The sequence below is a fragment of the Manduca sexta genome, chromosome 1, assembly GCF_014839805.1.
Source record: "Manduca sexta isolate Smith_Timp_Sample1 chromosome 1, JHU_Msex_v1.0, whole genome shotgun sequence".
Taxonomy (NCBI): domain Eukaryota; kingdom Metazoa; phylum Arthropoda; class Insecta; order Lepidoptera; family Sphingidae; genus Manduca; species Manduca sexta.
In genome coordinates this window covers 4,620,147-4,692,235 of record NC_051115.1, presented here as the reverse complement: position 1 = coordinate 4,692,235, position 72,089 = coordinate 4,620,147, and the positions used below count along the sequence as shown (strand labels likewise).

At 37.2% G+C, this 72,089-nt stretch overlaps 4 protein-coding genes across 5 annotated transcripts; 2 read left to right on the top strand and 2 right to left on the bottom strand.

The window, feature by feature from the left end:
- Window positions 1-16,491: 16,491 nt before the first annotated feature.
- Window positions 16,492-27,776, top strand: LOC119188590 (motile sperm domain-containing protein 2-like). Its single transcript, XM_037436311.1, is given in 2 exon segments — window positions 16,492-17,379; window positions 17,382-27,776. Coding segments are annotated over 2 exon segments (1,362 nt in total). The 5' UTR covers window positions 16,492-16,793; the 3' UTR covers window positions 18,158-27,776.
- A 1,821-nt stretch (window positions 27,777-29,597) lies between these two features.
- LOC115451898 (serine-rich adhesin for platelets) lies at window positions 29,598-43,927 on the bottom strand. Its single transcript, XM_037446983.1, has 9 exons — window positions 43,856-43,927; window positions 43,029-43,056; window positions 42,297-42,461; window positions 40,920-41,111; window positions 38,839-39,030; window positions 37,278-37,418; window positions 34,819-37,070; window positions 32,124-32,424; window positions 29,598-32,077 (listed from the first exon to the last, which is right to left on the bottom strand). Exons 1-9 carry the CDS (start codon window positions 43,886-43,888, stop codon window positions 29,691-29,693), a joined length of 5,691 nt encoding a protein of 1,896 aa, XP_037302880.1. The 5' UTR covers window positions 43,889-43,927; the 3' UTR covers window positions 29,598-29,690.
- A 16,163-nt stretch (window positions 43,928-60,090) lies between these two features.
- LOC115451899 (histidine triad nucleotide-binding protein 3-like) lies at window positions 60,091-67,165 on the bottom strand. 2 transcript variants are annotated; one of them, XM_030180308.2, is made up of 4 exons: window positions 67,012-67,165; window positions 66,560-66,781; window positions 61,204-61,397; window positions 60,091-60,265 (listed from the first exon to the last, which is right to left on the bottom strand). In XM_030180308.2, the coding sequence occupies exons 1-4, from the start codon at window positions 67,085-67,087 to the stop codon at window positions 60,239-60,241; spliced, it is 519 nt and encodes a 172-aa protein (XP_030036168.2). In that variant the 5' UTR covers window positions 67,088-67,165; the 3' UTR covers window positions 60,091-60,238. The 2 variants fall into 2 exon arrangements, with proteins under 2 accessions (XP_030036168.2, XP_030036169.2); XM_030180309.2 differs by lacking the exon at window positions 67,012-67,165 and having other exon boundaries at window positions 66,560-66,846.
- A 250-nt stretch (window positions 67,166-67,415) lies between these two features.
- On the top strand, window positions 67,416-71,462 carry LOC115451901 (EEF1A lysine methyltransferase 2). The gene is made up of 4 exons (XM_030180311.2): window positions 67,416-67,682; window positions 68,451-68,587; window positions 69,421-69,577; window positions 71,295-71,462. Exons 1-4 carry the CDS (start codon window positions 67,487-67,489, stop codon window positions 71,447-71,449), a joined length of 645 nt encoding a protein of 214 aa, XP_030036171.2. The 5' UTR covers window positions 67,416-67,486; the 3' UTR covers window positions 71,450-71,462.
- Window positions 71,463-72,089: the final 627 nt, after the last annotated feature.

Here is a 72,089-nt window from a genome sequence, read left to right as displayed (position 1 = left end):
TTACTCAAAAGGAACCCCTAGAAGATCACTGTTGTCCGTCTCTCTGTCAGACCCTCTTTCCCAGGAATGCGTAGAGGTATCGAGTGGAAATTTATATCAAACTAGTTGTGACCGCGGCTTCGCTCGCGTGGAAACCAGTGTCAAGAAGTTTTTCCGGAAATTCCGACTCACGAGATTTTTTACAATTCGTTCAACAGTAATCGTTATATTTCAGTCAATTTACATAAAACCGTAATGTACTAACCTAAACCTTACAATAATTGCACTATCTTTAAGTAAAAATCTTACAAAAATCCGTTCAGTAGATTTTGAGAAATTCGATCACATAGGTTTTGGGGACTTTGATTTATAATATGTTTACTTCGGTCTATGGTCTCTTACCGTTGTAAAAAATCAAACTTCTAAGGCAACCCGAAAAAGATATGGCCGTTTATGGCGGATATTTAACGATTTCACAATTGAATCAAAACCTATAGGGTACTTCCCGTTGACCTAGAATCTTGAAATTCGCCAAGCAGTATCTTACAGCACATGTAATTGCATATGTCTGGGTTATTCCATTCTAAAAATTACTGTCACAGAGTCAGGAAGTTGCGGTGTGATACCTCCGTGCCTCGGCACGTAAAGCCGTTTGTCCTGATCTCTCTCCGGTCATGTCTCACCGGACTATGAGGAACAGAGAGTGCTTGTGTATTGCACACACTTGTAACTATTATATCTCCTGCGTGGCCTCCTTTGAGATTGGTCACCGTGATCGAAATTCGATTAGGAAGGAATCAATAATAAATGTGCGCATGAGCATTTCCACTTCTACTTTTGCAGAAAAATCACACAAGCCGCGTCCCATATTATCTAAGCGGTTAAAAGTAGGTGCAATTAATTATACACTTTATGTTTCACTCAATATATCGGAAAAATCCAATAAACGTTTCCTTATTACATGGCACAATTTCCTTGTTGATTCACTTATGAATGTAAAGGAATTTCGTTTTTAATAGGTACACTAGTTGTGGCATTACGTGAACGCTGTAGTTCGTGGTGGCTGGGTATTTCCACAACCTTTCCCCTCCCCTACAATCGGATCAAAACCGGACATACACAGGCTTTACCCGGAACTCAATTTATGTACGTAGAAAAAAATACACTTTGTGTACGCTATCTAGGTTTATAGCTTTAACTTTAGCTGTTACTTTAACCTTTACGAAAAAAGCGGCGATAGCCTAGTTGGTTGTGGAACGGACTGCCGAGGCGAATGTCCGTAGGTTCAAATCCTAAGGGCACAAACCTCTGACTTTTCTAAAAGAATATGTGTGGATATCGCTCGCTTTAACGGTGAAGGAAAACATAGTGAGGAAACCTGTACACCAGTGAAGTTCTCTATAGGAATTTGGAAGGTGTGTGAAGTCTACAAATCCGCACTACAGCGTGGTGGACTAAGGTCTAATCCCTCAGTAGTAGAGTAGGCCTTCAGCAGTGGGACAGTATATAATACAGGGCTGATATGATTAACCTTTACAGAAACTAAACGTTTAACCTATTTACGAGTGGAAAACACCAGCCATTCATATTCATTGATGTTTTATGATAGTAATTGTCAGTAATTAAAATATCAACTTTACGAACTTTGCATTGTTTCGTTGTTTGTGCAAAGAACTGTTTAGAGTAGACCGCACTCTTAATAAAATAACGACCTATTTCAAATTTGTTAATTTGTCACAGCCGTTGCAAATCTAATTTCTGTTTGCGGCCTTTTAGTTTTTTCCCTTTTTTTTCATGCTATAGGTTTAATTTTACCTATCTTTAATAAGCTGAATTTTATAGCAACTTCAAAAAAAAGTAGCAAACAAAATTAGTTTTCCGACGACTGCCACAAATTAACAATTTTGAAGTAGGTAACTATTTTATTAAGAGTGCGAGACGTTCTCAAGTATTTTTCCCCTTTCTTCTCTTTATGTTTTTTTTATTGCCTTAGTAGACCAACGAGCGAGCGGTTCACCTAATGCTAAACATCCCCCGCCTATGAACTTTGCAATGCCAGAGGCACAACCAAGCCGTTGCTTACTGGTAGGTATGCACTCATTTTAAACGTTTAAAGGACAAGTCATAACGCTCAGGAACTTCGTGATACTTTCAATTTATGATAAGTATTCGGTACCAACATTTATTTTCTTACCTTTGTGGATGTCTACTCATTTGCTCATGCATTTTGGTGCATTTGTACGGGGCACTCATGATGCCCATTAGCTTTTAGTTATTTTTCACTGTTTATGCCTTTGGCGCCCGTGACATCTCAAAACGGCCCAGCGGAAGATCAGCGCTGGTTTTATCAGCAGATGCTGAGCTGAGGTCGCTTTTGTGACGAGCAAATAGATTTAAGTATTTTTGTTTTTGTTAATTATTATGTAATTTTGCTTGTTAAAAATAAAGATTTCTTTCTTTCTTTCTGAAACACCGATGCAGGCAAGGGCGTCGCCAAGGGATAGGGAAGGGGCAGCTGTCCCCCCTAGAGATCCTAAAAAAGTTGCCAAATGTAAAGCAACCAAAGTCTTTGACTTGACTTGCTTGATCGATCATTCCCTTACATCGAAACTCGAGCGAATTCACCAATTCCATTCCTAATATTCCGTACGCTCACGCTCTGCTCTATGTTATTGTTAAAGCGGGAGAGGAGTGGTGGAGGAACATGTGCTCTCGACTTTACCTACAATTCATACTTTTCTCATTCTCCATATCACCTTGCCCCAGGCCAGTGTCAGGCGACGCTAGTATAGTAATAATAATAATATCAACCCTGTATTATATACTGTCCCACTGCTGAGCACGGGCCTCCTCTACTACTGAGAGGGATTAGGCCTTAGTCCACCACACTGGCCTAGTGCGGATTGTTAGACTTCACACACCTTCGAAATTCCTATAGAGACTTCTCAGATGTGCAGGTTTCCTCACGATGTTTTCCTTCACCGTTAAAGTGAACGATAAATTCATAAAGAATACACACATGATTTTAGAAAAGTCAGAGGTGTGTGCCCTAGGGTTTTGAACCTGCGGACATTCGTTTTGGCAGTCCGTTCCACAACCAACTAGGCTATCGCCGCTCACTCTCGACGCTAGTAGCAGGGAATTATTTCCAGTTACTCTGAAGAAATTTCCACGCAAGCGGATCCACGAGAAACTCTTAGTTAAAATAATTATGTGATTACGATACTTATCTATGTATGCTAATGAAACAACACAAGATAATATGTTTATTGCTTTAACTATTATTACGGATTAAGCCGACATTAAAGTTATCCTGGATAATGCGCACGCGCCGTCTGCGAGCATTTTCTTTGCCTTGGCATGACCGAAATAAAAAGCGGTGATAGCCAAGTTGGGTGTGGAACGGACTGCCGAGACGAATGTCCGCAGGTTCAAAACCCAAACAACTCTGACTTTTCTAAAGTTATGTGTGTATTTGTGTGTTTCTGACTGAAAGTATTATGTTGATGCTACGAGGAATTATCTTAGTAGTAGTAGTGGTATTAGGGCGCGTAAAATTAAAATATTTTTTTATTCATATTTATTTTGTTCGAAACTTATACTTTTTATTTTACATCTACGGCTCAAGTTACTTATTGTAAAGTGTTATTTTTAAGTCGATAAGTATGTGGTTTAATTTAGTAACGCAATATCAAAATGATTCTGTATGTAACAGTTAGTACAAAAATAAATCCTTCAGTGAAAACAGAATTCAAATTGCATAAGAAATGAAGCAGTAATTAATATTTCAAATATTGCTACGTGCAAGAGTGGGGATATCGCTCCCTCTCTTTCTTTCGCACGCATCGTAATGCCCGCTGACGTCACGTGCACGTATTTCGTCTCTTTCCTGTTTTTTGACACTCACCCCTACTACCAAATTTAAATGGCTTATAACTTGTAGATTTTTCACCAGATTTCAATGATTTCTGTTTTAGAATTTATACGAGGTACATAGTTTATAAAAGTTACTAGTTGACCCAACAGACGTTGTCCCGTCTTAACTATGGATTTGCAGCGCGGATTCTGTCAATCGCTGACAGTTATTTCAAACAATTGACAGTTGTATAAAATTAATATTTTCGTTAAGTTTTCTAATTTTCCGCGCAACGTTTTGAATTTTTTCTTTCATAGGAACCTTCTCCTGACAATAACAAACACAACAAAAAAACTAGTAAAATCGGTCCAGCCGTTCACGCGTGATGGCTTGACCAAGGGAAATAGGGATTCATTTTTATATATATAGATGAAATTATAAGTCAAATATCCTAGTTTGTCGACTGAGGGGTAATCATCCCTCAGTCGACCTTCTATTGAATCCCATTCTTACCATCAGGTGCATTAGCTATTTTGCCTTGCCCGCATTAAAAAAATAATTATGTAAGCACATAGCATGAAAATTGCAAGGGCATATCAATTGAGAGCGTCCTAATCAACTATGCAAATATGAATAACTGTTGTTACAGTTGGCAGCTGGCAAATTGTTGTGTGTTGTTATTTTTATGTTGTACGATATAGGCGAATGTGGGTGGAAGAGCCGGCAGGGTTCGACCGCACTGAACCTTCGAAAGAATAAATTAACAAAAATGCTTTATTCATCACGTAGAACATAGTTGCACTTATAAGTCAAGGTACATGACAATATTTAATTATTACTTAAATAAAGTCGCTTATATAAACTAAATAGAGCGGCGATAGCCTAGTTGATTGTGGAACGGACTGCCGAGACGAATGTCCGCAGGTTCAAAACCCAAAAGGCACAAAAATTATGTGTGTATTCTGTGTGAATTATCGCTTGCTTTAACGGTGAAGGAAAACATCGTGAAGAAACCTGAGAAGTTCTCTATAGAACTTTCGAGGGTGTGTGAAGTCTACCAATCCGCACTAGGCCAGCGTGGTGGACTCAGGCCTAATCCCTTTGTAGAGGAGGCCCGTGCTCAGCAGTGGGACAGTTATAATACAGAGTTGGTATTATATAAGCTAAAGACATTTTATATTGGTCATAAAATAAATGAAAGTCTAAAAAGTGAACAAAGAAGCCAGCTCGGGCTGGCTGAATGAAGAATGTGAGATGACGTTCTTAGTCCGGGCCAGGTGTAAAGTACCCTGAACCGGCGGGAATGCAAGATTGATGAAAGTGGAGGAAGCGAGGGAAGTATGCCAGAATCGTGCAAAGTGGCAATCCATAGTCTCTGCCTACTGCTATGAGATAGAGGCGTGATACTATGTAAAATGGTCTTCCACAAGGACATTTAGACATCCTGTTAACATTATATTTGTTCCTCTTTCACGAAAAAACTACTGTACGGATTTAGATGTGAATGAAACGTATATTTTTTCAGTTTGGCCGACTTAATCAGTATTACATTCATTGTTTTTCATTGATAACCAATCGATTCATATCAAAAGGAGTGCCTTTGATAAAATGATTCCGTTGAGGACTCGATAAAGGCCGATATCAGATAGATTGTGAATAAAATGGTCAACCGAATCGAAAGTCCGCCTATGATCTAAACCTATTGCCAGATGGAGCGCCCCAAACCTATTTTATCGCCTGTGGGCCACATTTTACTGGTGGTTGGTCTCTTATGTGAGAGCCCGCGTGGGTTACCACAGCAATGTCTATTTCTGTTAAGCAGCTGCGTGTAGTCACGAATAATAGAAAATATAGAATGAATGTTGCCTGATTTGGAAATCGAACCCCAGATTTCCAATTCCATATACGCTTCCACTAAACCGACAACTAAACGGTGGTAGGTCCCTCATATGTGAGAGTCCTGGGTAGGTACCACCGCAATGTCTATTTCTGTCAAGCAGTGTGTAGTCACTGTTGTAGGTTTGAACATTGTAGCCAGTGTAACTATTGGACATAATAAGATTTCTCATGTCTCAGGAAGGCGAGCGCGGTGGAATACCAATACTTTGTAATTCAAGTTGGTGTTTCCACTGTTTATGGATCGCATCGCTTACCATCAGCCGAACGGCAAGCTTGTCTCGTCATTCGAAGCATTAAAAAATATTTTTGGATGTTAAAATGTTTGGGGGGAAGAATTTTAGCAAATTACAATGTGTCTTTATACGTTATGAGTACAACTATGTACACCTACGTGACTAATATATTGAAGTAAAGAGTTCTAAGATTATATAGAGTGGATATTGGGAAGATTGTCATACAAACATTTTGCGGTCATGCGATGGTTCAATCTACCGTGAAATAGCAAGACATCAATGTAAAATTCATATTTTTATATAGCACCAATTTTGCATATAAGTATTAGTATATTTTCTGTAAATATGTTTTTGTATTAATATCTAAGGACGCTGACATCTTGTCACACGGACGTTTCAAACAAGACTTATTACCAATTGGTAACAACTTTTGGAGCACTTTGGTCCTGATGCCCGGTCTATAACTATACTGTTTAATGCATTGACGTATATTCTATAGACACGAACGTCCATATAAACTATTTGTTCAAAATCTGAACTAAAATGACAACCAAAACGTCACTGTTATAACCTATTTATTCACTTGAACAACAAATAATTTTACTTAAGTATTTGACTAATATTTTTTATTCAAATCCAGGTTTACACTTAGACTCGAGTTCCTATATCATGAACGCCATTCCGTACACACACAAGCATCAATATCGAAACCATATTAAAATCAGTTTGAATAGATGTCAGCTCAATTCAGTTGAACACGGTGAATGTTCGGAACGCCAAATCTAGTACGTAGTACATATATACCGATGGTTTAATGTCTGATTTTCGGCATAGGATCGAATTTGAATAGTTTATTGAAACTGCCCGTCCCGAAATCCTGGCCTTGGAGCAGAAGACCATCACGGTCGCAACCCAAGTGCGTTGCCTGAAGAGGCTATAATAAAAATGTATGTTTTTACAATAACCTCCGTGGTCAATGGTTCTAGCATACTTAAGAACCAATGTTGCGTGACAGGTCATTTCTTTCGCATGCTTTGTACACCAAGGTTCTACATTCAATTCGGTATATTGGGGACAAAATCTTTTAAAAATGATCTGTTTTTAATTTTTTTTTTGTATTTGATATATTTTTTTTTTAATTTAATTTGATTTGAATGACGAGACGAACTTGCTGTTCGCATGATGGTAAGCGATACGACTGCGCATAAACAGAAACACCATTCAACACCTTGAATTACAAAGTATTGTTTGGTATTTCACTGCTCTCGCCATACTGAGACATGAAATGTTAAGTTTTATTTAGTCCAGTAGTTACACTGGCTACAATGACCGGCAAACTGCAACATAAAACTACTAACTATTCTCGTAAACTGTTAATCAGTGGTTAACTTCTTCTTACTCAAAAACTTGGACTACAAAAACAAAAACGATGAATAAATTACCAAGCAATACAGCGATCTTTACATCAGAGCAAATTATAATTATCGAAATCCATTTTTGATAAAAATCACAGTGCCTTTACAATAATATTTAACATAAAAACACAAATTTACTCGATCAGCTGTAAGTCAAGCCGCCATCTTGTCTCTTAATAAGGTTTAAACTAGGAACCGCTGATGTTTTTGACAGCTATTTAAGCAATCAACCACCTCTTAATGCTAAAACAAGTTTATAAGTAAGACTGATAATGGATTATGATCGTGTGTTTTATGTTCGATTTTAAATGACGTAATTTCTTTCACACCTATTTATAAAATATGAATCATATTTTCAATTATTAGTTCGAATTGATATTATCTTTTATAGTTTGATAGCCCATTTATTGAGGAAAGCTATAGCTTTATAACATTACGCTATGACCAATAGGCATTCAAAAATATTGCAAAAGCAAGGAAAATTTATTCCTTTTAAGATGTTCCGTTGCGTACGCTGCGTAAATGATTTAAGTTACGCAACAATAATGTATGACGGATTTTTTTCTCTTGAAATGTTATAAAAAATGCATTATAAAACAAATCTCCCGCACCATCTGTCTGCCTGTCTGAACGCAATAAACTCAAAACTACCCAACGGATTTAGATAGATTTTATATGGAGACTAGCTGACCCGACAGACGTTGTCCTGTCTTAACTATGTATGCACGCGCGCATTCTGTCGATCGTTGACAGTTATTTCAAACCACTGACAGTTAAGTAAAATTAATATTGACGTTAAGTTTTCTTAAATTTTCTAATTTCCGCGCAATTTTTGAATTTTTTTCTTTTATAAGAACCTTCTCCTCACAATAACAAACACAACAAAAATAGTGAAATCGGTCCAGCCGTTCACGCGTGATGGCGTGACCAAGGGAAATAGGGATTCATTTTTATATATATAGATTGAGTTTGATTTTTTTTTAAGTAATATGTAGCTTAACATTAAGTACTCCGCGTGCTATAGCCAACTTTTTATCCCGAAAAAATAAAAAGCCGGGCTTTTATTCTAGGAAACTGACGCGGACGGCGTCGCTGGCGAAAGCTAAATAAACAGCCAATTACGATTAGTCCTTTATCGCGTTGTAACCTCACCCAAACAAATTTCAATTAACGAAACATTAACATAATAGGAATTTTAATTAAAATCCGCATGGGAGTGATAGCGTATATTTTGCTGCGAATAACTAATTATTAATAGCGGCGATAGCCTAGTTGGGTGTGGAACGGACTGCCGAGACGAATGTCCGCACGTTCAAATCCCAAACACACCTCTGACTTTTCTAAAATCATGTGTGTATCCTTGTGGATTTATCGTTCGCTTTAACGGTGAAGGAAAACATCGTGAGGAAACCTGCACATCCGAGAAGTTCTCTATAGGAATTTCGAAGGTGTGTGAAGTCTACCAATCCGCACTAGGCCAGCGTGGTGGACTAAGGCCTAATCCCTCTCAGTAGTAGAGGAGGTCCGTGCAGCAGTGGGACAGTATATAATACAGGGCTGATATTATTATTTAACTAATTACTTTCGCAGGGGCCGAACCTCCACCAATCAATTGTAATTAAAAACTTGTGGTAGGTTATTTTATATCGGCCCGGATAGCAACCGTACACACGGTGTTAAACCATAGTGGCTCACGTGTCGCGTTCCGGGATCAGCCTGTGTATATCCTTCCAACAGGCATAACTGTGTCGACTGAGCGGTAATCATCTTTCGTCAGTCGACATTCTATTGGACCCCACTTCACTTACCATCAGGTGCAGTAGGGAACTTTGCCAGTAGATCCTGAGGTTTTTTTTTATTGCTTTGAATGACGAGACGAGCTTGCCGTTCGCCTGATAAGCGATACAATCCATAAACAGTAGAAACACCAACACCTTGAATTACAAATTGTTTGGTATTCCACTGCGCTCGTCTGAGACATGAGATGTTAAGTGTTATGTCCAGTAGTTACACTGGCTACTAAATTCTTCAAACCAATAGTGACTACACACTACTGCTTAGCGGCATAAATAGACATTGCGGTGGTACCTACCCAGGCGGACTCACATATGAGAGACCACCAGTAAAAGCTCCTCTACGCGTTCCTGAGAAATTATATCTTGACTGTTTGTCAACGAAGTGATCTTATAAGGATACCTTTTGTGGTACAGAGCTAAAACTTCAATCTATCAAGCAAGGGAATTAACTCCCATACACTTGATGGTAAGCGGAATGGGATCCAAATAGTCGACTAATCTATATATAGTATAAAAATGAATCCCTATTTCCCTTATTCACGCTATCACGCGTGAACGGCTGGACCGATTTCACTATTTTTTTGTTGTGTTTGTTATTGTTTATTAAAAGAAAAAATACAAAAAATTGCGCGGAAAATTAGTAAATTTAAGAAAACTTAACGAAAATATTAATTTTATATAATTGTCAATTGTTTGAAATAACTTTCAGCGATTGACAAAATGCACGCTGCAAATTCATAGGACAACGTCTGTTGGGTCAGCTAGTAGTCAATAAATAAACTTCGCGTATGCCTACTTTTTCCTGTTATACATTGCTTATCCTTACATACTAATTCTATGAACCACTATTTTCCTTACACACACATCATCACGCATTTATCCCCGAAGGGGTATGCAGATGCGCAACCAACGCACTTTTCCCCAGTGTTCCGTCCCATGATAGCGAGCCTATCGCCATATCAGGCACAAATTCCCCTCCAGGCTGATCAGAAAAACCCAAATATCATTTTGCCCGATGATTCGAACCCAGGACCTCAGAGCGCTGCCGTACCGCGCAGTACAACTACGCCTGATGCAGTCTGTTTTCCTTGAGACATTATACCCTAAGATGTTTTTATTACATAGATATGTTGTCCGAGCTCAATACTGGCAAGACGAAAGTAAGGTAATTGCCCGACTTGACGGCCAATGAGCGTGCGGCACTAACGTTGTTACGTAACTGTCGATGTATATATATCCTTTTCTAACGAATGTATGCTGCATCTTTTTATTCCTTATTCGAGCCAATTTGTAATTATATGTACAGGTACGTGACTATAGCGAACAGTGCGCTGTTTTTATGTGCCATTTTGTTAGTGTATGACGCGTCTATTTGTAAAACGTCATTGATTATACCTATATTGAAATAGGTAATGGGTACTGTTCGATATCCATTGTTGCAGCATCAGGAACTTGGTATTATAATTTGTTATTTAAATTAGTATTCAGAATTATATTGTTTAGGCGCGTGATGATTACATGCTTGCATAAAACAAAAGCACACGACGTCTTTATCCTCAAAAGGGTAGGCAGAAAGAACCAAACCACCAACTTATTACCATATGTCGCACTCTTAATAAAATAATGACCTATTTCAAAATTGTTAATTAGTGGCAGTCGTCGGAAAACTAATTTTTGTTTGCTACCTTTTTTGAAGTTGCTATAAAATTGGGCTTATTAAAGATAGGTAATAAATGAAACCAATAGCATGAAAAAAAAGGGAAAAAACTAAAAAGTCGCAAAGAGAAATTCGTTGTTTGACAATTCCCACAAATTGGCAATTTTGGAATGTCATTATTTTATTAAGAGTGCGATGTACTCTAATGATCAGTGCCGGATTTATATTTTCTATGAGTGTAGTCACTTTATTTCCGCCGCCCCACGTAGGTAAGTTTATGAATGTATGTAGGTTTCTAAAATACTTAATAATTATCCATTTGTTTGTAATATGGAAGGCACTAAAGTTAAATAAACGAATGATTAATTAAATCGAGTGAGCGTCCTCTGAAATCTGCCGCCACTAAGAAGCTGCCGCCCATAGGCCGCGGTCTATACGGCCTACTTACAAATCCAGACTGCTGGTCTGATAGGCCATTGATTCCCAAGTGTCCAGACCTTAGGAGTCCACGGGAACTTAGGGTCTACGTTGGCATGACCAAAAATAATAATAATATCAGCCCTGTATTATATACTTGCCCACTGCTGAGCACGTGCCTCATCTACTACTGAGAAGGATTAGGCCTTAGTCCACCACGCTGGCCTAGTGCGGATTGGTAGACTTCACACACCTTCGAAATTCCTATAGAGAACTTCTCAGATGTGCAGGTTTCCTCACTATGTTTTCCTTCACCGTTAAAGCGAACGATAAATTCACAAAGAATACACACATGATTTTTTAGAAAAGTCAGAGGTGTGTGCCCTTTGGATTTGAACCTGCGGACATTCGTCTCGGCAGTCCGTTCCACAACCAACTAGGCTAACGCCGCTTGACCAAAAATGGGGGTCCACAATTCGTAAGTCCGCGAAAACTTATCCGGGTTGATAGAAAAGAATTAAAATGTTGGACTTCACCAATCAATGTAGGCAGATATTGATAGGGGTCGTAATGCCCGGTGACCACAACATAACTGTCCACACGCTCCAGAGATGGTTGAGCTCTATTTGTAATATACCAAAAAACAAAATTGGTCTACCAGAACCAGCAAAATTTTTAAAGTGATCTATGAGGAAAAAAAAGTTGACTGATGCTGAGAGATGACCTCTCGACAGTCGACGCAATTATGCCTGTTGGATATACACAGCCGATCCCGGAACGCGGCACATCTCAAATGATATCTCAAGTCACAGCATATGATGGATTTGATAGCATAGTTTTGTCTTTTAAACAGTGCCAAATCAAGCTTTGTTTATTAAATAGTTCAATACATATACAATCTTACTTTCGCTAAGCTATGCTTAGTTAAAACACAAAACTCGATCAGCTGTAAGTCTAGCCGCCATCTTGATAAGGTTTAAACTAGGAACCGGTGATGTTTTTGACAGATGTTTTAGTAAATTTTAGCCGGATATACACAGGCTGATCCCGGAAAGATTACGTGGGCCACTACGGCCGGTTTTGACACCTTGTGTTCGATCGCTATCCGGGCGGATATTTCCTACCACCAAATCCCAGAACCTGATTCGCGCTAGATATTACATAACGCTGTCCAACCGGATTCAAATACCCTATCATAGTTCCTGATTGAGATATGTATTCTATCTTTCTGATAATCTTATAATATTATAATCTTATGATTTTTGTGTTTCATATCCTGCACTCAACACGGGGGGAGACCTGCGAATGATACTTAAATCCTCGGCTTAGAGACTGCATGGGCCTGGAGGACAGTTGGGAAGGGATAGCTGAGAAAGTATTGTGAAAGAAGAAGGAACTTGGGTTTTTCTACCCAGTGTCAGATAGCAGTCTGGAATATGTGCCCGATATGGCGATAGGTCCAATAATACTGGTATGTCTCTATATGTGAGAGTCCGCCTGGGTAGGTACCACCGCAATGTCTTTTTCTAAGCAGCAGTGAGTAGTCACTAGTCACAGAATTCCCACTACGTTTCACTATACAGAAGGTTACGGGCGTGGGTGTGGTGAAAAGGAACAAACCCACAGTGCTTAGCGCTTGCAAGAGGCAACCACGCACATCCTCTTGAAAATAACTGTACAATAAGTCATTCGAACCGTAGATGCAAAATAAAAAGTGATACTTTCGAACAAAATTAATATCAATAAAATGTAATTATAATTTTACAATCTAATGCAACTACTACTACTCTAAGTGAATTCGTTGCAGCGACAACACCATAATTATCAAAAAATCGGAAATGTAAAACTGTGATTATTGGTGTAAAAATTCATTATTCATGGATGATTTTTGGCACGATGTTAGCAAAGGTAAAGACGAGTATTTGTTTTTATTTATTAACCTAATGTCAAAATGGCCCTGTATAATACAGGATTATTAAATATATCATAGCGGCGATAGCCTAGTTGGTTGTGGAACGGACTGCCGAGACGAATGTTCGCAGGTTCAATACCCAAAAACACTGACTTTTCTAAAGTTTTGTGAATTATCGCTTGCTTTAACGGTGAAGGAAAACATCGTGAGGAAGCCTGCATACCTGAGAAGTTCTCTATAGGAATTTTGAGCATGTATGAAGTCTACCCACACTACAGCGTGGTGGACTAATGCCTAACCTCTCAGTAACAGAGGCCCAGCAGTGGGACAGTATAATACAGGGCTGATATTATTATCGAGTTAGCCCAGCCTTGCCAACTTCGGATTGTCCGCCAATTATGATGGGACAGATGAATTTGAGACGGGAAACAATATGGTTTGACGGATTTGATAACAATTGATATAAATACAAAAATATATGCACAATGCAACGGCGTCGTTTGACGGGTCGGTACACTTCCCTACAATATGGTTGAGGAGGCCGATGGCTGGCACATGCGTCATACTCGTGAACGGGTGCTGCTTGTGTGGACTGTTCTGTCTATTTCGCTTACTATTTCTATTTGCTAGGGGTGCTAAGAGGTAATAATTATAAGCATAATAAAGAAAAAAAATATGATTCGTGAGAGAGAGAGACTCATATAAAATTTAAACTAATTTATTCCTTATTTTACGAGCATATAAATGAACTGCTCTAAACTCTCTCCTCTCCTTATTATTGTAGTCTTTACCTTAAACTGATTTTGAAGAGCAACACCAAAGTTTCTTGCAACTTCTCTGGTGAGAACTGCTCGAACTTGTGGTAGACTTAATATTGACGGAATTGAAATAATGTATAACATTTTACGGATTGAAATAAATCATTTCATTTCAATAAAAAATGTTCTATTATTCAATAGGTTTCGCCCGTGGCTCTGTTTGGGCTAAAAAGTTTTTCTGGAATAAAACTTACTTAATACTAGGAACTCATTTCATTCCTGATAGTAATGAAATGAAAAATGTGGAGTATAGTCCAGATAGTGTTGACTGAGTGACTAAAGATGATTACCCCTTGGCAGTCAACACAATTAAGCCTGTTGGAAGGATATATACAGGCTAATACCAGAATGCGACACTTACATGGGTCACTATAGTGGGTTTTAACACCTTGTGTACGGTTGCTATCTTGGTGGATGTTAAATATATTGTATAACGACTCGCCCTGGCTTCGCACGGGTGCAATGCGGATACTAAATACACTACAGAAAAACTGCGAACGTTGTATATAAAAACATAGCGGTCCGCTCTGGCTTCACACAGGTATAACATAACAAAGTAACAGTATTTCTCAACTATTTAATGGATGTTATTACACATATAAACCTTCCTCTTGAATCACTCTATCTATTAAAAAAAAACGCATCAAAATCCGTCGCATAGTTTTAAAGATTTAAGCACACATAGGGACAGAGAAAGCGACTTTGTTTTATACTATGTAGTGATTAGTAAAAACAAGTCGACCAGCAAGACATAAATTATGATTATCTAATCCAATCCAATTTATTTTGGATTGTATTATCATTCATATCACAAATAAACTCTGAATGACTTTTTAAAATGAATGCAAAAACTATTCTATAAAAATCCATTCTGGACGTAAAAAAATTAGTGCTGCTTCCTACAAAAAAAAGTATTTACAAAATCATAAAAATAGTTATACAGTTATACTTTTACATATAAACTCACTTTACTTATAGATTTAGAATAAATTCTTAAAGGAAAAACTAAGAAATACAAGTTGTAAATAGGTATTGAATTTTCACAAATAAATTTTGAATTTTAATTACCTACTAATATTTAATCAAAGCCAGAATCAAATATTTAAATTAATTTTAGCCTTGAAAAATTCCAAATATAATAAAGATTTACATTGTCATATTTTCCTCTCATATCCCATTAATATTTAATGTTAAAAGACGGTAAAAATTTACGATTGCATTTTATGTAATAATATGAATGTAAAAAATTGCAATTTTCAATCTTTTACTGTATTTTAAATGTCTCAGTATCATGGCATTGTGGAATTATAATTAAATTTTTTTATCAATAAAAAATATTTCTTTCCGGTATGCAAATTTTGCGTAACGCACGAATAGATGCAAAATATACTTCGAAAATGACCCAGTTAAGAATTTCGCAATTGCCTTAATTATTCATAAAATAATGCGACTTACCTTTTAAAGTTTACACATGATTCCAATTTCAAACACAACACAAAAAAAAATATTTTAAAAACTAAACACGCAAAATTCACTTTTCGTAATCACAATAACCACTGTAAAAAATATTTTTAATAAATCGATCGCTGTATAAGTTTTTTAAGTTGTGTATTTTTATGCGTGGTTTGCGGACTGTGGATTTTTTAAATTGTAATTTATAGGCCGTAGAATGCGTCACATAATGCTAATTTAGCTTATAAACAATTAAAACCAATAATTTGATGACACCCGCTATAGTAAAGTCTGTGATGATTTTGGTAGATTCTTCGAATCTTCCTTGTCAAATTACAGTCAGTGTTGTCAGTATTTGCAGGAAAAACTACTGTACTACTAAAATATTTCCACAACGCAATATTTGGTGTTAGCCATCCTGTCACTGCTCAATATTTTTGTCGGAAAATTTATTCCATGTCTATCGTGATATATTATTGTTTTATGTTTTAATTCTAAATACTATCAGAAGAAAATCTTAGATGAATTAATGAATAATAAAAATATTAAATGCAACCAAGAGGTAGGTTAATTAGGTTTGTGATCATTTTCTTTTAGGATGTCCAGCAACTTTAATGTTCATTACAACTCAGGAGGCTACTCATAAGAATATTCACAAAATAAAATTATAAAAGGTCAATTATAATGTTAAACGTTTTGTAAAAAGATAATTCAGAGAATATTCATCCGAGTACAGTATTAGAAAAGGTTTGTGGTAAATTAAATTATTTTTTTTATAAAAAATAGGGTTTTAAATAAATAAAGTTATTCACGAATTTATTCAGTATTAATAATTCATCATAATAATTCATTTCAACGGCACCGGCCAAATTTTGACTATAAGTATTTCTGCAGCAAAGGCACCAAATTTTATGAGAACATTTTAGTCTCAAATGATTTGTTTTTCTACTATGGTTCTATATTTTTTTTACTAGCAACATTTAACAGTACCATCAATGTCATTTTCATTGTTTCGTTTTACACAGAAAAAAAGATAATACTAAGTTTTCTAGTTTAGAGACGAGACAGAGAGTTATTCAGTTTAGATTTTCTTATAGGATTCTTATTGGTTCTACATTGAATTAAATTAATTTTAATTGAATAAAATTAATCATAATATTTAAACACTTAATCTGACCGGAACAAGGATTATCGGCTAGGTACTTGAATAAGTACCTACCTTTGTACATCGGACCTTGAAGACCAATTGACAAATCACGAAGCAATTGATGACATTTATAAATGTCACAAAAATCCACCATAGAACCTTCGTGTGTTTAAACAATTAACGTTACTAAAATTAAATAAATTTAATACGAAATGGCTACGCCGGCAGACGTTCGCGCGTTATTTGAGGCTCGTTTAAGAGAGTCCAACGCGGATTTTCATCCAGCCGATCTTGAACGAGTGAAAGACGACAAATATATCAAGCGAATTCTTACTCATCAAGAGAAAGATGTAAAGGAGTCCGCCGATATGCTCTGGGATATTTTAACTTGGAGAAAAAGCGTCGGCGCGTCCGATATTAATGACAGTAACATACGTTTAGACTATGTGAAGGAAGGACTTTTTTTCCCACGGGGTCGAGACGTCGATGGCTGTTTGCTACTGATTTTTAAATCGAAAATGCACGTCAAAGGTCAAAGGGATTACGAAGAAATAAAAAAAATAATGATTTATTGGTTCGACAGAGTGGAAAGGGAAGAAAATGGTAAGAAAATTTCAATGTTTTTTGATATGGATGGCAGTGGATTAGGAAATATGGATATGGAGTTAGTTAAATACCTGATCACACTCTTTAAATGCTACTATCCATATTTCCTCAACTATATAGTAATTTACAACATGCCATGGGTCCTATCTGCTGCATTTAAGGTTGTCAAAACATTATTGCCAGCAAAAGCTGTGGAAAAATGAAATTTGTCACAAAAGATACTTTGAAGGACATAGTAGCGCCAGAACAAGCTTTAACCTGCTGGGGAGGGAAGGATAACTATGTTTTTGAGTTTATACCTGAGAATAGAAGTAACACAGAACACACTCCAAAGAAGGTGACATTTGCCGAACAAGGTGATGGGCAACATTCCCCTGGAGAGATGTTACGACTCGTTCCAAACGACACTATAACATTTAAGTATGAAAATGATGATATATCTGGCCAGTTTACGATCACCAACATGGATGAGAGTGCTATTTCCTTCAAAATAAGAACTACATCTCCAGAGAAGTTTAGAGTCCGGCCCAGCTCGGGAACACTTGTCCCGGGAGCGGTCCAAACAGTAATCATAGTTGTGCAACCAGGCTTCCAACTCAGAACAGTAACAAAGGACAGATTCTTGGTAATGTCAGTACAGATACCGAAATCTGATTTGTCACCAAAAGAACTGGCCGACGTGTGGCAAAACTCTACAAGCAGTAAAGTGGATGAGTATCGCCTCAAATGCCACTTCCCAGACAAGGAATTGCCCAAAAATGGAAATGTTGTTGAGAAAATTCCAGAAAAAGATTCAGTTACCAACGCACTCAATAATTTGCAAGTTAATTATGAGTTGTTACAACGGCAACTGCAGAAGCTCAAGGTATTCCAATTTCTTACTCTAATGATGACAGCAGTCGCTGTTGTTCTTGGCTATTTGATATACAAAAACACAAGTGAAGAAGGAAGGTATTGCGAGCGAATGTAGCCTTTAAACCTAGTGGTGTTTGAGGCCACTTTGGAGGCTGAGGTGGTACTCAGTCTGTTCTTAGCTGTCATATTTACGGTTAATGTTATAATTTATTTGATTTATATGGAAGTTGTTTGTAAGATTGAGAGGTTACATGTGAGAGAATTGGTAGGGTAGGTGGATAAGTAAGTCTCTATAACTAGTTCCTAACGTTTTCAATATTGTTACCCCTGTGATATATATATAATAATATCAGCCCTGTATTATATACTGTCCCACTGTTGGGCACGGGCCTCCTCTACTACTGAGAGGGAATAGGCCACGCTGGCCTAGCGCGGATAGGTAGACTTCACACACCCTCGAAAATTCCTAATAGAGAATTTCTCAAGTATGTAGGTTTCCTCACAATGTTTTCATTATTCACAAAGAATACACACATCATTTTTTAGAATAGTCAGAGGTGTGTGCCTTTGAAATTTGAACCTGCGGACATACCCCTGTGATGTATGTGGAAAACTAATTTTACCGAGCCTTCGAAATGTTATCAAAACAATACAAACATCTTTATAAATCATAAAGCACAACAGCCTTACAATTTGTCAGCTCTGTTACTTTTTTTTTACAATTCTATAATTAGGTTCTTTAGGCTGATTCTAGAATGACCACTTGCAAGCCAATGTATCAAGTTTTATTCTAACATAGTGGTTGCTCTCTGGGCTGATAAAAATAACCTAACAGTGACTGGTCTGCCTGTTGTATGCTCTGAAGAATTTTGTACCAGAATTTGTAAATAAGTATACAATAAATGGATATCTGAAGCTTGCATAGTTAAATGATTTTTTCCAATTGCGAGCAGTTTTTTGTCAGTTTAAGTACATTTAAAGGCCTTGATGTTAATATAAATACTCATCAATTAATGTATTACACAGCTAATATAGATGGTTCTAATTTATTAAGAAACATAATCAAAAGAGTGACTTTTGTACTTGGTCATATCTGAAGGTTGCATAATTAAATCATATTTTCCAATTGCAAGAAGTTTTTTGTCAGTTTAAATACATTCAAAGGCCTTGATGTTAATGTAAATACATACCAATTAATAGATTAAACAGCTTATACAGTTAGTTCTAATTTATATGGAGACATAATTGACAAAGTAAATTTTGTATTTGGTCTTATATTCGAAGCAATTACTGGCTAAGACAGACAAGTATAAGCTGGGCCACGAAATAAAAAACCTGCTAGAGACACCACTTTATTCTTTATAAATATACAGCCGTATAAAATTATCGCAAAGCTACGCTTAGTTAAAACACAAATTTACTTGATCAGCTGTGAGTCAAAACCCGCTATCTTGCCTCTTGGTTTAAACTAGTTACCGGTGATGTTTTTGACAGCTATTTAAGCAATTCTTAACCATCTCTTAACGCTAAAACAAGTTTATATGTCAGTACTAGATATTAGGTCTTGACTACAACGGAAAGGTTTACATTTTTCAATTTTTCTCCTAACTGGCTCTATTGATTTTTCTTATCAGACTATAAATCTTTACTATATCTTCCTTTCTATAGAGCTGTCATTGTTGTATAACGCCCAAATCATTCTATTACACACAAACACCATCGTTATGCATTTATCCCCGAAGGGATATGCAGAGGCGCAACCAGGGCACCCACTTTTCGCCAAGTGTGTTCCGTCCCATGATGTGATATGAGCCTATCGCCATATCGGGCTCAAATTCCAAACTCCGGGCTGATACTGAGCAGAAAAACCCAAATATCACTTCCCGACTTGGGATTCGAACCCAGAACACAAGAGCGCTGTCGTACCGTGCATGCAGTACAACTACGCCACCGAGACAGTCGGCCAGTCAATTCATTCTGTTATGTTGATTTAACAATACATACTTTCACAATATGCAAGCAAATGTTATCTATGAGTTAAGATAAGAAAATGTTGAATGTACTTTGTTTACCAATTTGGAACTGACTTGTATTTGAGCGTATACTATAGTAGTTTTTACCTGCTGCCCCGCCTGCGTGCAGAAGTTTTTCTGGTATAAATATGAAAAGGAATAAAAGAGAATGGCGCAAGGGGAAAAGTAGTTTCGTATTAGTGAAAAAACAGCGATAGCCTAGTGTGTGGAACGGACTGCCGAGACGAATATCCGCAGGTTCAAAACCCAAGGGCACACACTTCAGAGTTGTCTAAAAAAAAAATTGTGTGTATTCCTTGTGAATTATCGCTTGCTTTAACGGTGAAGGAAAACATCGTGAGCAAACCTGCATACCTAAGAAATTCTCTACAGAAATTTTGAGGGTGTGTGTAAGGCCTAATCTCTCAGTAGTAGAGGAGGCCCGTGCAGCAGTGGGACAGTATATAATACAAGGCTGATGATGATGATTAGTGAAAAAAAAATCAAATCAGTTTAGTAGTTCCCGAGATTAACCCGTTCAAACTCTTCAACTTTATATATTAGTGTAGATTTCACAATTACTATTTACTTGAACATCGTAAAATATGCCCTGTTCTTATTTAAAAAATGGCTCCATCGTTTCATCAGTGATTTTGCCAATGTCAAGTAGGTAGGAGTAAAAAATATTGGCATAAGTTTATTAAAACAATTTTCGATCCGAAGTGAACTAAAAAAAGATACCAACGACAAAGAGTAATTGGGATAACACATTTGACATTAGTGTAGACTAACTAAGCACACGCAATTACAGGAGCGGACAGTATAGAAAAATATGCCCTCAAAAAACTCAATAGATATTTAGAGACTTACTTATCATAACTTATCAAAATTATGTAAAAAGGTAAGGTAATAGTGTTAAGTATTTATGTATTTTTATTACGAAAGGTTCTTGGTTGTAATAGAATAGTGTAGTGTACTTCTTTTTAAAATACATTTATCAAAAAAATAAGTTTTAAAGTTTTAAAATTTGGTGAAAAAGGAAGCTGTTAAATAACAGTAATAGCAAACTGTGACGTCATCGACGTGACCGGCTGTAGCGCCGCATGCGTGAGAAAGAGATAGTGCGATACCAACCACGTCCCAACTTTTTATCACAATATTTCGTTAATGAATAACTGCTTCATTTTTCAACCAAGTTTGATGGTGATTTCACAGATTTTTTTTTAATTATTTTCTGTTACTTATAAAATAATGTATAAAGTCAAAAAAAGGAAACTATATTATAGTTTTTACGTATATTATAGGTATGGTTGTATTAAGTAGTTGTGTTTGCCGGCCTGATATCTGTTGTCCTTTATTTGCTGTTTTAATCTGTAAAAAACATTTTTTTAATTGTAATCGCTTGAAATCGTTCTTTCTATCCTTTTAAAAAATATGATTGAAAATACAACTGGTTTGAAAACAGGAGTATTGACTCACTTCAGACCGGTCAAAGAGTGGAAATTAATTGAAGATATCAGTGGTGGATTTAGGTTCTGGGGATTAGTTGCTAAGCCGTTCCCATCATCTAGTTTCCTAGATAAATATCAAATTAAACTTGATGCTACATACCAGCTGGGCCCTTATTCTGTATGATAGTGTAAACGCCTAACGCGGCCGTGTCATGTTATCTTCGAGTAATGTGCGTGGAATAGTATTCTGTAAGCCAAATTTCTATAGTCCTAAACATGACGCGTTGTGTTACGTGCTTGTTACACACTGTCAAAATAACGTGCGGGATAGAGAATAAGGCCCCTGACCCGACAGATGTTCTGTCTAACTATGCATTTGAAGCGCGCATTCTGTCAATCGCTGACAGTTATTTCAAACAACTGACAGTTATGTAAAATTATTGTTGTTAAGTTTTCTTAAATTTTCTAATAATCTGCGCAATTTTTTGAATTTTTTCTTTCATAAGAGCCATCTCCTGACAATAATAAACACAACTAAAAAAAATTTAGTGAAATCGGTCCAGCCGTTCACGTGTGATGGCGTGACCAAGGGAAATGGGGATTCATTTTTATATATATGCTACATATTACTATAAGTTTACTGAGTCAAGGGTATTAAGTAGAATAATCAGTCCTTTTTTGTCCTGTTTTATTTGGATATAATATTGACGGTTAAAAGGCTTTAACTTAAACGATTTTTTTTAATTACACACACAATATCACGCATTTATCCCCGAATGGGTATGCAGAGGCGCAACCAAGGCACCCACTTTTCGCCAAGTGTGTTCCGTCCCATGATGTGATAGGGGGCGAGCCTATCGCCATATCGGGCACAAATTCCAGACTCCGGGCGGATATTGAGCAGAAAAACCCAAATATCACTTTGCCCGACCCGGGATTCGAACCCAGGAACTCAGAGCGCTGTCGTACCGCGCGTGCAGTACAACTGCGCCACCAAGGCAGTCAATTTATAATTAACTTAAAAAAAATAATAAAAAAAAATAGCCGATTTTAAATTTGTATTACACTTAGTGTCGGTAAGAAATGTCGCTTAAGTAATAAGCCTTCTAACCGACGATTTTATAAATCAAGCAAACACTATAGACTTAGTAATAAAGTTATAAATACCTTAGGGAATGGAAAATTCAATATTCGACAAAGTTTGTTATAGCCAGTGTAACTACTGGACATATTTAACATCTCATGTCTCAGACGAGCGCAGTGGAATACCAAACACTTTGTAATTCAAGGTGTTGTTTCTACTGTTTATGTTCGTATCGCTTACCATCAGGCGAACGGCAAGCTCGTCTCGTCATTCAAAGCAATAAAAAATTACAGTCCACATGCTATTCTATTGGACATTCGCTACCATCACCTGCATTGGGGTCACTTGCTGTGATTGAACACAACACAATTGGCGGAGTAATCGCGTAACACACAAAAGAAAGCAGTCGAATTGGCACCTCCTCCTTTTTATGAAGTCGGTTAAAAATCGAAAATAGTTAAATACCCTAATCCATAAGAGTAGTTTGTATACGCTGTAAAACATTAAGTAGCTAATCTTACTTGAGTAATTGTTTCGAAACTTATTTGAAATTATCAGTTCGTTAGTTCTTATCAATAATTGCATATAATTTCAACATGTTAAGATAAAATGTGAGTAATTTGAAAAATAATTTCACGTATTTAGTGTAAATGCCTTGTTCACCAGTGGCGAAGTGTCGATGCAACCCCTACCGGCTTTCCTTTTAGGTTTATTTACGATTGTCTACGTAATATTTTGAAAATTTTTAAGAGGAACAACTCTGTCATTCATGATTGTTGCGTAATTTTAACCGTTTACGCAGCGCACGCAACGGAAGCTCTCAATAGGAGTAATGTTTCCCCTTTTTTACAACATTGATGCTCCGTTCCTATTGTTCATAGCGTGATGTTATATAGCCTATAGACTTCTTCGATAATTGGGCTATCCAGCACTAAAAGAATTTTTCAATTCGAACCAGTAGTTCTTGAGATAATCGCGTTCAAACAAACAAACTCTTCAGCTTTATATAATAGTATAGATCATTCACACTTTCGTAAATATTATGAGGTGTGATTTCTCCCAACGTTGCTAATTCGATCTTATGTAAAACGTGTTTAGAATTTTTTTGCAGTACCAATTGTTTTTTAACGATTTCTCTCAATTTTTCCTTCACAGGATGTTCAGCAAACATAAGTATTATTTAATCAGGGTGATTTAAAATTTAATAAAAGCAGGGTTTTTTTATTTGACGAATTTAAACAAGCTCAAGTCGTTTCGGATAACAACTAGCGAGATATTGAAGAAAAAACTTTTTTCTATCACGGGAGGGACTACTGACCTAGCCTTTAAAGGTTATAGCTCACCCTTTGAGGCTGTTTGGTGAGCCAAAAACCTCTTTGTAAATGTCAAATGGTTTTGGGACATTAAGGGACTGATATCTTTAAAACGCACATAAAATGTAAATAGGGATGAACAGGCTTTATAGAGTGAAAAATTTTGTTGGTATAAGGTAAGTTCGGATTAACGGGTAAGAACGATATAAAATTACTAACAAATTCCATCCTTTTCTATATTAAGTGAACTGTATATTTGTCCTATAGTATTATTTGTAGTGCCTCCGGTGCCCATAACACAAGTTAATTTTTACCATGGGCACGGGTTACTAATTGTTTTGTCCTGTACAAAAAAAAATAACAACGGCTGAATTGAGGTACTAATTGGCACTTCGGGCTGTTTGTGTTAAATATCGGATTTAATTATGTTTGCCCAACGGTCTAACCCGTGATCCGAATTTACCCCCACATTTAGCGCAATTTATATAGAACAGTGTACATATTTTAGCGTTAAATTTTGCATTTTTGTCATGAACAATTTTTGTTATTGATCAGACTAATGAACCAAGATTTATAAATATTTTAGGCCTAATATATTTCATGTACTTTGATACGTATTGAGTAAATATACTCCAGGCAGGCCTAGTAAGGGTACTCCTGGCAATGTTATGTTTTATTTTAAATATTTGCTTTTATAATTATTTCTTATGTTTACGCGAATGTTAGACGTTGAAATTAAACTACTTTTCGGATTCTATCGCAGTGTTGCTTGTAGTTTGTAACCGTTCAAATTACAAACTCTGTTTTTCTTTTGTTTACCCGAACGACATTAAAATTAAACTGTTTTTCGGATTTTATCGCGGTTTTGATATGTCCCCGCCGTGACATTCAAGGCTGCAAAGTCTTCGAAACGACGGGAGGAAAATCCGAAAAATTGTTTAATTTTAAAAAGTCTGTTATTAAAAAATTGTTGTATAAATAATTAAACAATGAAAATGACGACAGTATAACAGAAATAACTGTAATTCACTGATAAGATTGCTGTCTATTCTTAGCTATAGTTGAATGACTGTAAACATACTTATCTATAAGCGTTTTAAAATTGTATGGTTGGGAAATTTGATGTCGATACTCTAGCAATTGGGGTAACTCATTCTATTTACTTCCCGTATACTTTGTCCGGCTGTCAAAATGATTTAGGAAAATAGACTTTATTTCATTATAATAAAGTGGCTCTCAAAGGGCTGCTATTGGGGTAATTCATTGAATGAACTCTTACAGTGTAATCAAAATTAAAGAAAATAGACTTTATGTTATGCCTACTAAAATCGCTCTTAAAGGGCTGTCATTGGAGTAATTCATTAAATGAATTATTGCCATATATTTTCCGGCTGACACAATAATTAACGAAAATAGACTTTATTTCATGATAATAAAGTCGCTCTTAAAGGGCTGCTATTGCGGTAATTCACTGAATGAACTCTTACAGTGTATTGTGCGGCTGTCAAAGAATTAAAGAAAATAGAATTTATTTTATGCCCAATAAAGTCGTTTTTCAAGTGCTGTCGGCGGTTGCCTATCATTGACGATTTATGGGATTACTTTATTACAATCTAAATGAAGATGATTGTTGGGTGTGGAGACGCATTTGTATCTAATGTTTTAACATTCCATGTATAAATATAGCGTGTTTTGCAAAAATCAACCAAATGGGAAATACCACAGTGGCCGACGTTAGTGGGTTGCTTTTCGGGATCAGCTTGTGTATATCCGGTTTCAACAGGCATAATTGTGTCGACTGTCGAGGGGCAATCATCTCTCGTCAGTCGACATTCCATCGGACCTCAAACCCCAATAAAAAAACCTCTTTGTATTTGTAAGCATGATTTTTGCATAACACGTTTAAATAGTTATTGGAAGTTATGTAAATTTCTGAATTACATGTAAGTATAGCTCTCCAAAATATTAGTCTATGTTGATACTATAGTGCTAATGGTAAAAGAAATATATATTTAAAACGGACGTTATATTTGTAAGTTTTTCATCCGTAAGTTTTTTGCGTAAGTTGCTACATAGTTATCGTAAACTTCGTAAGTTTGTAATATGCCCTATTTTGCGCAACTTTTTGAACAACTTACGTATGTAACTATTAAAAAAACTTACAAAGGTAAATCCCTCTCTAAGAAAAGGGAAAATATAACCCTTTGAATAACTAGTAAAATTGGGTTACGGATATGGTGATCGGTGATAGGAAAGTACATATCGACGGTTGAGAGGCTAATTGACTTAAACGATATTTTATCAAGAATTTTCATTCATCATCAGCCCTGTATTATATACTGTCCCACTGTTGTGCACGGGCCTCCTCTACTACTGAGAGGGATTAGGCCTTAGTCCACCACGCTGTAGTGCGGGCAGACTTACACACCTCGAAATTCCTATAGTGAACTTCTCTTGCAGGTTTCCTCACGATGTTTTCCTTCACCGTTAAAGCAAGCGATAATTCACAAAGAATACACACATTTTTTTTTTAGAAAAGTCAGAGTTTGCCCAAAATTTTAATTAGAATAAAAAAAACAGAAAAAAAACGTGCTAATTTTAAATATATATGACACTTAGTGTCGCAAATAATGTTGCTTAAGTAAATGAGCCTTTCAACCGTCTATATTATAGTGTAAACATCAGTCTTTTACTAATATGAATACAATCAGAGTCCTAATTCTCTATGTCAATGTCAACTATCCGCGGCCGTAGTGCGTTATCTTCGTCGAAATGGGGTCCAATAGAACGACTGACGAGCGATGATTACCCTCGATAAACACAATTATGCCGGCCGGTTGGAATAGGATATACACATGTCGAAAACGCGACACACTTGTGTAGGCCACTATGGTGAGTTTTGACACCTTTTGTACGGTGGTCGCTATCCGGGCGGATATGAAATATATACTACCACTAGCGGGAAATTGGATACACTAGTTCTCTGCCTACCTCGAGGATAGTAGGCGCAAAGAAATATTTTGTAATTTTTTTAAAATTCTTCTATCAATGATAGCTTAAATGATACTTATTTCGGGTAGAAGACGATGTATTTCATGTTTGCATTCGACTTGTAATAATATGGTGTGGGAGGAATATAAATTAATATATTATTGTTTTTATAGATGGGATGACGGGTCTAGGTATTACTGGTCTAGGACAGTGATGTCGAAACAATTGCAGAGAGAGTCAGCTGTCCATTTTCATAAACTAAAGTAAAAACCATAGTTGCCACAAGTTAGGCAAAGTAGCAAAACTGATAAAGAAAATGGCCGAAAATGCCAATAATGTTGGGGTAAGTTCGGATAAGAGAGGTAAGACCGCTTTAAAATTACTTTAAACCGTAAATAAGTTAATCAACATAGCCACTTGAAGTCTACCGCTGAACACTCAAGTTCCTTAAAGATGTAATTTAATTTGTTCTAAATGTATTCTGTGACAAATATCTGTGGTACATTACAAATGGCACTTTAGCCGGTGTTAGGAAATGCCGGGCTTATCAATAATAAAAACGGTCTTACCCAATGATCCGAATTTAGCCTAAAATATCTGATATATATGAAAATGTTTTTTAAGAATAGGTTATTTTGCCAATTGCAGAGAACGGGCCTATACTATAGATAAAATTTAAATATCCTTAACTGTATAGTAGTTTAGAAATTAAATGTAATTCGTGCTGAGGGTACTCGAAACTAAAAGATTTTTAAAAATATTATGTTTTCGCCTAGACCCGTGTTATTGTAATAAACTTATTTCTAACCAAAGAGCTTCATCACAAATGGTTCAGCTTTAGAAATTGTGTATTAAATGTAATAAAACCTAATTGGTATATGGAGTTTGTTTTTTTTTTCGGAATATATAAATTTCCGGATTATCCCTTGTTCCACCCGTAAAAAAAAAATTTACTCGATCAGCTGTTATCAAACCCTGCCATCTTGCCTCTTAATAATGTTTAAACTAGGAACCGGTGATGTTTTTGACAGCTATTTAAGCAATTTTTAACCACCTCTAACGCTAAAACTAAAACAAGTTTATAAGTAACTCTGTTAATGTTGTGTTTCTATCGTACTTAAAGATGAATTTCATTTATTAATATTGCCGCGAACAAAAAATATGTCCCTTAATGTAACTACTGCATAGAAAGTGTAACAAAGCATTTGTTATTAACGCACACATACATATGTTTTAAGCACTTCTGTTTTACATACACTACAACAGTTATAAACCTGTGCAGATCTATACTTTGACAGACAGAAAAGGTCATATAGTAATAGACCATTCTTAGTATAATATTGTCTATTTATTTATACACTTTATACATGGTCATTTTGACATTGCGTTACTAAACATACTTGTCTACCTGGAAATAACACTCCAATAAGTTACTCGAACCGTAGATGTAAAATATAAAAGTGTAAGTTTCGAACTAAATAAATATTAATAAAAAGTAATTTTGATTTTACGCGCCATAAAGCTACTACTACTCTAAGAGAATTCGTCGCAGCGGCAATATTTCAGTCAGAAATACTCTCATGTATTAAACTACATAATGATTTAAAAACTCAGATAACAAAAACCAGGATTTTTGAGAAAATATTCGTTATTAATGTATGATTTTTGTCACAATGTCAGCAAAGGTGAAGACGAGTATGTGGTTACATTTAGTAACGCAATGTCAAAATGACCCTGAATACAGGGAAGTATATTTGCGAATATAATGCCGGAGGCATTTTCTACCAGTCGACCTTAGGATGTGTAATAAACAAGGTAGGTGCTATAAATGGTGAAATATTTTTATTTTTAAATGACAAATAACCTACGAGATATTGACATGAATATAGTATCTCATTAAAAACATAAATGTGACATGACAGCCAAGTTCATAATTATATGCCTTGGTGACTTCAACGGCAAAAGGAGATCTAAATGGGTGCTAAGTTCAATGGTCAGCCATTCAGTGGTGAAATTTATTTATAACTAGCGACCCGCCCCGGCTTCGCACGGATGCAATGCTGATACTAAATACACTACAGAAAAACTGTGAACGTTGTATATAAAAACATAGCGGCCCGCTCTGGCTTCGCACGGGTATAACAACAAAATAACAGTATTTCTCCACTATTTACTCCATATAAACCTTCCTCTTGAATCACTCTATCTATTAAAAAAAACCGCATTAAAATCCGTTGCGTGGTTTTAAAGATTTAAGTACTTATACAAAGGGACAGAGAAAGCGACTTTGTTTTATACTATGTAGTGACAACATTAAATACCTTGTAACAATTTAAATTATCATTTCTTCTTAAAACTTACAGTGGCGACGAGTGAAATTTTTCCAAAGGTAACCCGGGGCAAAAGAAATTACCTTAGGTAACATATCGCGGGCAATTAAACAGAAAATAAAAATTAAGAAAAACGCAAATAAACCTAAAAGGGAAGTCGGTTCTATGGATTCTTCGAAACTAATAACTTTGGATAATATATTGAAGCCTAAGGTCTGATTGGCTTCGTAACTTGTTCGGTATAAGTACTATGGAGTGATTAATTCCAAATTTATGAGTTTTTATAGATATTGCACCTTCAAAGCTTGCCCTGAAAATGCGTGGGGTCTGAATTTGTGTATATTTTCGCTTTGATGGCAGAAGATTAAAAAACATTATGATGCAATAAATTTATTTACGCCCAAAATACATAAAAACACATTACCCTTCAACACTAAGGGAAAAAATAAAAAACAATCGGTAATAATTTAACCGAATCTGTTTCTAAGTCTGGACAGCAAGGAGGAACCTCTAGATCCAAAGGAATGTGATTTAAATCCTGAAGAACTTGACCTCGAACTTGATGAAGAACTGGATCTGGAGAAGGAAGACGAGGACGATGAAGAAGATGAGCTAGATTTCGAAGATCTTGAACTGTAACTCTTATCATCTCCGTAACTTGAATCTCCGTCGTCGCTAACAACTACTTCGCTGCTTGAAGACTGCTGAGACGACTCCTTGTTCGAACTTTCGCTATGGGCCTCAACTTTAGACCCATCTTCACCAACAGCTACGAAGTAATCATTATTAGAGTCGCTGCTCGCAGATTGCTGGCTGTCGCTGGACTGGTCGCCGAACAAGGTGCCATGTTCGTTTGATATCACATACCTATCTTTTTCAACGTTGGAGCTAGAAGACTCTTCCCTGTCAGCCTTATGTTCGCTTGTAACAGTGTTTCCTTCACTGTCGACGGATTCATGGGAGTTATATTCGCTTTCCTTGTCATGCGATGCAGCGCTGTCTCTGAATTCTTGTTTCTTGATGTATCCGACTACGCTGTCTATAACATTTTCGGAAGACGTAGTGTCGCGTGAGTTAGATGCTTCCTTTTCGTGCGTGTTGTACTCTTTAACAGCAGATCCATCGTCGTTGGTCTCTTCGTATAGATTGGAACTGGAGGAGGAGCTTCCAGAACGGTCTCTGTCATACAATTGCTCATTACCAACAAAGTTACCGTTAACGTCTACGCTTTTATAATCATTCTTTCCAGAACTTGATGAGGAGAATCCAGAATTCTGGCTGGAGGATTCATCTCTCACGTAGTTGCCATGACCATCGTCAGACACGAATTTACTGTTATCGGCCTCATTGTGATTGGAATTTTCGTATTTAGATTGAATTTCGTGGGCTACTAAAGTACCGTCCTTGTCTTTCGACAAGAAGTCATTTGAATTGCTTCCGCTGTCTGAATTTTCTTCGGAATAACTATCGCTGTGATCGTGGAGGTATGAGCCATCTTTACCTACTGATTCGTGGGTGTTACTGCTGGCGTCAAGGAGGTGGGAATCCTCGCTCTTTCTGGACTCTATACTGTCTACGTATGATCCGTCAGGGTTTATGTTGTAGAAGCTACCGTCATAGTTATTACTGTTCGACGTGTCGGAATGCTCGCTAGCATTTTGATCAATCAAGTAAGAACCATCAGCATTCTGTTGGTCGTAATTGTAGCTTTTAGAATCTTGTTTAGCTGAATGGACATTGTCTGTGGAAGATTCGCTCTCTGTGATTGAACCGTCAGCGTCCTTTGTCAAATGGAAGCCTGATTCCGAGACTTTAGATTCTGATTGTTGGGAACTGCTTGAGCTATCTTCAGCGACTGTTTTATCGTGATCGATTACGACGGAGCTACTTTTGTCCGAAGCGTTGGATTCGAGGTTGTCGCTATCCCGGGAATGCTTGCTGTTGAGGTATGATCCGTCGGCTCTTGTCTCAACATGGCTGTTACTAGTTGATGAGCTGTCCAAAGAATCGAAGTGCTCTTTGGCCTTTTGCTCGTTCCTGTAGGTACCGTCTTCGTTGGACGCGATGTAGCTAGACTTCTCAGAGCCACTGTTTACAACCCGTTGGCTATCCGACTTAGACTCTTTGTCCAAAGTGGAGCCGTCTTCGTTAACACGTGAATAGCTGTCGGCCTCTGATTCGCTACGTTCGTAATTATCGGAATCGCTTTCGTGTTCCTGGACGATTTCAGCACCTTCGCTCTTGGCGTGGTAACTGCTCCTTTCTGCGGCGCTGTTTGCGGATTCGTCGCTGTCGCTTGAATGTTGACGCTCTTCGCGTGAATTTTCGGTAATTTCCACATGACTCAGGTCTTCAGACGAGCTGCTGGACGCCGCAGAACTTTGGCTTGACTCTTGGTTGCTGATTAACGAGCCGTCGCTTGAAACTGAGACAACGTCGCTGTGGTTGGAGTCTTCGCTGGATGATTCGTCGAATGCACTAGACGCCTCGTCTTTATGCAAGTAGCCATCATCCTCAACAACTTTCTTGGTGGACTCTGAACCACTTGCTGCAGTTTTGTCGCTATTCGCTGATTCTTCGCTGCTGTAGTAGGAACCATCTTCTCTACGTTTTTCTTCACTGGCAAAAGCTGATTCTGAAGCAGACGACTCCTCATGATTGCTAGAGTCTTGATCAATGTAAGATGCATCTCCTTTCTTGACAATATTCTCATTCGACTCCGAATTCTTGCTCGCCGAGTTGGAACTATCGTATGAATTTTCTTCAGCGGTAAAACTGTTTGATGTTTCTTCTACATATTTGTTGTTCTCGGAGTCTTTTTTAGACTCTTGTTGGTCGCTGCTTGCGTATTTTACTCACATAGCCGTCTGCGGACTTGTCGACGTGATTATAATTCTCACTGTTCTCGCTTGATGAATGCTCGTTAGAGTTTGACGATTCCTCGTTGACATAAGTTGCTTCGTCAGCGCTCACATCTTTTTTAACGCCAGCATCCTTGCTCTCGTATTGAGCTGTGTTACGCGATTCTTCTGTTACCTGTTTATTAGCTTCAGACTCTTGGGAATGGCTGTTTTGTTCAGAGTTTTGGTTTGAGGAGAAAGAGCTCTCTGACGCTTCAACACCAGCCTTGATTGTGTTGTCTTTTACTTCTTCGTAATTACTCTCGTCGTTTTGGGAGTGGGAATATTCGTTGTTTTCAGACTTATGGGATTTTTTGGTGATTACATCTTCGGTAATTTCTTCGTTGGAGCTAGATTCTTGAGAATTGCTAGAGGATTTGTCCTCATTACTTTTAGAGTACGAGTTGATGCTATCTTTGTTGATTTCACTTTGTTTATTCCTACCAGAGCATTCTTTGAGGTTGGAACTATCTTTGTTATGAGTTTCTCGTGATTCAATGTTCTCTTCACTATGAGAAGCAGAATTTTCTTCGTGAGAAGCAGATTCATGGTTAGAGCTGGATGCTTCGTTCACAATCTCTGAGCTCTGTTCGTGAGCAGCAGATTCGTGGTTAGAGCTGGATGCTTCGTTCACAATCTCTGAGCTCTGTTCGTGAGAAGCAGATTCGTGGTTAGAGCTGGATGCTTCGTTCACAATCTCTGAGCTCTGTTCGTGAGAAGCAGATTCGTGGTTAGAGCTGGATGCTTCGTTCACAATCTCTGAGCTCTGTTCGTGAGAAGCAGATTCGTGGTTAGAGCTGGATGCTTCGTTCACAATCTCTGAGCTCTGTTCTTGAGAAGCAGATTCGTGGTTAGAGCTGGATGCTTCGTTCACAATCTCTGAGCTCTCTTCGTGAGAAGCAACTTCGTGGTTAGAGCTGGATGCTTCGTTCACAATCTCTGAGCTCTGTTCGTGAGAAGCAGATTCGTGGTTAGAGCTGGATGCTTCGTTCACAATCTCTGAGTTCTGTTCGTGAGCAGCAGATTCGTGGTTAGAGCTGGATGCTTCGTTCACAATCTCTGAGCTCTGTTCGTGAGAAGCAACTTCGTGGTTAGAGCTGGATGCTTCGTTCACAATCTCAGAGCTCTGTTCGTTAGAAGCAACTTCGTGGTTAGAGCTGGATGCTTCATTCACAATCTCTGAGCTCTGTTCGTGAGAAGCAGATTCGTGGTTAGAGCTGGATGCTTCGTTCACAATCTCTGAGTTCTGTTCGTGAGTAGCAGATTCGTGGTTAGAGCTGGATGCTTCGTTCACAATCTCTGAGCTCTGTTCGTGAGAAGCAACTTCGTGGTTAGAGCTGGAGGCTTCGTTCACAATCTCTGAGCTCTGTTCGTGAGAAGCAGATTCGTGGTTAGAGCTGGATGCTTCGTTCACAATCTCTGAGCTCTGTTCGTGAGAAGCAGATTCGTGGTTAGAGCTGGATGCTTCGTTCACAATCTCTGAGCTCTGTTCGTGAGAAGCAGATTCGTGATTGGAGCTGGATGCTTCGTTCACAATCTCTGAGCTTTGTTCGTTAGAAGCAACTTCGTGGTTAGAGCTGGATGCTTCGTTCACAATCTCTGAGCTCTGTTCGTGAGCAGCAGATTCGTAATTCGAGTTGGATGCTTCGTTCACAATCTCTGAGCTCTGTTCGTGAGAAGCAGATTCGTGGTTAGAGCTGGATGATTCGTTCACAATCTCTGAGCTCTGTTCGTGAGAAGCAGATTCGTGGTTAGAGCTGGATGCTTCGTTCACAATCTCTGAGCTCTGTTCGTGAGAAGCAACTTCGTGGTTAGAGCTGGATGCTTCGTTCACAATCTCTGAGCTCTGTTCGTGAGCAGCAGATTCGTGGTTAGAGCTGGATGCTTCGTTCACAATCTCTGAGCTCTGTTCGTGAGAAGCAGATTCGTGGTTAGAGCTGGATGCTTCGTTCACAATCTCTGAGCTCTGTTCGTGAGAAGCAGATTCGTGATTGGAGCTGGATGCTTCGTTCACAATCTCTGAGCTTTGTTCGTTAGAAGCAACTTCGTGGTTAGAGCTGGATGCTTCGTTCACAATCTCTGAGCTCTGTTCGTGAGCAGCAGATTCGTAATTCGAGTTGGATGCTTCGTTCACAATCTCTGAGCTCTGTTCGTGAGAAGCAGATTCGTGGTTAGAGCTGGATGATTCGTTCACAATCTCTGAGCTCTGTTCGTGAGAAGCAGATTCGTGGTTAGAGCTGGATGCTTCGTTCACAATCTCTGAGCTCTGTTCGTGAGAAGCAACTTCGTGGTTAGAGCTGGATGCTTCGTTCACAATCTCTGAGCTCTGTTCGTGAGCAGCAGATTCGTGGTTAGAGCTGGATGCTTCGTTCACAATCTCTGAGCTCTGTTCGTGAGAAGCAGATTCGTGGTTAGAGCTGGATGCTTCGTTCACAATCTCTGAGCTCTGTTCGTTAGAAGCAACTTCGTGGTTAGAGCTGGATGCTTCGTTCACAATCTCTGAGCTCTGTTCGTGAGAAGCAGATTCGTGGTTAGAGCTGGATGCTTCGTTCACAATCTCTGAGCTCTGTTCGTTAGAAGCAACTTCGTGGTTAGAGCTGGATGCTTCGTTCACAATCTCTGAGCTCTGTTCGTGAGAAGCAGATTCGTGGTTAGAGCTGGATGCTTCGTTCACAATCTCTGAGTTCTGTTCGTGAGCAGCAGATTCGTGGTTAGAGCTGGATGCTTCGTTCACAATCTCTGAGCTCTGTTTGTGAGCAGCAGATTCGTGGTTAGAGCTGGATGCTTCGTTCACAATCTCTGAGCTCTGTTCGTGAGCAGCAGATTCGTGATTGGAGCTGGATGCTTCGTTCACAATCTCTGAGGTCTGTTCGTGAGCAGCAGATTCGTAATTCGAGTTGGATGCTTCGTTCACAATCTCTGAGCTCTGTTCGTGAGAAGCAGATTCGTGGTTAGAGCTGGATGCTTCGTTCACAATTTCTGAGTTCTGTTCGTGAGCAGCAGATTTGTAACTCGAGCTGGATGCTTCGTTCACAATCTCTGAGCTCTGTTCGTGAGCAGCAGACTCGTGGTTAGAGCTGGATGCTTCGTTCACAATCTCTGAGCTCTGTTTGTGAGCAGCAGATTCGTGGTTAGAGCTGGATGCTTCGTTCACAATCTCTGAGCTCTGTTCGTGAGAAGCAGATTCATGGTTAGAGCTGGATGCTTCGTTCACAATCTCTGAGCTCTGTTCGTGAGAAGCAGATTCATGGTTAGAGCTGGATGCTTCGTTCACAATCTCTGAGTTCTGTTCGTGAGCAGCAGATTCGTAACTCGAGCTGGATGCTTCGTTCACAATCTCTGAGCTCTGTTCGTGAGCAGCAGATTCGTGGTTAGAGCTGGATGCTTCGTTCACAATCTCTGAGCTCTGTTCGTGAGAAGCAGATTCATGGTTAGAGCTGGATGCTTCGTTCACAATCTCTGAGTTCTGTTCGTGAGCAGCAGATTCGTAACTCGAGCTGGATGCTTCGTTCACAATCTCTGAGCTCTGTTCGTGAGCAGCAGATTCGTAATTCGAGTTGGATGCTTCGTTCACAATCTCTGAGCTCTGTTCGTGAGAAGCAGATTCGTGGTTAGAGCTGGATGCTTCGTTCACAATCTCTGAGCTCTGTGCGTGAGAAGCAGATTCGTGGTTAGAGCTGGATGCTTCGTTCACAATCTCTGAGCTCTGTTCGTGAGCAGCAGATTCGTGGTTAGAGCTGGATGCTTCGTTCACAATCTCTAAGTTCTGTTCGTGAGCAGCAGATTCGTGGTTAGAGCTGGATGCTTCGTTCACAATCTCTGAGCTCTGTTCGTGAGCAGCAGATTCGTGGTTAGAGCTGGATGCTTCGTTCACAATCTCTGAGCTCTGTTCGTGAGAAGCAGATTCATGGTTAGAGCTGGATGCTTCGTTCACAATCTCTGAGCTCTGTTCGTGAGCAGCAGATTCGTGATTAGAGCTGGATGCTTCGTTCACAATCTCTGAGCTCTGTTCGTGAGCAGCAGATTCGTGGTTAGAGCTGGATTGATGGTTTACACTATCTGAGCTGTGATCGTAATCGGCAGAATTGTGTTCAGCTGATTCCTTGGCTTCAACATTTTCATGTTCAATGTAATTGTCGCTTACATATGATTCAGAAGACTCGTTGGATTCAGAAGATTGGTTAGACGCGTTTTCTTCCGACTTTTCATGAACAACGTTATCATTGCCTTGAGAATTATCACGCGCATAGAATTCTGAGGATGCGCTAGAGTCAGATGACTGGCTAGATGCACTTTCGTCAGACTTTTCGTGAACTACGCTTCCCTGTCCGTGGGAGTTATCAATTTCAAAGAATTCAGAAGATGCGCTGGAGTCAGAAGACTGGCTAGATGCATTTTCGTCAGACTTTTCGTGAACTACGCTTCCCTGTCCGTGGGTGTTATCAATTTCAAGGAATTCGGAAGATGCGCTGGCGTCAGAAGACTTGCTAGAAGCGCTTTCATCAGACTTTTCGTGAACTACGCTTCCCTGTCCATTGGAATTATCAATCTCAAGGAATTCGGAAGATGCGCTGGCGTCAGCAGACTTGCTAGCATCACTTGATTCAGACTTTTCCTCGACAAATTTACCATCAGAATCGTATTGGCTTGAATAATAGCTGTCGTTATTGGCGCTTGCTTCTTCTGACTCGTTTTCGGAAGTTTTCGAAACAACGACATCGCCATCATTAGAAGCAGAGCTGTAAGAACTAGAGGAAGAAGAAGATGATGATGATGATGATGATGAGCTTGAAGAAACAACCTTCGATCTGATTGCGGATAATGATCTTTTTGGTCTAGATATTTTTTCTTTGGTTTCTGTCACTGATTCTGTAGTTTTGTGCTTGGATTTGCTGTCTTCATTCAGGTAGATGTCGTGTTTCTTCGTGCTTTCGCCTTCTGCAGATTCTGTTGACAAATGGGTTTGGTTTTATTTTCAATTACTTTAGAATGAGTATTGAGTAGCCCTTTGTTGGCACATTAATCTAATTGGCTTAAAAAATACTTTATGTGTTATAACTGTATTTTGTGCCAATAATAAAACTCTTTTCTTTCTTTCTTCTTAGAACCCTAAGAAAAGTGAAATAGGGATAATGTTTAAAAAAACCGTCTCACCGCCTCTCAGAAGAGCTTGAGCTTCATCCGCGTTGTAGTTTTTGGATTCTTCAGAAACCTCCCTGGCGTACTTGGAGCTACTGTCGGAGTTGTCGTATGCAGACTTTGAGACCTTCTCGTGAGCAACGTCATCGATGTTTTCTGGAATCACACAAAAATTTTACTATCGGTAGAATGTCTCGGTGATGTAGTTGTACTGCATGCGCGGTACGACAGCGCTCTAATCTGAGTTAGAGTACCCGAGGCAATTCTTATGCGCCTGATCTCCACATTGAATGCACGCCCGCACGGGAGGACGTCTATCGCGGCCCTAGGCACATACTTAAGTGTGTATCATAGTTGCGAATCCACATTGAGACCTATAAGGGCTTGTGAACTGTTCCTAGCCTCATCTCCTCTCATCCTAAGAGGTTTCCTTATCCTTCCCAACTATCCCCTCCCAAACTTTCCTCCAGGACAATCGCTAAGTCTGGCATTCCAGTTACAGTGACTGTGGGGTCCAATACCACAAAAAAAAAACAAGTCGAGTAAAGTGAAATTTGGTTTTCTCTGCTCAGTATCAGCTTGGACTCTGGAATTAGTGATAGGCTCGCCCTCTAGCATTATGGGTCGGAACACACTTGGCGAAAAGTGGGTGCCCTGGTTGCGCCTCTACATACGCCTCGAAGATAAATGCGTAATGTTTGCGTGTTGACTATGCGTCATCGGTAAGGATAAACTAACCATAACTCAGTCTGCATCAAAGTTTATTCTGATTAGTGCTTCGTACCCGACGATAGAACGTTAGTATATTTATAAGAATGTCTGCCATGCCTACTTATTTTAAATCTTTACAATTTGTTTTCATGACAAAGATATTTAAAAAAACTTTGATTATTTACCACTACATGTTATAAAGTCTATCCTACTAATGTAGGAGGTATGTATGTATGTTTGTTCCTCTTTAACAAAAAAACTACTGAACGGATTTGGATGAAACTTTACAATGATATTTGTTTTACATCAGAATAACACAAAGGCTAAGTCGGAAAAACACTATCCCGGAAAACTCCTTCACACGGACAAAGCCGTGAGCAAAAGCTAGTACTATTATAAATGTCGGCGACAGCCTATTTGAGTGAGGAACGGGCTGAAACAAATGAGGAAAAAAAATATATTGACTCTTTCACACTAGGGTCCCCTTTAATTAACCGCAGGCCCTTTAAGCTGTACCAGCGGCACTAATGAAGATCCAAAAAATAGCGCCAAAAAGTTAAAGCCGAAGATTATACCCTAAAATGTTTTTATTACATAGATACGTTGTCCGAGCTCAATACTGGCAAGACGAAAGTAAGGTAATTGCCTGACTTGACGGCCAATGAGCGCGCGGCACTAACGTTGTTACGTAACTGTCGATGTATATATATCCTTTCTAACGAATGTATGCTGCATCTTTTTATTCTCGGGCCAATTTGTAATTATATGTACAGGTACGTGAATATAGCAAATAGTGCGCCGTTTTTAAGTGCCATTTTGTAAGTGTATGACGCGTCTATTTGTAAAACGTCATTTTTATACCCACTTTTTTCGACTGTCTTGGTCTTTCCAGAATCATATTGTACTTCATCCTCCTTGTAGGTTTTGTCGCTCGTTTGTTTGTTCTTTATACCTCCGAGGCCAAGTCCGAACTCCTTCGTAGATTCCTCGGTGTAGGTGCTCGTGGATTCCTTGTATTTATTAGCTTCGGAGTCGGTGCGTTTCGAGCCGTCCTCATCTGGAATTTCAATTAATTTATACCATTATACAGGGTCATTTTAGTACGTTACTAAATGAAACTACATACTCGTCTTCATCTTTGCTGACATTGTGCCAAAAATCATCCATTAATAACGAATATTTTTACGAATAATCTTGGTTTTAGTTTTCTGTTTTTGTGATTATTTCGTAGTTTAATACGAATATAGCATATGCGTCAGTGTATTTCTGACTGAAAGTATGATGTTGCCGCTGTGACAAATTCTCTTATTGTAATAGGGACATTAGGGCGCGTAAAATTTAAATGCATTTTTATTCATATTTATTTTGTTTGACACTTACACTTTTTACTTTACATCAACAACTGAAGTAACTTATGTAAAGTTATTTCCAAGTAAATAAGTATGAGGTTTCATTTATTAACGTAGTGTCAAAATGACCCTGTATAAAGCTGAAGAGTTTCTTTAATCGCGCTAATCTCAGGAACTATTAGTTCCAATTGAAAAAATCTATTAGTGTTGGATACTTCATTTATGCTTTATGACATCTTAAACACTTATTAGCGAAGAATGAAATTTCCCGAAAGAGAAGCCGACACTAATACTAATTATAACTCGATTTTAGGCCACTATGCCATAAATATATTTATTAGCTTATAGTATCATTTATTTTAATAGTTTCTTTACATATATTAAAGGAAAGCCGGTAGGAATCCGCTTAAAGGACCCTTCGGTACTGACTCTTTTATTTGTTTAACGCGCACTAATCTACAATTCAAGCTTTTATAAATGTATGAGTATTGAATCTTGTTTGGCAGAAAGGAAAGACATGGCGCAGGCTTTATACACCGTGGTTTTATAGTCGTTTCGGAAACGAAAATTTTAAATTCTGTATCAATAGTAGAGTTTAAAAAAATTCCAATGTAATAAAATATTTGTTACATAAACATTAAAATTTATGTTTACGAATAATAAATGAGAACTCGTAATGTAACTAAATCTCACGTACTACGCTCACTATGATCGGTGCCATTATTATGAATTAATTGTGGCAACGTTACATCATTATCAAACTCGAACGAGTGAAAAAAATATCAAAAAATATTTTTATTAATTATCAGTACAATTAATTCTTCGTTTATATAAGCTAATTTAATTAAGTAATAATTAAATATTCTCATGTACCTTGACATATAAGTGCAACTATGTTCGCCTACGTGATGAATAAAGCATTTTATTTTATTTTATTAATTCACTATTTTTTGGTCCTACAAATTGTTAAGTAAACACATTTTGATTCCAAAACGGCAATAAAAAAAGGGTGAATATTATCTATCAGTGGCGCAGGATCCATATAACCCTATCTCAGCCGGCTTCCTTTTCGTAACTCATGTAAAATCTAATTATTATTGGAACGATTTGCAAACCGCATATGCATATCAGTAGTGCCTATGCAGGGTCATTTTGACATTTCGTTACTACATGAAACCACGCACTTATCTACTTGGAAATAACACTACAATAAGATACTTGAGCCGTAGATGTAAATTAAAAAAGTGTAAGTTTCGAACAAAATAAATACTTATAAATAAAAAGTAATTTAATTTTGTTACGCACTAATGCCAATACTATTATAAAAGAATTCGTTGTAGCGACATCATACTTTGTCAGAAATACAATCACACACCATATTCGCATTAAACTACAAAATGATCAAAATCAGAAAACAAAAACCAGAATTTTTGATAAAAATATTTGTTATTAATGGATGATTTTTGGCACAATATCAGCAACAGTGGAAACGAGTATGTGGTTTCATTTAGTAACGCAATGTCAAAATGACCTTGTATATTGGGTTCCCTTTTGGGAAACATCACCCTTCGCCTATATTTTCTACATTATAACTTACTTTCTTCTTCAGTGTAGCTCTTGTTAGATTCGGCATCGATGCTTGACCTCTCAGCTGAGATGGATTTAGACTGAGACATCGACAGTCCTTCGAGACTAAGGTTTAGCTTGTCTGACGTCTTCTCTTTGTAAGCCGATTCGTCCTTTTCATAGGACTTTCTTTCGGAACCGGCTTCATATTTATTGTTGTCATCTTGAAAAAAGCAATTACATTATAAACCAATTATAAGATTTTGTTGGTGGTGGGTTAGGATAGCAACCACTGTACACAAGGTTTTAAAACCTACCTTAATGGCTTATGTAAGTGCGTCGCTTCGGGATTAGCTTGTGTATATTCTATTCCAACAGGCCGGCATAATTGTGCCGATTGCTAAGGCTTAATCTCGTTAGTCGACATTCTATTGGACTCCACTTATCATCAGGTGCAGTGGAGTAACTTTGGTGTGAACGTATAAAAAAAATTGACACACGAGGTTACTGACATGTGGGATGTGGACTTTACAATTGTCCCGATTGTCGTTTCTGCGCATAGGTTGATACTAAAGAGCCTCGACCAACATATTCAGAAGCTCTCAATTGGCCGTTGGGTCGGAGGACAGATGCAGAAGGCAGTATTGCTGGACACGGCGCGCATTGAGAGGAGATTCCTCACTTTGAATCTCTAATCGAAGGCTTAGGTCTTGAGCTTCGCCATCGGGGAGTTATTATTATTATTTTATATGCATTGTTATTTTTAAGATATATATAAAAATGTAAAAAAGTGACTTGAAAAATAAAAACAAATATAATTGTCGGCTTTAATTTTCAATTGAAATTCTGCTGTGAATGTCAAAGGAAAGCTTTGATAGCCGTATAGGTAAATAAGAGATTTTTTGTCTCTCTTACCTATACGTCTTTCAAAGCTATAATTCAAATAGAAAGCCCGTAATTGCAAAGTGATATACCCGGAACAGACCCCCATCACCTTACCTTACTAGGAAAGATAATTAATGAATGAATCCTTCCTAGCCGAGTTTCGGCCACGGCGGCCAATCTCAACGGAGATCAGCCACGCAGGATATATTATAGTGCACAAGTGTATGCAATACACAAGCACTCTGTTCCTTCACTCTCATAGTCCGGTGAGACGGCAATCCGACATGACCGGAGAGAGATCAGGCGCAGGACCAACGGCTATACGTGCTTTCCGAGGCACATCCACACCGCCAACTTCCTGACTCCGAGCTGAGACTGAGTAATTTTTATGGAAAAACTCAGTCACAATCATTTTGGCCCGACCCGGGATTCGAACCCAGGACCTCAGCACGGTAGTCGTACTTGTACCATGTACTACGCCACCGAGGCAGTCAAAATAAAGATAGAGGAAAGATAATATTACCTTTGTAGTCGTTGTAATTAGACTCCTCGTTCGATGATTCCGATTTGTCGTAATGAGTTATGGTATTTTCATTTTCAAGGGTCAGTCCGTCTTTATTGAGGCGGAGTTTTTTATCTCCGGCCAACAAGTTATGTAGATTGGTCAGCCCTTCGAAAAGGAAGGGTCCTGAAACAGTAAAATTATAAAAAAACTAATAATCTCATCATCATCATCATTGGCAATTAACATCTACGTGAGATGATTAAGTAACGTTCGTAGAAGATGCGATTAATATGTAAAAAATATTATTTATAATCTAATGTTTTGTTAATAAGGTAGTTGATGACTCTAATACATTTATTAAAAATGTATTTCATCTAAAATCTATCGAAAAGAGAATTTTCAAAATCCACGCATAAATAAATAAGTTAGAAAGCTATGAAATTTGATAGAAAGAGAAGCTGTCAAATTAGAGTAATAGTGAAATGTGACGTCAGCCAGTGACATCGGCCATAACGCTGCGCGTGTGAGAAAAGGACAGCGCGATAACCCCACCACGCTCTCAATTTCGCTCACAACAACTTTTCAAATATGGATAACGGCTTTATTTTTCAATTTTGATGCTGATTTCACAGGAGAATTTCTTTTTCATATTATTTTCTGATACATCTAAAATAATAAACTAAATGAAACACGCAACTACCCTACCCAGTGTCTCTGTATAAAATACATCATATTTAAAAAAACACTTACGTGGCAGACATTCTACTGTCACCACGACCTGAAAATAAAAAAAAAAAACAAAATTAAATTACAAAATATTAGTAAAAGAAGACAGACTAGGCTGTATGGCTGAGAGCCTTTGCCGTCCCCTTAAAGAATAAATGAAACCAAAAAAAACAAAATATTAGTCTATAGCAGAGGAAATATGTTGTGTCCGTGGCGAAGCGTCTATAATCCGATTCCTGCTGGTTTCCTATTCATAACTTATGTAAAAAATATTATTTGTAGAACGATTAACTGGCCAGGCCATTGTAGCCAGAGTACCTAACTACTGGACAATAAGAATTAACATCTCATGTCTCAGGATGGCGAGCGCAGTGAAATACTAAAAAATAATGATTTCTTATGTTTACGCGAATGTTAGACATTGAACTATTCAATACTAAACAATACTTTGTAATTCAAGGTGTTGGATCTACTGTTTATGGGCGGTCGTATCGCTTACTATCAGGCGAACGGCAAGCTCATCTCGTCATTCAAAGCAAAAATGAGCTTGCCGTTCGCTTGATGGTAAGCGATACGATCCATAAACAGTAGAAACACCAACACCTTGAATTATAAAATATTTGGCATTGCACTGCGCTCGCCATCCTGAGACATGAGATGTTAAGTCTTATAGTCCAGTAGTCACACTATGGCTATTATGTTACAAACCGGAACACGACAGCGACCACTATTTGGCGGCGGAAATAGACATTGCAGTGGTACCTACCCTCGCGGACTCTCACATATGAGAGACCTACAAATAATATAATTATTATAGGAAATGGTAGTAAATAGTAGAAAATGGTACTTACCAACACCAAAGCGAGAGCAGTGAGGCCGCGCATGATGTGTTTTGTCAAAATTCAGAACATTTCTCTTTTTATATACACAGAACAATGGCTCATACAAACAAATTAATCCATTAAATTTGCAAGCTGTTTAAATATTGTATACATTATCGAACATTTTGGTTCCGGATCTTATATTGCGAAAAATTATCTTAGAAGTGTTCCGTCCTATATGTTAGAGGGCGAGCCTATCGCCGTATCCGTCCTATTCAGACTTAAACTGAAGAGAAAAACCCAATATCACTTTGCTCGATCCGGGAATCGAACCCAGAATCTCAAAACGCAATACAACAATAATTTACCCTTATAGAAAACAATATAATCACGTATAGACTGAACCAAAGCCAACGCAAAAAGAAATAAACCACCGCAATGTCTAATTCTGATGCCAAGCTGCAGTGTAGTCACTGTTGTGTTCCGGTTTGAAGGACATTGTAGCCAGTGTAGCTACTGGACATAATAAGACTTAACATTTCATGTCTCATTATGGCGAGCGTAGTGGAATACCAAATAATACTTTGTAAGTCAAGGTGTTGCTACTACTAATTATGGGCGGTCATATCGCTTACCATCAGGCGAATGTAAAGCTCGTCTCGCCATTCAAAAAGAAGTCACAGGAAAAAATAATTCGCAATTTAGTTTACTTAGATGACATGCTTATTTCAGTTATTTTACTTTTAAAACTACTGAAGTGAAGGTATATTCCTTGAAATACAAAAAAGAATTTTCCAAATCACTTTATAAGTTAATGACTAAGTTCTGATGTAAACATAACAAAATAGACGTCGAATTGATAACCTCCTGCTCTTTTGAAGTTGGTTATAAAAAAGCGCAAGTTTCGAACAAATATTAATATCAAATAATTTTAATTTTACATACGCCAAAGTCAGTACTGCACGACGAGAATTTAATTGAGCGACATCATACTTTCAGTCAGAAATACACTCGCACACGTCACATTCGCACTAAACTACAAAATGGTAAAAAATTAGAATAATGAAACCGGCATTTTCGGCGAAAATATTCATTATTTACGAATGATTTTTTGCACAATGTTAGCAGAGTTAAAGAGGAATATGGTTTCATTAAGTAACTTAAAAATGTATTAGAAGTAATATGGTTTTATAAATAAATAAAACTAAAGGAACCCAAATCAAATGCAATTATAAAATTTGCCATACTATCTTAAATTGGAAAAATACATTTTTTCCTTTCCGTGGTATTATTTATGAGTTTAAATTACACACAGATGTGTTTATTACATTATTTACTTTCTTTTACGTGGTAGTGTAATTCAAGATGTAAAAATACATTATAACAGTGTATAAAATTAAAATAATCAAATTTACTCTGACATTTTTGAAAAAATAATCTAAACGGTTTTTTCGTTCCATAGCGAAATAGACCAATGAGAACAAAGCTTTTGACATGCCAACAAATGACTTATTTTGACTGATTTATTCTACAGATTAAGATTGCAATAGTTTTTAAAAACGTCCGTAAATCTGACTGACTCGTAATTTTTTTTTCGAGCCTCAGCAAATTGGCTTTACTGCATCTGATGGTAAGCGAAGTGAAGTCCATAGTCCTGACCGGCCAAAGATACCAGCACCCTTGTCGGCACAGTCATGCCGGCTTACATAACTATTTTTTCACGCTCCACTTGAAGGATCCAAGTTATAGGAAGAGAGGAACAATGACGTTTTACAAATAGACGCGCCATACACTAACAAAATAGCACATAAAAACGGCGCACTGTTCGCTATAGTCACGTACCTGTACATATAATTACAATTTGGCTCGAATAAGGAATAAAAAGATGCAGCGCACATTCGTTAGAATAGGATATATATACATCGACAATTACGAAACAACGTTAGTGCCGCACGCTCATTGGCCGTCAAGTCGGGCAATTACCTTGCTTTCGTCTTGCCGGTATTGAGCTCGGACAACGTATCTATAATAAAAACATCTCAGGAGAGGAACACGTATTCGTGCGAAGCTTGCGAGGACATGCGCTAAGATCACATGACCCTTGACACGTGGTCTCTCTACGTTCCGATAGGTTTTCGTAGCGAAAACAATTTAACTTTCAGTGATATTTCTCACATTTTCAACGTTGTTTTTATGCGGGCACAGGAAAGGAACCAAATTGCACCCAATAGTAGAGAGTGAGGTCCAATAGTGTCGACTGACGAGAGATTACCCCTCAGTCGACACAATTATGCCTGTTGGAACTGGATATACACAGGCTGATCCCGGAACGCGACACGTGGGCCACTATGGGTTTTAACACCTTGTGTACAGTCGCTATCCAGACCGATATAAAATATATCCTACCACTAGCAAACGAAGCTCTGATAGTATGGCAATTATCGCATTGCGCGCAATTCCTGTAATGGTATTTTAAGGGCTGATTATTCAATGAAATAATAGTTATTTCTCGTAAATAAAACATGAATAAATTAAATTGTCAGTTGCATGAATTATATTTCACAGCTGCAAGACCGTAGACTATAATATCTACACTTATAGATATTATTAACAGTTTTTTTTTTATTTTATTGGTTTGAATGACGACACGAGCTTACCGTTCGTCTGATGGTAGGCGATACGATCCATAAACAGTAGAAACACCAACACCTTGAATTACAAAGTATTGTTTGGTATTCCGCGCTCGCCTGAGACATGAGATGTTAATTATTATGTCCAGTAGTTACACTGGCTACAATGTCCTTCAAACCGGAACATAACAGTATACACTGCTTGGTGGCAGAATAGACATTGCGGTGGTTTACTTCTTTTTGCGTTGGCTTTAGTTCAGTCTATATATGATTATGTTGTATTCTATATGCGTAAATTATTGTGTAAAGACGATTAGCCACAACCTCTGATCTATTATAATTTATAAGAAAGCATTGTCTCGGCAGAATACCTTAAAAGATTACTTCATTGATTGCTTAAAAAAGGCGGAATGGGTAATTACTTAAAGTTTAGTTTTTTTTACATTAGTAGCTGTCAGTTATTGTCATTGACAGACTCAGAACAGAAGAATATCAGAACATATAAAGGTAAAATAATAAAAAAAAAAATACAACAAAAAATTGTCATTTGCGGTCAATTTTACTTTTTCTTACGGTGCGTTCCAATGTATCATCATTTATATTTCGAAGGCGTTAATTGTGTAATTTAAAAGTAAAATAAAATTACAAAAATCTTAAAAACGGAAGTCTTTAAAATTAAATGATTAAAATCAATAAGTTTTTTAAAGATTTCTATCGAAATACATATATATACATACACTTTGGTTAAAATTTTTGTCAAATAATAAACCGTTTTTGGATATCTCCTTTGCCTTAATTCTTTCTATAGAAACAATTCCTCCATATCTCTCATTAGCATTACTGAAAGTCATTCAATTTTGTCGAAAAGCGTAAATATGAATATACAAAACTCATGTTACAAAAGCATATTTGATTATGACGTAGTGAGTCAACAATTATGAAGTATTTAATAATGTTCAGAACGACAAACGAAAATTAAGAAGACTCTAGAAATGACATTGTTACACTTACGTGTCGTTTCTAGACTTATTAAATGCCGTATTTATTTTAAACTAGCTTTTGCTCGCGGCTACGCCCGCGTGAAGTTTTCCGGGTTAGAAAGTAGCCTATAACCTTTCCCGGGGTCTTAAACTATCTCCATACCAAATGTCATAAATATCCATTCAGTAGATTTTGAGAAAATCGATAATATAGAGACAAACAGAAAAGGGGACATTGTTTTATAATTTGTATATATTATAAGTAAATATGTATTAGCTTTGATTGAAGTAATATAATAGTATTATAAGTATCTCACAGTCTACTGTCTCATTTGCACACTCACTATTCTGAGATTTTGCAATATTTGCTATAATTTTTTTAAATATGATTTTTCATAAAAACCTTCTCCTAACAATAACGAACACATGAAATAAAGATTTATCCAATTTGGTGCAGTCATTTGGAAGTTAAGCACGTACAAAAATTTGGTTATTCCTCTTTATTTATATAGATAATAGTCAAAAAATTTCACATCGATATATATGTACTACGTACTAAATTTGGTGTTTATTTTTATTTTATTACACACAAAACAGGTTATAATCGGGTACGCGTTGTATACAAAGTAACTTAAAGTTTTTAACATAATTATAACCCAAAACTTGTGTTCCGGAATGAATATTAAGTATTAACGAGATAGCAAAGGTGAGATTATCTAAACGTAACTATTAATGCTAACTACACTGGGTTATACCAATGTTAAGTTTCAAAGATAATTTTATTTTTATTTTATTTTTTTTATGTAGAATACATAATACAAACAGGAGTTAGTGTTGAGAAATTAAGTTTAAGTTAAATCATTAAGGACATTACGGATCATATTCTTATATGAAGTGATATTGATGTTATGAAATAAGTCTATAGAGGAATTTTTATTTATTAGTTCATTATATAGCCGACACATACGAACAATAGGATTGAAATAAGATGTATTATTGCGGAATATTTTAAGGGGTAAAAACGCTTGGTTTACGGGTTCTATAATTAGTATTGAAGCTTAAATCAGACAGCAGAGTCGGAAAATCTATGAGCGAATGAATAATCTTATACAAGTACACAACATCACTAATGGAGCGTCTGGTATTTAATGACAGCATATGAAAATGAGCTAACCGTTCTTCGTAAGTTTTTAACTTACGGTGTAAATTAACTCTAAAACAAACTATCTTAAGACAAGTTCTTTGGACCTTTTCAATGCGACTAACGTGTGTGTGATAAAAAGGTGACCAAATGACTGCGCCATACTCCAGAATTGTTCTAACCAAGGTGTTATACAAGTAAATAATGCTATGTGGATTTTTGAAATCTTTTGTAATGCGACCTATGAACCCTAACATTTGTGAACTTTTTTTAATGATATGGTCATAATGGTCTCGAAAAGAAAGTTTACCGTCGATTAAGATACCAAGGTCCTTTGCGACGGTTCTTCTTTCGGGAATTTGGTCGTTCAGTGAGTATGTAAACATCATTTTATTTAATTTCCTAGTAAAAGAAATAATAAAGCATTTTTGAACATTTAAAAACATCTTATTCTCGGTGCACCAATTTGAAATATAATCAAGGTCACTTTGAAGATCTATAGCATCACGAATACTTTGTGTTCCGAACATTCACTGTGTTCAACTGAATTGAACTGCAATCCATTCAAACTGACTTTAATATTGTAAATATTCATAGCGTGTGGTTGAGTACGGAGTGGCGCTCATGATATAAGAACTCGACTCTAAGTGTAAACTTGGATTTGAATAAAAAATATTAGTCAAATAAGTAAAACTATTTGTTGTTCAAGTGTATATATAGGTTATAACAGTGACGTTTTGCCATTTTAGTTCAGATTTAGAATAGTTTATATGGACGTTCGTGTCTATAGAATACTCAGATAGAATACGTCAACATTTTTCATACTTTTGGAGCCGTTCAAGTCTGCCCAAAGGAGGTGATGGGTTCCTTGTGTCCGATGTCATATGGGATAGGTTTAATTACGTCATCAATACGTATTAAATTCTTTTTTAATAAATAAATAATAATAAAGAAATTTAACCACATTTTGTAAATATTATACCTATGCTTACGTAAGTATTGGAGTGGGGGAATAGAAACAGCTGTGTTTACTTTTGATAAGGCCGAAGGGGGTGGAGTAGGATGGGGTGGGAGCGGGGGTCATATTACTATTTTGTCTACGTATTACTTGAACGGGTTCTCTCAATGACGTTTTACAAATAGACGCGTCATACACTAACAAAATGGCACTTAAAAACGACGCATTATTTGCTATAGTCACGTACCTGTACATATAATTACAAATTGGCTCGAAGAAGGAATAAAAAGATGCAGCACACATTCGTTAGAAAAGGATATATATACATCGACAGTTATGTAACAACGTTAGTGCCGCGCGCTCATTGGCCGTCAAGTCGGGCAATTACCTTACTTTCGTCTTGCCAGTATTGAGCTCGGACACGTATCTATGTAATAAAAACATCTTAGGGTTTTCGCTACTTTTTAACCGACTTCAAAAAAGGAGATTCTCAATTCGACTGTATGTTTTTTTTGTGTTTGTTTCGCGGTTACGCCAAAGTAGACCGATTATCAAAATTATTTTTTTATCCGAAAGGAAATACTTCTGAAGTGGTCACATAGTCACCAAGTATGATGATTGCATCTTGGAGAAATCGAGGGCAGCCCTCAAATTTTATAGGCCCAAGTTTGTAGCAATGAAGTAACTTAAGTGCTTGTATATGGTTATCATCATCTCATGTAGCTGAGCTGATGATGGAAGGTCCTTAACAGTAAGGAGTTATGCGAAGAGGCATCGACTGGTTTAGTCAATTATTTGTATTTTTGAAAGGGCGTTTGCCATTTGGTATCATGATTATTACTAGAACACAAAAAAGCAAAAATAAATATTTTTGAACAAAAAATTAATTCGCCTTCAAAAACCTCGTCGCCTAATAAAAATTATACATTAGTTATTAATATTCCTAGTTAAGCTAGACAAATACATGATCAAATGTACGAAAACAATGTTTGATTGTTATTAGGCACCGACTCCAAAATTGGTAGCCAGCATAAAGGTAATGTTAAATTATTTTTTAGTTTTTAGTGGTTTTTGAAGGCAGTTTATTTTTTTTAAAAAAGTATTTATACCGTCATTTTTAAGGAAAGATTCTAACCTCTTTTCGATCTATCGTAATAATCTGACCAATCAGAACAAAGTATTTTGACATGCGTACATTACTTTTGATTGGTTTTTCGTAAGGGAAGTGGTAAGGATTGGGTTCGGTTAAATAACTGCTAAACGTGCAGAAATTCTGAAAGTCTGAGGTTATGTGAAGCCTGCTAATTCGCACTAGGCCTACGTGGTGGACTAATGCCTCATTCCTCTCAGTAGAGGAGGCCCGTGCAGCAGTGGGACAGTATAATACAGGGCTGATATTATTATACATGGTTTAAAAAATTATTTTAGTTCTTTATGAAATTTTCAAACTACCAAAGTTAACATTACATTGTAGAATGATGATTTTTTTATTATTTTGCTGGGAGAGCGCCTTAGACAGAATGTAACCAGGGCACCTACTTTTCGTCTGTGTTCCGTCCTATATGATAGGTTGCGAGTCCTTTGCCACATTTGGCACTAATTTTAGACTTCGGGCTAATACTGAATGGAAAAATCAAATATCGCTGGCCGGCCCGTCATAGGAGGATTCATTTTTATATGCATTGATATATTTTTAAGAATGCGTCAAAATGTTAAAAAGTAACTTTTAAAATTGTTTTTTTTTTTTAATTTTATCGCAGCAATTTCTTACTGAATTGTTAAAAAAACTATGTAAGGTGTATGTTTTGTTGGCTGTTCAAAAAAATAAAAACTAAGTATATAATGATAACCATTTATTCGAAAATAACATGTTAATAAAAAAGTGTTACAATAAATGATACTACATACATGATTTGCTAGAAAGAAAAAACATACCAAATCTGCAGTCTTGCCAATACAGCGCACTCTTAAAAAAGTAATGACGTATTCCAAAATTGTTAATTTGTGGGAATCGTCAAAAAACTATCAACCTTTTTTTTAAGTTGCTATAAAATTGAACTTATTAAAGATAGGTCAAAAATGAAATCTGTAAGTAGCATGAATAAAAAAGGAAAAAAAAGGTCACAAACAGAAATTTGTTTTTAGACGATTTTCACAAATGATCAATTTTGGAATAGATCATTATTTTATTAAGAGTGCCACAGATCATAAATATAGGTAAATAGATCATCACAAACTACTAATATAGGAAGTAACAACTTATTTTCCGTTATTATTTGCTTTTTATTCTGGGATGCAATCTCAAAATCATATGCGGCGTTATACTTATATAAATACTTTTTATTGATTTTAACAAAAATATGTTGACTACATTTTTGGTAACAACCTCAAGAGACATAGACTAGTGTTGCACCTCTGAGGTTGCACCTCTATATCAGACAATGTATAAACAAAAACTTTACAGACGATACTATAATATTTATGACATGGGCATTGCCTCTTTACATTTTCTTATCCAAAGTCTTTCAAATTATAAAAAATTGAATCCGCAAACTATCTATATAACTGTTTTTGCATTATCTACTAAAATTTTTTTTGTTGGCAGCGGATTATATTCTGTCTACGGAGGCAAGCCGTCTTTATGCAATAGGGTACCGGACTAATTTTTGTTCTTTACTATTATCAAATATTTACATAATATAAATTATAACACAGAAGGAATTATTAAAATCCGGTAAAAAATCAACAAGTTATAAGTCTTTGAATTTCGGTGGAAGGGGTAATTTACAGGACACAGAAAACAGACGAAATATCCACATGTGATGTCATCGGGAATTACGACGCGTGCGAAAGAAAGAGATGAAGCGATATCCCCACATCGCGCCCACTTCTGCACATTACAATATTTAAATATGAATTACTCGCTCATTTTTTAACAATTTTTTATGCAGTTTTCGCAGGAGTGCTTCTTTTTCGTATAATTAACCATTACATATAGAATAATGTACAAAATCAAACATAGGCCGGTCCCCTATTACGGGTGTTCTAATTGAGAGACAGCTTTTATAGCCGTATAGATAAAAGCACCGAAAAATCCCCTCTTTACCCGAAGCCCCTTTGAAATTCCGTCGATTGGAACCCCATAATTGCAAAAAGATGTCTTTGCGTAGACGGAATAAGCCTCTTGACCAAAAGCGTTGACAGCCGATGGCTCAGGGGGGATCGGGCAAGTTTATATCGAGAATGAGAAAAGTATGGATTGTAGGTAAAGTTTAAAGCACATGTTCCTCCTCCCCCGTCTCCCGCTTTAACAATAACAGAGCAGAGCGTGAGCGTACAGAATATTAGGAATGGACTTGGTGATTCATTCGAGTTTTGACGTACCGGATGATCAAGCAAGTCAAGTCAGTTAGGACTTTCATTGCTTTACATTTGGCAACTTTTTTAGAATCTGTAGGGGGGTGGCTGACCCTCCCTGCCCCCCGCTTGGCGACACCGTTGACCCTGAACTTTGTTAAAAACACGCACACATTGCTACGCAACCCTTGCTATGTTTCGGCACGTCACCGAGTAGCAAACATCAAGCCAACTTCGAATTACATACTGCATGGCACTCCGCAGCCCCGTGTACCCTGAGACATTAGAATGTCCAGTAATTACGGTTATAATGTCATAAACCGGAACACAACAGCGCTAGCACACTGTTTGAGAGCAGAAGTGGACATTTTTACTTTTATTTGTGTAACCGCGTTAATTAAATATATCATTCTTAAATTTTTCAATATTTAATTTGAACGGAGTATAAATTATATTTTAAATGCGCCGTTTATTTTCACAAATTAAATAAGAGTCAGTCTTTCAATGCATGAATTATTGTGTTGAAACAATTGTGTGTATTTACATTTATTATACAACGCCATCTGTTAAGCGAGTTATGGAAACATTTTTGTAGTACGTAATGTAAGTCGCTAAGTTGGGGGAGTTCATTATTCGTAGATTTCTTTTTCCCAGTGCACACTGCAGGGACGCCAACTTCTAAAAACCTATCTGGCAAAATATATTACATTTCTACTTACCCCTGAAAAAGGAAAAATGCGTGCCTGCCAAGCCTAACAGGGAAAATGAATAACCTGTATGCGCCATTTTTGCTTTTTAGTTTCAAAGTTGACACAGTAAAAGAAATTAGTTCCATATATATATATAATTTCGACGATAGCCTAGTTGGGTATGGAACGGTCTGCCGAGACGAATGTCCACAGGTTCAAATCCCAAGGGCACACACCTCTGACTTTTCTAAAAAAATCATGTGTGTATTCTTTGTGAATTTATCGTTCGCTTTAACGGTGAAGGAAAACATCGTGAGGAAACCTGCACATCTGAGAAGTTCTCTATAGGAATTTCGAAGGTGTGTGAAGTCTACCAATCCGCATTAGGCCAGCGTGGTGGACTAAGGCCTAATCCCTCTCAGTAGTAGAGGAGGCCCGTGCTCAGCAGTGGGCAAGTATATAATACAGGGCTGATATTATTATTATTATTATTATATATATAATATGGCGCCGGTTTTAATTTCTTGGGCAGGTTATATATATTTTATTTGCTAGTGGTAGGATATATTTTATATCGGCCTGGATAGCGACCCTACACAAGGTGTTAAAGCCATAGTGGCTCACGTGTCGCGTTCTGGGATCAGTCTGTGTATATGCGGTTCTAACATCCAACAGGCCGATAATAGGGAACCGGCCTATGCTTGATTTTGTTTATTATTCTATATGTAATGGTTAATAATACGAAAAAGAAGCACTCCTGCGAAAACTGCATAAAAATTGGTTAAAAAATGGGCTAGTAATTCATATCTATACTCTATACTATTATATAAAGCTGAAGAGTTTGTTTGTTTGTTTGAACGCGCTAATCTCAGGAACTACCAGTCCAAACTGAAAAATTCTTTTTGCGTTGGATAGCCCTTTGTTCGTGGAGTGCTATAGGCTATATATCACCACGCTTTACCCAATAGGAGCGGAGCAGTAATGGCTAATCTCAGGAACTACCGGTCCAAACTGAAAAATTCTTTTTGCGTTGGATAGCCCTTTGTTCGTGGATTGCTATAGGCTATATATCATCACGCTATACCCAATAGGAGCGGAGCAGTAATGGCTAATCTCAGGTACTACCGGTCCAAACTGAAAAATTCTCTTTGCGTCAGATAGCCCTTTGTTCGTGGATTGCTATAGGCTATATATCATCACGCTATACCCAATAGGAGTGGAGCAGTAATGGCTAATCTCAGGAATTACCGATTCGAACTGAAAAATTCTTTTTGTGTTGAATAGCCCTTTGTTTGTGGAGTGCTTTAAGTTATATATCATCACGCTATGACCAATAGGAGCGGAGCAGAAATGAAACATGTTGCAAATACGGGGACAATTTATTAGTTTTGAGAGCTTCCGTTGCGTGCGCTGCGTAAACGGTTAAAGTTATGCAACAATGATGTATGACGGGATTGTTCCTCTTAAAATGTTCTAAAAATATATTATAAAACAAAGTCCCCCGCTGCATCCGTCTACCTGAACGTCTTAAACTCAAAAACTACCCAACGTATTAAGATGAAATTTGGTATGGAGACAGTTTGTAACCTTGGGAAGAACATAGGCTCCCGGGAAACTACTACTTTTATAATGGAAAACTTTAGCCTGAAAAACTTTATAACGCGGGCGGAGCCGCGAGCAAAAGCTAGTTTCAAATATTGTAACGTGCAGAAGTGGGCGCGTTGTGGGGATATCGCTTCATCTCTTTCTTTCGCGCGCGTCGTAATTCCCGATGACGTCAAATGTGGGTATTTCGTCTCTTTTCTGTTTCTTGTTAATTACCCCTTCCACTGACATTCAAAGACTTATAACTTGTTGATTTTTTACCGGATTTTAATAATTCCTTCTGTGTTATAATTTATACAGCGTATATATATGATAATAGTAAAGAACAATGCACGATTTGCAGGAAAGAGAAACATTAAGAATAATACAATCCATAAAGAACAAAAATAGCAGTGGCATAGATGACATACCAACTACTCTACTTAAATTATGTGCTAAAGAACTTTCAATACCTCTAACCATCTTAATTAACCAAAGCTTTCAAGAAGGCGAGTTTCCCAACTTATTAAAAATTTCTGTAGTCAAGCCTATTTTTAAGAAAGGAGAATTAACAACTCCCAGTAACTACAGACCCATATCACTTTTACCCACCTTTTCTAAAGTATTTGAAAAGCCATGTTTAACCAACTGTACCCATTTCTAGAAAAACATAACCTACTTGATGAATGCCAAAATGGCTTTAGAAAATCTAAATCTACTACATCTGCAGTTTATAGATATGTACAAACTGCCCTTGAGCACATAGACAATAAAAAAATTGTTTTAGGACTATTACTCGACATGACGAAAGCTTATGATAGGGTATCGCACTCTATACTATTGTCAAAGTTATACGGATCTGGTATACGCGGACCTGCTTTTCTTTGGTTTCAGTCTTACTTGAATAATAGAAAACAAATAGTGCAAATTAAACACCATGACATCCAAACACACGAAATTAAAAATATAAGATCTAATATGAAAACTCTAACTTGTTCAATTCCACAAGGAAGTGTCCTAGGGTGCATCTTGTTCCTAATATATATAAATGACCTCCCAAAAACTCTTAATAAAGAAATAGCACTACCAATATTGTTTGCAGATGATATTTCAGTATTGATCAAATGTGAAAATAATGACAACATCAATACTATTATGAGTGATACAATGGATACTATAACATGTTGGCTTAATGAACACAATTTAGAAGTAAATTATAGTAAAAGTAAGATCATGCAATTTAAATCTTATAAAACCCGCTCTCTTATGATAAACTTTAATTATTTAAACACCCATATTATAGAAAAAGTAGAGTCATTTAGTCTATTAGGTATTCAAGTTGACACACATTTTAATTGGAAATCCCATATAGAACATATCATTAGTAAATTATCAAAATTCACTTATGCACTTTTTGAAATTAAATACAGTACCGACACACAAAGTGCATTGTCGGCATATTATGCTTATGCTCACTCATGGCTGAAATATGGAGTTATGTTATGGGGAAATAGTGTAAATGCAAAAGATTTATTCATTATACAAAAGAAATGTTTAAGAATTATAGCTCAAATAGATAATAGACAAAGCTGTAGACCCTACTTCATTAAATATAAAATATTAACTTTACCATCGATATATATTCAAGACTTATGTACATATGTTTTCAAGAATAGTAATAACTTTAAAACATTAACCCAACTGCATAATATAAACACTCGCCACAAGACGAACCTCTACTTACCACTGTCTAGAACAAAAATGCTCCATGATAGCCCATATTATATGGCAGTTAAAATATTTAATAAACAACCAGATGAAATCAAAACTGAACCAAAATTTGCTATATTTAACAAAAACTTAAAAATACCTGGTACAGAATTGTTATTATACAGTAGATGAATATTTTAAGAATCACTAGGAAAGAAGCAAAATTGTATGTTGGATGTTATAAATATTAAGTATTGTTTTTATATAAGCAATAGTTTTAATTGATTATCTAAATATTATATATAGTAAATTGTTATTAATGTAGCGTCCTCAAATTTGCAATGTCTGAAAAGGACTACTAAGTCATAAGAACATAAAATGTAACAACAGCAATTATTATACACTTAGTAAGCAAATAAATAAATAAATAAATAAAAACAAAAATGAGTCCGGTATCTTATTGTTTCGACTGAGACCACAACACTTATCAGTTGCAGTGGGGTCTCTTTAAATATCAGGTAGATTGAATCATTGAATAAGCACAAAATTTTTGTATGACATTTTGAATGTCGTCTCTCTATAACCAAACTCCTTAATATATTATGATTCTATGTAATTTACAGTGAACATTTCTCATAATTCCAAAAGATAAAGCAACCATAAAATGTCTTTTTTAACCGACTTCCAAAAAAGGAGGAATTGATAAATTCGACGTGACTTTTTTTTTTGTATGTTTGTTACCTCAGAAATCGCTCGTTTATGAACCGATTTGGAAAATTATTTTTTTATTTGAAAGAATTTCTCTCCAGATTGGTCCCATTAAAAATTTTTTCAACATTGCTTCGGTAGTTTGGTTTTAAAATAAAAAAACTAGAATAATTATGTCGTCCAAGAATACGAAATCGCGAATTTAGCTTTCCTGTGACGTATTTAGTTATGTTTTTGTATCGAGTCTGGTTGACTGTACTTCTCACATACTAATACATATAACATAACACCTTTTCCCCGTGTCAGGGGTAGGCAGAGGCGTAATATTTCATCGCGATAGTCGTACTATGTGTGAAACATATCAGGGGCCTTATTCTCTATCCCGCACGTTATTTTAACAGTGCGTAACAAGCACGTAACACAACGCATCATGTTTAGGACTATAGAAATTTGGCTTACAGAATACTATTCCACGCACATTACTCGAAGATAACATGACACGGCCGCGTTACGCGTTTACACTATCATACAGAATAAGGGCCCTGTAGTGTTTTTGTGTTGGGTTTAATTGACTCTACTTCTTACATACATACATACATACATACATATAGCATCACACCTTTTCCCCTTTTCAGGGGTAGGCAGAGGTGTAACATTTCAGCGCGATAGTCGTACTGCCTGCGAAACACATTAGTTGTGTTTTTGTGTTGGGTTTAATTGACTCTACTTCTTACATACATACATATATGTATATAGCATCACACCTTTTCCCCTTTTTAGGGGTAGGCAGAGATGTAACACTACAGCGCGATAGTTATAGTATGATCGAAATATATCAGTTGTGTTTTTGCGTTAGGTTTGCTTGAATCTACTTCTTACATACATATATATAGCATCACACCTTTTCCTCTTTTCCGGAATAGGCAGAGGTGTAACATTTCAGCGCGATAGTCGTACTGTTAAGCAAATAATATCAGTTGTGTTTTTGCGTTAGGTTTGCTTGAATCTACTTCTTACATACATATATATAGCATCACACCTTTTCCTCTTTTCAGGAGTAGGCAGAGGTGTAACATTTCAGCGCGATAGTCGTACTTTGAGCCAAATAATATCAGTTGTGTTTTTGCGTTAGGTTTGCTTGAATCTACTTCTTACATACATATATATAGCATCACACCTTTTCCCCTTTTCAGTGGTACTCAGAGGTGTAACTCCTCAGCGCGATAGTCGTATCGTGAGCGAAACACAATTATGCCATTGAGACGGTCTATTTTTATTTATTACTAACACAAAAAAGCAAAAAATAATAATAATTTTGACAAAAAATTAAACCGCCTTCAAAAACCACTCAAAACCAAAAAATAATTTCACATAACAAGTATATATTGGATACCAATTTAGGAGTATGAATGGAACATATTGCAATATAGGTGGTAATCATCAGTCACATCAAACCCACTGCTGAATATAGGCCTTCCCTAAAGATTTCCAGACGGACCTTTCGAAAGCCTACATCCAGCATGCTCCTGCAACCTTTATCAAGTACTCTGTCCACCTTGCAGGTGGACGTGCAACACTGCGCATGCCGGTTGATCTTTATCAGAGTTTCCTAAACTTTTTCCCATAGATCTTTAGCTGCATAAAGGTAGACACCGCTGTAGAGGAACAGATGTTGCGTTCCTCTATGGAAGGGGAAGATTTCTAGTCAGGCAGATGTTTGTGACCGACCGCGACCTCTCCGACGGTTCCTATTCGGAGGTGGTATATATACTGCGCAAATTCTGCTATCGCAAGCCAGTATCGTTTATCGCCATCTAGCGTGATTATTGAGCATTATTTCTCAATTGCCAATATTCATCTTGCAGTTCCGGTGATGTTGACGAGATGGCGCTGTATGCAATAATTGTACCGCCACAGACCCTTTTCAAAATTTAGCTGGTTCTGTGGACCTTTTTTTTAGGTTTCTTGAAAGTGCATTACAACTACCGACCTTCCTGGACAGTTATGTTGTCGTCACCGTGCCTTACGACCCCTATCAATATCTGCCTACATTGACAGGTGAAGTCAAGCCAACATTTTAGTACTTTACTATCAAACCAGATAAGTATTCGTGGACCCCATTTTGGTCACGCCAACGTAAACCCCCATCAAGTCTTTACCCATGTGGAGGGAGGGGGGCTTCGTGTCCACCTGAACCACTTTGGGAATCTAGAACTTTGAGAATGATCTAGGTGATTATACTAAGTCGAAAAAAAAAATCTTAAAATATTTTTAGAAGTTGTTTGTTTTTTAAATTCGTTTGGGCATCCGATCTTACCCAGTCCACCACGCTGTAGCGTAGACGGACCTTATATTTGATTTTTTTATATAATTCTCAGTGCAGGTTTCCTCATTTCTTCCTTCACCGTTAAAGCAAGCGATAATTCACAAATACACATAACTTTAGGTGTGTTTGGGTTTTGAACCTGCGGACATTCGTCTCGGCAGTCCGTTTCACACATAACTATCGCAGCTTATAAATGAATTTATTCAAAGAATAAAATTTTTATAATTTTTCCTCACGATGTTTTCTCACACCGTTCAAGCAATTATTAACACCAACTACAATTATAAAAACTATATAAATGGAAATTGTACTAAATTCTCGTTAATTTCTTCATAGTCTTGAAACGACGTATTCCGGCTGAAACAAAAAAAAAGTAATTAGCATGTGGTAGACCACGGCTCGACCGGGGTGTTACCTGTAGACGTATCTTTAACATCTGATTTCAGACAAGTCAGCACAATAGGGGACCGTCCTGTGTTTGATTTTGTACATTATTCTATATGTAATGGTTAATAATACGAAAAAGAAGCACTCCTGCGAAAACTGCATTAAAATTGGTTAAAAAATGAGTTAATAATTCATATTTCAAATATTATTGTGTGCCGAAATGGGCGCGAGTTGGGAATATCGCTTCATCTCTTTCTTTCGCACGCGTCGTAATGCCCGATGACGTCACACGTGGGTATTGCGCCTCTTTTCTATTTCTTGTTACTTACCCCTTCTACCGAAATTGAAAGACATAACTTGTTGATTTTTTACCGGATTTAAATAATTCCTTCTGTGTTATAATTTATATAACGTAAATATTTGATAATAATAAAGAACAAAAATGAGTCCGGTCCCTTATTGTGTCGACTGAGGCGTAATCATCCCTCGTTAGTCGACATTCTAGTAAGTGATTCCTAACCGAATGTTGGCCACGTCCAATCTCAACGGAGATAAGACAGAAGATATAGTGCACAAGTGTGCTATACACAAGCACTCCGTTTCTTATAGTCCGGTGAGACATGACCGGAGAGAGATCAGGACCAACGGCTTTACGTGCCGAGGCACAGGTATCATACCAGCTTCCTGACTCCGAGCTGCGACTGAGTAATTTTTTAAGATGGAAAAAGTCACAATAATTTTGACCCGGGATGCTACAGCACTAGTAGCAGCACTACAGCACCTCAGCGCAGTAAATATACTCTAACTATGTACAATACAACTACACCAAGACGGTCAAGTCGACATTCCATTACAACTCTCACTAGCAGATGCAGTACACTTAGCCGTACAATCAAAAATTAACTCACCGTCACAAACCAATACGAGTTCTTTTTGAACACCATCCTAGATATGAGGCCCATCTCAGATTCTGGCGCGATAGTGTGTAGGTGCAAATGCCTCACGCTCCGGAATGGCGGCCAGTGGTATCCAAATCTGGCATCTTCTACTGTGAGGTTGTTTGATGTCAACAGGTTTTTGGATACAGAGAGCATTTTTTCAACTGTAACAAAATATTAATTCATTCTATTGGATTATATTGATTACTAGCTTTTGCTGGCGGCTTCGCCCGCGTGAAGTTTTCCGGGATAAAAGTCCACTGCATGATAAATGTCTTGCTACATATTTTCCCGGTACTGTTAAGTTCAAACTAATTTTATCCCCATGGGGGTTGAATTTATCAAAATCCTATTAAAGCGAACGTCTTCATCATAGTAGCTCCAATCTTTAATTTCAGTTCAATCAGTCGAAAATCTAAGAAGATTTATACAAACTTTCATCCTCTATCTTATCCCCTTGGGGCTAGAATTAATCAAAATCCTTTCTTAGCGGATGCGTACGTCATAACATCTACCAGCATGTCAAATTTCAGCCCGATCCGTCCAGTGATTTGGGCTGTGCGTTGATAGATCACTATGTCAGTCAGTCAGTCACCTTTGAGTTATATATTTAGACTAGCTTTTGCCCGCGGCTCCGCCCGCGTTATAAAGTTTTTCAGGCTAAAGTTTTCCGTTATAAAAGTAGTAGTTTCCCGGGAGCCTATGTTCTTCCCAGGGTCTCAAACTGTCTCCATACCAAATTTCATCTTAATACGTTGGGTAGTTTTTGAGTTTAACACGTTTAGGCAGACAGATGCAGCGGGGACTTTGTTTTACAATATATTTTTTAGAACTTTTTAAGAGGAACAATCCCGTCATACATCATTGTTGCATAACTTTAACCGTTTACGCAGCGCACGCAACGGAAGCTCTGAAAACTAATAATTTTCCCCCGTTTTTGCAACATGTTTCATTACTGCTCCGCTCCTATTAGGTATAGCGTGATGATATATAGCCTATACTACTCCACAAATAAAGGGCTATCCAACACAAAAAGAATTTTTCAGTTTGAACCGGTAGTTCCTGAGATCAGCGCGTTCAAACAAACAAACAAACAAACAAACAAACAAACAAACTCTTCAGCTTTATATAATAGTATAGATTGGTAATAAGTCGTTGTCTTGTTTGAAATGATAGATATTAATATAAAAATAATAATTACAGAAAATGTGCTAATATGAGCATTAAAAACATGCAAAAAAATGGAAAAACATATGAAGTATTTTACATTGATATTTCGCGGTAGATTGAGAAACCATCACATAAGCGCGAAATGTTTGTATAACTCTTCCCAACGTCCGCTCTATATAATCTTAGAACTCTTTGATTTTTACATCTTTTTTTATTAAAGTTATACTAAGTCACCTACATCAGATAAAAGGTGTGTGTGTGTTGACACACACCAACAACTATTATTCCCTCCCCCAACAGATAATTCTTGTTTGTCCGTTCAGTCTCCACACCTCACGTCCGCACTGGGGGGCATTTGTCGCGGCCCTAGGTACTCAATTCAGTGTATACCTCACGGTTGTTACACATTGAGGCCTATGAGGGCTCGCGAACGTTTCCTGGCCTCTCTCCTCCGCCCATACTAGAGGGTTCCTTTCCCCAAACGTCCTCTCCCAACTTTCCTCCAGGACCCTGCAGTCGCTAAGCCGAGGGATTCCAGTATACCATTCCCAAGTTTCCCCCCGGTGTTGACTGCGGCCTCCGATACACACAAAAAACACCCATTATCACAATAAATAATATTAATTTCCTGAGATTTATAGATAAAAGTAATCAATATTCAATGTAGAGTCAGCAACATAAGCAACAAGTTCAATACTTCAAATCGCATATATTCATTAGGTTGAAGCTGCGATAGCCTAGTTGTGTGTGGAACGGACTGCCGAGACGAATGTCCGCAGGTTCAAATCTTAAACACACCTTTGACTTTTCTAAAGAATCATACGTGTATTTGTGAATTATCGCTTGCTTTAACGGTGAAAACATCGTGAGGAAACCTGCACACCTGAAAAGTTCTTTATACGAGTTTTGTGGGTGTGTGAAGTCTGCCCGCACTACAGCGTGGTGGACTAAGGCCTAATCCCTCTCAGTAGAGGAGGCCCGTGCAGCAGTGGGACGGTATATAATACAGGGCTGATATTATTATTTATTATAATCATTAGCTTTAATTGATTTGTTTTCTTTGTGTGAAGTAAATTCCTTTCATATTTGTTTATGTAAAGATAAGTAATGTTGACAAGAACACAAAAGTGAGTAGAGGATTTCAATTTTTCAATTTATTCAGGTATCTTTTTTTATTGCTTTGAATGACGAGACGAACTTGCCATTCGCTTGATGGTAAGCGATACGATCTAAAACAGTAGAAACACACCAACACCTTGAATTACAAAGTGTTTGGTATTCCACTGCGCTCGTCTGAGACATGAGATGTTAATTAGTCCAGTAGTTACACTGGCTACAATGTTCAAACCTACAACAGTGACTACACACTGCTTGGTGTCAGAAATAGACATTGCGGTGGTACCTACCCAGGCGGACTCTCACATATGAGAGACCTATCAGTAAAAAGTACTTATGTGCCGGACTCTACTTTATGAGGCATAATCTTTCATTAACATTACGAGAACAATTATAATTATGTTGCAAATCGTTTGCAATGATAAGATGGAATTGCATGATAATAACACAATGGTACAAATAGCTGATAGTACATACATACATAGTATCACGCCATAATCCCATTGAGGTAGGCAGAGACTATAGATTGCCACTCTGCACGATTCTGGCATACTTCTCGCGCTTCCTCCACCTACATTAACCTTCATGCATTCCCGCCGGTTCCGGGTACTTTTGAGTTTTTACATAATCTCACAAGTATAATCTAAGGTGTTGGCAACTGTTACTTATCCTTTTTATTTAAAGTACAGACCCCGCAATGAACACGGAGGGAAATCTGCGAACGGTATACTGGTTCCCCCTGCTTAGCGACTGCGGGGCCCTGGAGGAAGAGAGGAAGAGGAGAAATAGGGGAATGGAGGAATGAAGAGGAAATAACAGGATGGGCGGAGTGATTAGGAGAGGAAATGTCCACGAGCCTCATAGACCCCTATGTGTAATAGCAGCCATGGGGTATACACTGAACTGTATGCCTAGGGCCGCGATAGACTCCCCGTGCAGGCGTGAGGTATGGAGACAGAGCGCACAAGAATTGCCATAGTGGCTACTGTTACTTATCTAGGTAACTACGGAATGTAGTAGGTTACTTAGATTAGGATTAATTTTTTTTGGGTATCGGACCCCACAGTCAACATCGGGGTAAACTCGCGCATGGTATACTGGAATCCACCGTCTTAGCCACTGCAGGGTCCTGGAGGAAAGTTTGGGGATAGTTGGGAAGGCGGTGTGGGGGAGAAGAAGGAAACCACTTAGGGGGGGAGAAGGCTAGGAACTGTTCACAAGCCCTTATAGGCCTCAATGTGTTACAACCATTAGGTATACACTGAACTGTGTGTCTAGAGCTGCAACAAATGTCCCCTCGTGCTGGCGTGCAGGTGTGGAGACCGAGTGTACAAGACTTGCCTCAGGAGGGGGGGATAAGGGCCTATTTATCCTCACTGGTGATAACGACGTGTCCATGACATTTAATTAAAATAATAAGTTCAAAGTTGACGAATATTTTGCTAACAAGTGAAATCGAGAATTGCAGGGTACAGGCATATCAGTAGAACAAACTGCCTTCCTAATAATATAATGATAATATCAGCCCCGTATTATATACTGTCCCACTGCTGGGCCTCCTCTACTACTGAGAGGGATTAGGCCTTAGTCCACCACGCTGTAGTGTAGGCAGACTTCATACCCCCTTAAAATTCCTACAGAGAACTTCCTTAAATCATTTACGTATCGAAATCAGCCACCCCTAACAGCCAAAATTATCCTTCAATTGAAACTGGATGTAACTAAATTGTCACAATTTTTTTCATTCACAGTGGTATTGTAATTTTTAAATTACCCAAATAATTAATTACATAAAAGATATCACCCACATGGCCAGGTTTTGCATTGATTTTTTAAAATTATTCTGAAATACAACCTTGTTCTGATATTTAGAAAATTCTCATATATGCATGTCAAAGTGTATCCACCTATAGAGTACCTATTGACTGACACGGGATTATCCTTTGCCAGTTGTTACAATTATGTCGGCCTTTTTAAAACCAGATATACATACACAGGCTGCTCCTGTGATGCAACAAAGATAGTTTTTACTTCATATAATTATTAAGAACATTTTCAGAGGTACAATCCCGTTATACATGTTTGTTGCATCCAATGCAACGGAAGCTCTCAAAGTGAGTAAATTTTCCCCATTGATGCTCCACTCCTATTGATTATAGCATTATGTTATATAGCCTATAGCTTTCCTCAATAAATGGGCTATTCAACACTATAAGGATTTTTCAATTCGAACCAGTAGTTCCTGAGATTAGTGTGTTCAAACAAACTCTTGAGCTTTATATAATACTATAGATTTTTCAATGCAGGACACTAGAAATACTAGGATATTTTGTGGAATTGAAAGTCCATCTGCAGATATAGGTTGCCATTAGACTACAAAGCCACTATTTCAATAAATAACAGGACAAAATAGTAATACACTCAAAATTACTGGTGCCAAATTTATCGGAATTTAATTCAGATTTAAAATCAAAGTAAAAAAATAATTACATGACCTGAGAATCAAAGACGGAACTTTAAAATTCTCATCAAAATACTCAAACAAAATTACAGTCTACACTGTGGTTAACGTTGAGTAGGACATACAAGAGGCGGTACATTTGTCCGGTACATGATGTCAAAATGTAAGAGTGGCTCAAAATTATATATTGTACTACTTCAAATTTTATGTCGCGGCTGTCGCGTTACTCATTCTCCGTCTTTGGTAAACTATAGGACGAGGAAAGTGAGGTAGAGAACCGCATACAATAGTTACAATAGGGCGTTATTTTACAATGAACATTACATTACTGCGTTTCGAGTCGCGAGCGAGAGGGAAATATTTTCAATGTTAACATTAAAAAATACTGTAAGACACGCATTGAAGCGCTGAGCCTCACTACGCCTCACCTCATTTGAAGTAGGACATTGTACCGGCTCAATGCTAAAAAGAGGCTACTCTTACAAACTCTTTTTCATGTCATGTCCTACCCAACTCTAACTGTGGTCTACACCATAGAAACTCTTCAAAAATATATCTCTTCCTTTTTTAAAAACTCACCTAAAGGTTTATCACTGGAAGTCAAACTTTTTACATCCTCTATGTGCCTCTTTGGTATCGTCAAAATATGGAATTTGCTCGCTGGCTTAATGTCGCGAAATATGCAAATATCTTCATCTTCGTATAATATCTCCGTATTTTCTAACTTATTTACAATATTGCAAAATATACAAGACGATCTCGGTGGCTGATCGGTCATTTTCACCTGTGTTGGATAAAAATCTGAAAAAAATCAATTTTGTTATCACAGGGCGCGTTCGGTTTCCAAATGTCAACAGTGATTAGTATTTAGAAGGATTTTTGTGGACTTATTTTTAAGCTTTTTTTAGTCGATTAATCAAAATTTAATAATAAATCTGCAGAAATTATTGATTTTAATAGGTTATCTTCTAATATAATATAACTCTGAATCAAAAAACATGCCTATTAATTAAATTTATTCAGTCACTCACAAATCAAAATTAATCCTAACAAACAAATCGTAATTGTTTTATTCTTAACAATTTTGTTCACAATGACATAAAGCATTTTCCAATTTTTGGTTTTATTTGCCGTAAATATTATAATAAATTTAACATTTTCGAAATAAACAACCAACTTTCGAAATGTCAGAATGACATGTAGGGTATCCATCGTGAATTTGCTTACTAAATCGACTAATTTAATTTACCTTACTTATCTCGTGATAAAAACTTCATATGTGTATGAAATTTTTTAGTATTTTTTTTAATGTCACTTCAGTTTATAAATATAATTTACGTTATTAAATATAAATTTAGAAGAAGAAACGCTATAATCATAGCCTACTAATAGATAATTGATACAAAATCGACTAACATATGATTATTCGTGCAACACTGACATAACCTAAAAACACTAAATACAAAACAAAATATTCCGAATTTATTTTTCTACATTTCTATAAAAATGGAAGACACAGAGCTAGATTCGTCTGAGCTAGGCACACGGCAGTACTGGGTAAACGCTTACACTAAGGAAATTATTAACTTTGACGAACATGGTGACCCAGGTGATGTGTGGTTCGGCGAAGATAGTGCTTATAGGGCTATAAAATGGATTTGCAATTCTGGTGTTGACAAATCTAGCCCGGTTATTGACTTAGGTAAGTGCTGTGCATAATAACTATTACAAAATTGCTAATACTTCGCTTCAGGAAGAGAAAAATGAAATGTAAACAAATATATTTGAAATGTCATTTTTATTTTTTTTATTTTTTTTAAATTATAAAGGCGAACACTCATGAAAGTGCTTGGATGTTTGTTAGAAATTAAAACAAAGGCACATATTAAATACAGTCAGCCGTAAAAGTAGCTAAACCAGTCCAAAACTTTAAAACATCTAAATATTTTATATTTTTAAACTAAGCGGAATCTAAGTTATTTTTAGTAAAAAACATGATTGTTGATAAGTACAAAATACTTTAAAAATAATTAGAAATTTACTATTAGAAATTTGTAGTATTTTGACTACATGGAGTCAACTCATGGGTTTCATTTATAGCCTTTGAGATGTTAATATCAGTTTATTAAATAGCAGCATCCCTTAAGATGCTATCTTTATTTTACATCTTATCTTATATCTCACTTCGGTACAGCATCACTTTGAGGTCCTGGGTACGAATCTCGGATTAGGCAGTGATATTAATGTTTTTCTGCTTAGTATCAGCCCGCAGTCTGGAATTTGGGCCCGATATGGCGATAGGCTCCCCCCTATAACATCATGGGACAGAACACACTTGGCAAGAAGTGGGTGCCCTGGTTCTGACTCTGCATACCCCTTCAGAGATAAATGCATGATGTTTGTTGTATATCTCACTTCAGAACATCTATTAATATGGCTCTAAGTTATAAGTATTATTTTTTTATTCCAGGTTGTGGTAATGGCTACACTCTCACAGAACTAGCTAGGGAGGGCTTCACAAACCTCCTGGGAGTAGATTACTGTCAGGAAGCGATCACTCTTGCAGAGAAAGTTGCTGAGAAAGAGTTTCCAGAGATTAAATTTGAGGTAACTTTCTGTTTTTTTGACCAGGAAAATATAGCTATTCTATAATGTGCCTTAGTACCCGGAACCGGAGGGAATGCATGAAAGGATTAATGAAGCTTGAGGAAGCGCGAGAAGTATGCCAGGACCGTGCAAAGTGGCAATCTATAGTCTCTGCCTACCCCTATGGGATAAAGGCGTGATACTATGTATGTATGTATGTATAATGTGCCTTACATTAAGTAAGTTAAAAATAATATCAGCCCTGTATTATACTGTCCCACTGCTGCACGGGCCTCCTCTACTACTGAGAGGTTAGGCCTTAGTCCACCACTGTAGTGCAAGCAGACTTCACACACCCTCAAAATTCTCATAGAGAACTTCTCAAGTATGCAGGTTTTCTCACAATGTTTGCCTTCACCATTAAAGCAAGTGATACAGTGTATTTTTTGTGAATTCAATACACACATTACTTTAGAAAAATCAGGTGCGTTTGGTTTTTGTATCTGTGGACATTTATTATTGGGTTTCGTACGAAACGGTACCTAGATAATGAACACTAGAAAACTTAAAATTGATTGTTTCTTCTCTTAGATATGATAGGCTACTTGGAAGCCAATAATCTATGCATATTATAATAAGTCCCCTTTTCTGCCTGTCTGTATGTTATCAATTTTCTTAAAATCTACTGAACAGATCTTTATGAAATTTGGTATGGAGATAGTTTAAGACCCTGGGAAGGTTATAGGCTACTTTTTGTCCCAGAAAACTACCTCACGCAGACGAAGCCGCGAGCAAAAGCCAGTGTTTAAAATAATTGGTAAATTTTTTTTATAACTCGGTGAAAATGTTTTCAGATATTTGATATAACAGAAGGTGATGTAAGAAAACTAGGTAAATTTAGTATAATACATGATAAAGGCACGTACGATGCGATATCGTTGAATCCGGAGAATCCCAAACGACACAGAGAAAAATATATACAGCAAGTTAATGATATGATGGCAGATGACGGTAAGTATTTTACTGATTGGAGCCGTTCAAGTATTACGTAACGTAGTTTTTGAAGATTTTTGACCCCATTGTAACGCGCCGTAACGTTTTCCCGTACGTCCCCGCCTCCAAAAATTATGTAACTCTAAAGTGACATTTTTTTTTGTAATATTCACAATTATTTATGCAAAACACGGGAAAGTCGCTAAAATACCTTTGTTATTTAAAATAAAAAAAAACAATGTTACATAACGCTTTGTACGAATCCCTCCCGCGCCTGTAACGCATCGTAACGTTTTACAAGAACCCTCTCCTCAAATTGCGTTACGTAACACTCGAACGGCCCTTTGACTGCTTTGCTATAGAGGGAAGTGGACAATAGGGGACCGGACCCATTTTTGTTCTTTATTATTATCAAATATTTACGTTATATAAATTATAACACAGAAAGAATTATTTAAATCCGGTAAAAAATCAACAAGTTATAAGTCTTTCAATTTCGGTAGAAGGGGTAACTAACACGAAACAGAAAAGAGGCGCAATACCCACATGTGACGTCATCGGGCATTACGACGCGAGCGAAAGAAAGAGATGAAGCTATATCGCCACTTCGCGCCCACTTCGGCACATAGTAATATTTGAAATATGAATTACTGGCTCATTTTTTAACCAATTTTAATGCAGTTTTCGCAGGAGGGTTTCTTTTTCGTATTATCAACCATTTCATATAGAATAATGTACAAAATCGAACACAGGCCGGTCCCCTATTAACATTTCCAACTCTCTATCTTTCTGTTTGATTAATGTCGTTGCGGGATAATGACATAGTGTTCCCTGAGACTCGGCGAGCTTCACCGCTCGTCATACAATGCCACTGCTGATCCTTACAGGAGTTGTAGTGGGTGTGAGGGCGGGAAAGTCTAACTGACTCGATTTAGTTTTGTTGGATACGCGGTACGTCAGGCTGAGGTCGTAACACATGTAATACCACTGCGCCAGCGAAGCAGTAGTCTATACTTATACATACAATGATGTTATATACTGCCGTGCTAAGGGCAAAAGCAGTATGTCAGGGAAACCTTATTAATTTAAAACCGACTTAAGCTGAGATAGAGAAACTCTTTTAAGGTTTTTTGAACAAGTTCTAAACAAGATATCGTTATTTAGGTAAGTTCATTGGATGGGTATTTCTTTAAGCTATCTGACGACATAAAAATCAAGATTTTGATTTTTTTTGAGATACAACTTTTGAGCCTAGCACGGCAGTATAGCCTATAGTCTTCCTCGATAAATGGGCTACCCAACACTAAAATAATTTTTCAATTCGAACCAGTAGTTCCTGAGATTAGCGCGTTGAAACAAACAAACCCTTTAGCTTTGTATAATCTACTATACTATTATAGCTCATTTATCAAGGAAGGGTATAAGCTATATATCATCACGCTATGACCAATAGGAGCGGAGCATTAAAGAAAAATGTTGTAAAAACGGGAAAATTTTATTCCTTTTGTGAGCATCCGTTGCGTGCGCTGAGTAAACAGTTAAAGTTAAGTAACAAACATGTACTACGGAATTGTTACATTCTTAAAAAATATATTATAAACTAAAGTCCCCCGCCGCATCTGCCTGTCTGGAGATCTTCCCCTGCCATAGAGGAACGCAACCATCTGTTCCTCTACAGCGGTGTCTACCTTTACGTCGCTAAACGTAAAATCACAAAGTAACTTTATTTTTTCAGGATTTTTCATAATAACATCATGCAACTGGACAGAAGAAGAGTTAATAAGCCATTTCTCCGAGAAGATGAAGTTGAAGTGCGTGATACCGACTCCGCAGTTTAGGTTCGGGGGGAAGGTGGGGAGTGTGGTGTCATGTGTGGTGTTTAGTAAATAAATATTAAAATGTGGTTGTTTTATTTTTAACCTGAGGGAAAATAACCTGCTTTGGGTCCACCCGTTTTGATTCGTTTGAAAACGTTGTGAAAAGAAAACAGTTTCAAATTGCAACACATGGCGGTGTTTTATGTAATTGGTCTGGTTATATTTTTTATAAAGCGCCTGCCTAAAGATAATAGCAAGCTCGATTGAACACTGAATTCTAAAAATGTGTGATTCAATATTAGTTAAACTATAAATCAATTTAAACACTTGGGACCACACAATGTGTTCACATATATATACGTTGACTTTTAAAAACTAAATGAATACGTTTTTTTATTGCTCTGAATGACGAGATGAGCTTGCCGTTCGCCTGATGGTAAGCGATACGACCGCCCATAAACAGTAGAAACGCCATCCAACTACTTGAATTACAAAAAATGTTTTGGTATTCCACTGCGCTCGCCATCCAAAGACATGAGAAGTTAAGTTTTATTATGTTTAGTTGCACTGGCTACATGTTCTTCAAACCGGAACACAACAGTGACTGCACACTGCTGCTTGGCGGCAGAAATAGGCACTGCTGTAGTACTTACCAAGGCGGATTCTCGCATATGAGAGACCTACCACAGGTAAACTTACTACGCGGTAGGTAC

What these genes read in the sequence shown, in the direction of transcription:
- LOC115451901 (XM_030180311.2), top strand. Translation starts at nt 67,487, where the DNA reads ATGGAAGACACAGAGCTAGATTCGTCTGAGCTAGGCACACGGCAGTAC. An exon ending in TTCCAGAGATTAAATTTGAG is followed by an intron (nt 68,588 to 69,420) that starts GTAACTTTCTGT and finishes AAATGTTTTCAG; the next exon opens with ATATTTGATATAACAGAAGG. An exon ending in TGATATGATGGCAGATGACG is followed by an intron (nt 69,578 to 71,294) that starts GTAAGTATTTTA and finishes TTATTTTTTCAG; the next exon opens with GATTTTTCATAATAACATCA.
- LOC115451898 (XM_037446983.1), bottom strand. Translation starts at nt 43,888, where the DNA reads ATGCGCGGCCTCACTGCTCTCGCTTTGGTGTTG. An exon ending in TAATTACAACGACTACAAAG is followed by an intron (nt 41,112 to 42,296) that starts GTAATATTATCT and finishes GCTTTTTTCAAG; the next exon opens with ATGACAACAATAAATATGAA. An exon ending in GAGCTACACTGAAGAAGAAA is followed by an intron (nt 39,031 to 40,919) that starts GTAAGTTATAAT and finishes TTGAAATTCCAG; the next exon opens with ATGAGGACGGCTCGAAACGC.
- LOC115451899 (XM_030180308.2), bottom strand. Translation starts at nt 67,087, where the DNA reads ATGCTTTATGTCATTGTGAACAAAATTGTTAAGAATAAAACAATTACG. An exon ending in GTTAGGATTAATTTTGATTT is followed by an intron (nt 66,782 to 67,011) that starts GTGAGTGACTGA and finishes GATTTTTTTCAG; the next exon opens with ATTTTTATCCAACACAGGTG. An exon ending in TTCCAGTGATAAACCTTTAG is followed by an intron (nt 61,398 to 66,559) that starts GTGAGTTTTTAA and finishes ATTTTGTTACAG; the next exon opens with TTGAAAAAATGCTCTCTGTA.